The 72,089-nt window shown below is 32.2% G+C and overlaps 2 protein-coding genes across 6 annotated transcripts; both read left to right on the top strand.

Moving 5' to 3' along the window:
* The first annotated feature begins 4,652 nt into the window (after positions 1–4,652).
* Positions 4,653–8,697, top strand: LOC123894561 (probable choline kinase 2). Its single transcript, XM_045944580.1, has 8 exons — positions 4,653–5,256; positions 5,598–5,719; positions 5,808–6,003; positions 6,140–6,257; positions 6,631–6,678; positions 6,763–6,863; positions 7,125–7,248; positions 8,366–8,697. Exons 1-8 carry the CDS (start codon positions 4,825–4,827, stop codon positions 8,503–8,505), a joined length of 1,281 nt encoding a protein of 426 aa, XP_045800536.1. The 5' UTR covers positions 4,653–4,824; the 3' UTR covers positions 8,506–8,697.
* Positions 8,698–25,550: 16,853 nt separating this feature from the next.
* On the top strand, positions 25,551–51,163 carry LOC123894564 (DNA-directed RNA polymerase III subunit 2-like). Of its 5 annotated transcripts, none has more exons than XM_045944585.1 (40): positions 25,551–25,652; positions 26,242–26,313; positions 27,860–27,931; positions 28,870–28,919; positions 29,013–29,146; positions 29,242–29,313; positions 29,411–29,483; positions 29,559–29,649; positions 29,764–29,816; positions 30,087–30,151; positions 31,216–31,318; positions 31,431–31,538; positions 31,854–31,913; positions 33,588–33,626; positions 33,826–33,876; positions 34,029–34,127; positions 34,872–34,931; positions 35,006–35,122; positions 36,121–36,228; positions 36,382–36,492; positions 36,724–36,840; positions 38,818–38,931; positions 39,035–39,118; positions 39,441–39,545; positions 39,624–39,704; positions 39,796–39,927; positions 40,044–40,088; positions 40,192–40,269; positions 40,336–40,475; positions 40,584–40,674; positions 41,913–42,031; positions 42,116–42,245; positions 42,333–42,463; positions 44,924–45,049; positions 45,120–45,175; positions 46,598–46,668; positions 47,734–47,806; positions 49,396–49,499; positions 49,994–50,122; positions 50,765–51,161. In XM_045944585.1, exons 4-40 carry the CDS (start codon positions 28,890–28,892, stop codon positions 50,822–50,824), a joined length of 3,360 nt encoding a protein of 1,119 aa, XP_045800541.1. In that variant the 5' UTR covers positions 25,551–25,652; positions 26,242–26,313; positions 27,860–27,931; positions 28,870–28,889; the 3' UTR covers positions 50,825–51,161. The 5 variants fall into 5 exon arrangements, with proteins under 5 accessions (XP_045800541.1, XP_045800538.1, XP_045800537.1 ...); XM_045944582.1 differs by having other exon boundaries at positions 25,565–25,725; positions 50,765–51,163; XM_045944581.1 differs by having other exon boundaries at positions 25,565–25,699.
* Positions 51,164–72,089: the final 20,926 nt, after the last annotated feature.

The raw sequence follows: 72,089 nt of genomic DNA on the forward strand, positions 1-72,089 counted from the left end.
AGCTGTGGTGATACTTGTGACAATCAAACCATTGTTGGTAAGGTTATGAGAACTTTATCTCCTAAGTTTGATTATATCACTGTTGCAATAATGGAAACCAAAGATTTGTCAACATTGACATTGGATGAATTACAATGTACACTGGAGTCTCATGAACAAAGAATCATGGAAAGAACAAAAGATAGGGCCACTGATCAAGCATTGCAAGCTCATGCAGAAAAGAAAGGCAATGGCAAGTGGAAGGGGAAAGATAAGTCCAAGAAGAACAATAGTTCACAAGATAACTCAAAGAAAAACAATGATCAAGCTGAATCTTCATCTCAAGGCACTGCATCAAATCAAGATAAGAAAGGGAAGTTCAATTTGAAGAACATACAGTGCTATAATTGCCAGAAGTTTGGTCACTTTGCAAAAGATTGCAGAGGCAAGAAGGTTCCAAGGTATGGAGGAAAGAATAAGGCTGAAGCACATATTGCTCAGGAAGATAGTGACTCAGAGGTTGATCCAACATTGTACATGGCAACCATTACAGATATTGAAGATGATCAAGAACATTGGTATCTTGACACAGGTTGCAGCAATCACATGACAAGTCATAGAGATTGGCTAATCAACTTCAATAGTTCATCAAAAACTAAAATAAGGTTTGCAGACAATAGAACAATTCCAGCTGAAGGAGTAGGTGATGTATTGATCAAAGGCAAGAAAGGAAATCAAGCCATCATCACTGGTGTTCTATATGTACCAGACATGAAAACAAATTTACTAAGCATGGGACAGTTACTAGAGAAGGGATTCATTATGCATATGGAGAATAACATCATGGAAGTGTATGATTCTCAGAACAACACTATTCTGAGAGCCCCTCTATCTCAGAATAGAACATTCCAAGTCACCTTGACTGCAAATCAATCCAAATGTCTGGCTACAATAAAGATCAATGACCAAGCTTGGTTATGGCATCTGAGGTATGGTCATCTGAACTTCAAAAGCCTGAGTTATCTGCAAAACAATGAACTGGTCAATGGATTACCTGCAATTAAGATCCCTAGAGATCTATGTCAACATTGCTTGTTAGGCAAGCAAGCAAGAAAGTCTTTTGTCAATGATATTGCAATGAGAGCTAAGCAGGTACTTAATGTAGTATATACAGATGTATGTGGTCCATTTGACACACTATCTTTAGGAGGAAACAGGTACTTTGTATCATTCATTGATGAATTCAGCAGAATGATGTGGATTCACTTAATGAAAAGCAAAGATGAAGTGCTTCAGAATTTTAAGTCATTCAAACTGTTAGTTGAAAAGCAATCAGAAAAGAAGATTAAAATTCTAAGAAGTGATGGTGGTGGTGAGTACACCTCAAATGAATTCAAGACATTTTGTTCAGAAAATGGAATTCAGCATGAAATAATAGCTCCATACACTCCTCAACACAATGGAATGGCTGAAAGGAGGAATAGAACTATAATGAACATGACCAGATGCATGTTAAGAGAAAAGAATCTACCTCACAGCTTTTGGGGTGAAGCTGTAGTTACAGCCTGCTATGTTCTGAACAGATGTCCTACAAAACAAATGGATAAGGTACCAGAAGCAATTTGGTCAGGTCACACACCATCAGTGAAGCATCTTAGGGTATTTGGATGTCTTTGTCATAGACACATACCAGATCAAAAGAGGAAGAAACTTGTTGATAAAAGTGAAATGATGATCATGATAGGATATCACACTGCAGGTGCCTATAAACTCTACAATCCAATCACAAAAAAGGTAACCAGCAGTAGAGATGTCACTTTTGAAGAAGATAAGAGCTGGGATTGGAATGGAAATACAACACCAGATAAAAAGTATGTTCCATTTCAGTTACTTGATGAAGAAGCAACTGAAGAAAACACTATGCTAACACCTCCAACAACTGCAACTGAGCCAGTTGCACTAAGAAGATCAGAAAGAGGAGGTATTCCAAACAGAAATCTGCAAGGGTATGAAACAAGAGGCCTATAGCAGTCAAATGGATATACAAATTGAAATACCTACCTGATGGCACTATAGCAAAGTACAAAGCACGATTGGTTGCCAAAGGATTCCTACAGAAACAAGGTATTGACTTTACTGAAATCTTTGCACCTGTGGCAAGGATTGAAACTGTGAGACTAGTAGTTGCTATTGCAAATCACTTTGATTGGGAATTTGTTCAATTGGATGTCAAGTCTGCATTTCTCAATGGCAAACTTGAGGAGGAAGTATACATTGAACAACCTCAGGGTTTCATAGTTAAAGGAAAGGAAGATCATGTGTTGAAGCTGAACAAAGCATTGTATGGCCTAAAACAAGCACCAAGAGCTTGGAACATGAGAATAGATGAGTTTCTTAGCAAAAATGGATACTCAAAATGCACTGTTGAACATGGAATCTATGTCAAAGGTACATCACAGAATAGACTTTGCATAGTGTGTCTATATGTTGATGACTTACTGATAACTGGCAGTAGTAAAGATGAAGTTAAGAAGCTGACAAGTCTGCTAAGCTCAGAATTTGACATGACCAATTTAGGAGGTTTGAAATATTTTCTTGGGCTGGAATTCACTAAGACAAGTAGTGGTATGCTGATACATCAGAGGAAGTATGCTTCAGATATACTAAAGAGATTTAACATGATGGATTGTAATCCAGCCAACACTCCAATGGAAACTGCATCAAATTTGAATGCTGATGATGAAGGCAAATCTGTGAATAGTACTCACTATAAACAGATGGTAGGAAGCCTTAGATATGCTTGCAATTCAAGGCCAGATATATGTCATAGTGTAGGGATTGTTAGCAGATTTATGCAATCACCTAAACTGTCACATATGCAAGCAGTGAAGAGAATCCTAAGATACCTACAGGGCACAATTGACTATGGTGTCTTGTACACCAAAACAGATGAGAACCAAAAGAAGCTTGTTGGTTATTGTGACTCTGACTGGTCAGGTGATAAAGTGGAAAGAAGAAGCACAATGGGATACATCTTCACATTGTTCAATTGTCCAATCTCATGGAGCTCAAAAAAGCAAAGTGTAGTTGCCTTATCCACATGTGAAGCAGAATACATCTCTGCCTGCAATGCTGCTTGCCAAGGAATTTGGTTGCTAGCATTACTGCAGGAAATGAAGATTGATATTGAACAGGAAGTAGAGCTAATGGTTGACAACAAATCAGCCATTAATCTGGCCAAAAACCCTATAGCTCATGGAAGAAGCAAACATATAGAAACAAAGTTTCATTTTTTGAGAGATCAAGTTACAAAGGGGAAGATCAAAATGACTTACTGCAACACAGAAAAGCAAATGGCAGATGTGCTCACTAAGCCATTGAAGATTGATAGATTCAAGGATTTAAGAAGAATGATGAATGTTCAAAGCCTTGAGACTTTGAATTAAAGGGGTGTGTTAAGAATAATTCAAAGTTAGTTAAAATTGAGTTAGTTTGGTTGTTGCAAAAGCTGTTACTTGCTTTACAAGTAAAACAGAATTAGTTAGTGTGTAGGTTAGTTAGTTGAGTTAACTGCTATGTTAATAAGTAACCATAGTTGGTTAATGCTAACTCATTGGTTTTGTGTATAAAAACCATACTACACCATTGTAAAGATATACCAATTGATCATTAATGAAATTAACCCCTTTTCTCTCATTCTTTCTCACAATTAGTTCATTCACATTCATCCATTCATTGTTCATAGTTCTAACAATACTCACGACCACATGTTTGATACAATACCATCTTATATGTTTATACCTCTTTGATGAACGAAATAATATAACTTTGTTATAATAAGAATAAAAGTTCGTCAATGAGATGGTAATTAAGTGAAATCCATTTATAGCGTAAAAATCCAAATTAATTTTTACAAAACTTAAAATAAGTTTCAGTAATCTCTATTTTTAACCATATATCTCTGAATTTCTTGTGTCAAAATTTTAAAACCAAACAAGTAGTTTGTTCCCTCTCTTCATCTCCACCCCACTTTTGTTGGCGGTGGAAACAACTATTATATATATAATTAAAAAAACTATCAATTCTTTGAAAATTACAAGATTTTTTTTTTGCTCGCCTTCTCTCTCCTCTCTTCCGTGGAACTCTCCTTTCGCCGGCCACCCCACACATTGTTCCTCTTGAGGTTTGTGTTTTTGTGTTCTCAATAAGGAGTGCTCAAAAAGATATTTAATCAGAAAATTATGTTATTGGAAAGTTTTAATTGCAAATTTTTTAAATATAAAAACCCAATTGAATCTTGATGAAAAAACACAAGGATTTGCATATTAATTTAATCTTTTTTCCATAATGAATTGAATAGAAAATGATTTGTTTTGTTTTAATCCTTGGTTGAAAAAGCTTATAGAGAATGCATGTTATGTTCAATAAGGCATTTTTAGGATTAAAAAAAAAATTATTGAGAAGAAAATGTTTTGAGATTTTAGTTTTTATATTGGTATGAAAAAATTTGTGTTGGATTCATGTTAATGATTCTTCATTTTTAGGCACGTTTTAATTGTGTAGCACGTTGCCTTGTTGATAAAGAAATCTATCTAACTTGACCAAACAGAAAATGACAAAGACCATGTTTATTTGTTTGTCAATTTAAATGATGTATCATAGGTAATTTATATATCAATTGTATTATTTGAATGAGATATATGATTAATCTTTTTTATTAATTTGATGTACTATCGTTGATTTTTCAGGCTTAAAATTTTCAAGCAAGAGGAACTTGTGAGATTTTGAGTTAAATAAATTTTGGGGTATCATCTTTTGTTGGATAATTGAGGAGAGAGTTTTGAGATGGGTAAAGTAGAAGTTCTTGTTAACAATAAAGAAAGTGGTGTTACACAAATTCATTTAGATAACAAAATTAGTGTTGTAGAAAATGATGTAATTGATAAAAAATATTATTTAGATTGTCTTCCAGATGAAGCAAAAGTGATATTGAAATCATTGGCAAGTAAGTGGAAAAATGTATTGGATGCAAATGCATTGGAAGTTATTCCTCTTAAAGGAGCAATGACCAATGAGGTATTCCAAATAAAATGGCAAACAATTGAAGGGGAAATGTCAAGAAAGGTTCTTGTTAGAATCTATGGCGAAGGTACTAACATTTTCTTTGATAGGGCTAATGAGATTCGAACATTCGAATTCATCTCAAAGAATGGACAGGGACCTCGTTTGTTAGGAAGGTTTTCTCAGGGTCGCGTTGAAGAGTTCATTCGCGCAAGGGTAATCTTGTCTTTTAGTTTTCGTCATTGTTAATCTTATTCTTCGTAATTTAAAACCTTTGATAATATTTTAATTGTTAGACCTAGTCGTGGAATGGAAATTGTGGAATGAATGTGAAACTCTCGTAAATGAACGTTTGTTAAGCATCATTGCGTAGATGACCTAGGCTTAAAATGATTTAGAATGAAAATGATTTGGTCAAAATCGAGTTTGAAGCGAAGTGATTGATCTTTAAAAGCAGGTTTTCAATCACATGTAATAGCTATAGTTCATGCTTTCTAGTTTTTCATAGAAGTTTGTAAAATATTCGACTAGTTAATTCATCGATGTGGATTTATCAGACATTATCAGCACCTGATATGCGCGATCCAACTGTTTCTGCTCTTATAGCCTCCAAAATGAAAGAGTTCCATGATCTTGAAATGCCTGGTCCCAAGAATGTGTACCTTTGGGATAGATTGCGGTATGTGATATTCAAAAGAAGAACATGTTTATCTCAAATATTAATGTTGTTTAACCGTTTCTAATACAATTTTATTTTAATGATTCAGAAATTGGCTTAGTGAAGCGAGGCGCTTGTCGTCTCCCAAAGAAGTTAAGACATTTCATTTGGACATAATGGACAAAGAAATCTCTCTTCTAGAAAAGGAATTGTCGGTATCTCCTAATCGCATAGGGTTTTGCCACAACGATTTACAGTACGGTAACATCATGCTCGATGAAGTTACCAATTCTGTGACCATAATTGTGAGTTTCTCTTTTTGCTAATTACTGAAATTACAATGTTTTGCAAACATCTTTGTGCCAAATTAAGTTCAATATTAAGTTTTCTTATAAGTCTTATTCGATAAAAATGATTTTAAGACCGTACTTTGTAACGCAGGATTATGAGTATGCAAGTTATAATCCGGTGGCATATGATATAGCAAACCACTTCACTGAGATGGCAGCCAACTATCATACCGAAACTCCACATGTTCTTGACTTCAGCAAATACCCTGGTATGACGCTTTTAAGAGAAATATTGATTTTAGAATCGATAGAATGAAGAAGATGATTATAACCGACGGTCACTTTATATAGTGATTCTGTTCTGGACTGGGCCAAGAGTTGGCCTAATTACAGTCCTGCCCGGATTTTGGGCACAGCCCAATAAGGGGAGGCCTCCCCGGCAACGGCGCCACTAAGGTAACCAATATAACGAACAATCAACTAATATAACTAACTAACTTGTGACAACCTTAAACAATATTCAACTAATTCTCTAATCAAATATATTCAATTAATTCTAACAAATCTTAAACTATCTCTAACAATTTATCCTCGATTATATCCATCCAAAAATTAATTTTATGTAGTTGATCCTCTTAATAGATTTGAAGGAACGTCAAAGATTTGTGCAGACATATCTAAGTTCATCAGGTAACATAGTTATGTTTTTGTATGTTAAGGATTGTGTTACATGGTTCATGCTATTTAACATGAAATTATTGATGTTGAAAACAGGAGAGCAAGCTAGTGATAGTGAAGTTCAACAACTACTTGATGAAGTTGAAAAGTATACACTTGCAAGTCATCTATTATGGGGCCTTTGGGGAATAGTTTCAGTAAGTTTACTTTTTCACTGTAACATTCCTTATTTTACGCTTAATCTAACGGTCCACAGTCAGCTTCGATCACCGTCAAGTTTGCGGTAGAGAAACCAGATTTAATTATAGAAGAGAGAGAAACCCTATAGTTTCAAATAGATTTCATGCTAGTGGACGGTGAAATTGGTGTCCCTCAAATTAGTCGGTTTTTAGTGAGTAGACATTTAATTTTAATCTCTATTGTCTTATCTAAACTTTCTTCAATAATACTTTGTCCAGGGGCATGTAAATAAAATTGATTTTGACTACAAGGAGTATGCAAAACAGAGGTTTCAAGAGTACTGGTCAAGGAAAAATACTCTTTTGAGCCCTCATGGATTATCCAATGTTAATGTTATCTCTGGTAATGGTACTTAAGTTTCATTGGAGTTGTTGTTTTATATTACTACACTAATATTATTATGTTTTATGATGTACATCAACTATTGTGATGGATTTAGAGATCGAAAATGTTAAATCGGTCATTAAATTGATCGCTAATCTCAGCAGCTGGTGATTTGTTCACAATCACTTAGCAAATGATTTATAGACCGATCACAAAATTTGGTCGCTAAATCAGTAACTATGGAGACAGAAATGTGTCGCTAAATAGCCAATTTTTATGTTGGAATAATTTATCATGTTCATTGCAATATAGTTGATAAAATCATATAGGAGACTCAAACCCTATTTATTTTGATTTGGCCACCAAGAAAATAGTTTGTACCATAGATAAATAATTATCCTCATTAGAATAAGGTAAAGAAAATATAGGGTCATTTAAGGAAATAAAACAAATTTTATATTATAAATAACACTTTTAAGAGTTTAACTATACAATTTTCAAGATATTTTTATTATATTTATTTTCTTAATTAATGTTTCATAGATACGGGTTAGCATTTTCCAAAAAATATTGTAGAAGTACATTTTTTTTCCTGATAAATAACTTAGTAGCTAAGTGAAAGTACCAGAATTCAAATCCAATCCTGAATTATGCTCACTATAAAATCGCTATAAAATAGATGTCTCTGTACTTTGGAAAGGTGTCAATTGAGCTACAAGTTTTTTGCTCAAATTAATATGCATACTCTATATTTAATCATAAAGTAAAATGTTATTGCCTTGGGACTTTGGAGTGCTACTTTCAGCGTCTTAAATTCGATTCACTCTTGTGTTAATTTTGGTGGATTAATCCATATATAACAAAGAAAAAAAATCGTGTTTTATAGGGTCTCCATAAGTGGACGTTGTGATTGGTCTCTCTGATTATTCGGTCTTTGAACCGGATACCGAAGTTTTTTAAAAAAAATTCTTAAAAATAATATAGAGATTTATTTGCTCATGAAGAAATTAATTTTTTTTTTTTTTTTGTATCAATGGCTTTTACTTCTAATCATACAGTAGTAAATTATTCAACACAACATCATTTTGATTAAATTTACATCATATTGCTTCTTAAGTTTCAAATTATGTTGCAGGGCGGAAAACATTGGCATCAATGATCAGTAAAAAATCAACAAAGAGCCCTCTTGTTGATTCAAAAAATACAAAGAGCCCTCGAATCTCCAGGAAGTTGAAGAAATTTTTGGGTCTTGGTTTATTCAGATCAAAACACTAGAGCACTGTATTACTCTGTTTTCACCTTTATGAATGAAAATAGGAAAAATCATAAGAAAATGTAGAAACAAAATGTACTACAATCGTGTAAAGTTTTATAATATTTATTTTTTTATACATTATTTGTAAATAAACACAGTTTTCTCCCTTTCTATTTTTTTTTTATTTGGAGAAGTTCTCCCTTTCTAAATAATTAATAACCTCAATTGGCTTAAGAAGTTCACAAAAATTGTATGATTATGAAGTTTGGCAAATGAATGTGAAGGCGGCTTTTCTTAATGGGAATCGAACACATACCCGCGCTCAACAACAATATTGTCTTTGAAAAGAAACACAGACCACTACGCCAATTAAGATTTCTTGAAACATTGTCTCCAAATACTTGACCTAATTTAAATGGTGTTGAGGCCCCAAAAATGTCGAGGCCATCTATGGATTAAAATAAGCTTCTAGAAGTTGGAACATTAGTTTTAACAATACAATTGAAAAGTTCAATTTTGTTAAATGCAAAGATGAACATTGTGTTTACAAAAGGATTAGTGAGAGCACAATCATTTTCTTAGTGTTATATGTAGATGACATATTTCTTTTTGAAAATGATATTGACGCAGTCGGAAAACGGTCACGTTAGAAAAAGAACAAGAGAAACCTGCTCTGATACCAACTGACACAGTACGTAAGCGGGAAGGAATAACCAGCGCTAATCTTGTAACAAGAACACATGTTTGCAAGCGACACACCTGTCAGATAAAACCCGGAATCCACCAGAAAAAATAATTTGGAATCCACTAAACTTGAGAAAATTCTCTATATTTTTTATTGAATGAAAAGGTTCCCTCCAAGGCTACAATAATTTAGCTTAAATAGTAGTGAAAAATAAAAATAACAAACCTAGCTAAATAAAAATAACAAATTTACCTAAAATATAAAAATAACTAATCTAGGTGAAATATAAAAATAAAAAATCTACTTAAAATATAATAAAACTAAATTTAACTAAAATAATAAATTACTAAAGAAACCCTCCTAAATCAAATATACCAACAACGCAGAGCACAAAGATTTGGCTATCTGAGCAATTCTCCACGAAAGACTTGGGAGAAGCAACTTAAATTTTAGGAATAAATATTTACAGAGATAGATCATATTAAAAATCTAAACATATTGTGCGAAGATATCACTTTATAAGAGAAATTATTGAACGTGGTGACGTCAAGATTGAAAAGGTAGATGGAAAGAAGAATGCGGCAGATCCATTTACCAAGCACCAAACAACGGATATATATATATATATATATATATATATATATATATATATATATATATAGGGGGCTGCTAATTTAGACCCAGTTGGGTCTAAATTAGCAAGGTGCACCTTTTGAGTTGGACAAAAATACCCATTTTTTAATTTTTTGGAAGAATAGAGCAACAGGGGCATTTCTGTAATTTTATGCAACAGTACACGGGCCCCCCACTTCTTTTTCCCCCCCCAGACACGTGGCAGCTTCTCATTAGACAAAAAACGCGCGCGTGCAGCACACGCGCCGACAGGCGCGCGTGGTGGAGAGGATGACGCGGAGAGAGAAAGCCTTTTTAAAAGGCAGGCCACGTGTCACATTTTAATTGGCTGCGTTAATTTTTTTTCATTTTATACTTTAAACTCGATTATTTCATCGTAAATTAATTTTTTATTTTTTAATTTTTATACCAAAATTCATAATTTTTTTTTCTCTACAAATAGAGACTTGGTTTGTTTGATTTGGACACCGAAAAAAAAACGCGATTTTTCACTACTTTAAACTCGATTATTTCGTCGTAAATTAATTTTTTATTTTTTATTTTTTATACCAAAATTCATAATTTTTTTTTCTCTACAAATAGAGACTTGGTTCGTTTGATTTGGACACAGGAAAAAAAACTCAATTTTTCACTACCTTAATCTCATCAAATAACTAATAATCAACTTACTGAAACCATTTTACCAGCAAAATGGTTTCAGTTTACAACTCTCTGAAACCATTCTACCAGATAAATGGTTTCAGAAGCAAACACAATTAATAAATTACTCACTGAAACCATTCTACCAGTAAAATGGTTTCAGAATACAACTATGTGCAACCATTCTACAAGGTAAATGGTTTGAGAAGCAAATAACTAATAATCTACTTACTGAAACCATTCTACCAGCAAAATGGTTTCAGATTACAACTCTCTGAAACCATTGTACCAGATAAATGGTTTCAGAAGCAAACACAATTAATAAATTACTCACTGAAACCATTCTACCAGTAAAATGGTTTCAGAATACAACTATGTGCAACCATTCTACAAGCTAAATGGTTTCAGAAGCAAATAACTAATAATCAACTTACTGAAACCATTCTACCAGCAAAATGGTTTCAGATTACAACTCTCTGAAACCATTGTACCAGATAAATGGTTTCAGAAGCAAACACAATTAATAAATTACTCACTGAAACCATTCTACCAGTAAAATGGTTTCAGAATACAACTATGTGCAACCATTCTACAAGCTAAATGGTTTCAGAAGCAAATAACTAATAATCAACTTACTGAAACCATTCTACCAGCAAAATGGTTTCAGATTACAACTCTCTGAAACCATTGTACCAGATAAATGGTTTCAGAAGCAAACACAATTAATAAATTACTCACTGAAACCATTCTACCAGTAAAATGGTTTCAGAATACAACTATGTGCAACCATTCTACAAGCTAAATGGTTTCAGAAGCAAATAACTAATAATCAACTTACTGAAACCATTCTACCAGCAAAATGGTTTCAGATTACAACTCTCTGAAACCATTCTACCAGATAAATGGTTTCAGAAGCAAACACAATTAATAAATTACTCACTGAAACCATTCTACCAGTAAAATGGTTTCAGAATACAACTATGTGCAACCATTCTACAAGCTAAATGGTTTCATAAGCAAATAACTAGTAATCAACTTACTGAAACCATTCTACCAGCAAAATGGTTTCAGATTACAACTCTCTGAAACCATTCTACCATATAAATGGTTTCAGAAGGATTTCGGTGTCCAAATCAAACGAACCAAGTCTCTATTTGTAGGAAAAAAAAAATTATGAATTTTGGTATAAAAAATAAAAAATAAAAAATTAATTTACGACGAAATAATCGAGTTTAAAGTAGTGAAAAATCGCGTTTTTTTTTCGGTGTCCAAATCAAACGAACCAAGTCTCTATTTGTAGAGAAAAAAAAATTATGAATTTTGGTATAAAAAATAAAAAATAAAAAATTAATTTACGACGAAATAATCGAGTTTAAAGTAGTGAAAAATCGCGTTTTTTTTTCGGTGTCCAAATCAAACGAACCAAGTCTCTATTTGTAGAGAAAAAAAAATTATGAATTTTGGTATAAAAATTAAAAAATAAAAAATTAATTTACGACGAAATAATCGAGTTTAAAGCATAAAATGGAAAAAATCAGGCAGACCCAGTCATATGCTGACACGTGGCTGCCTTTTTCAAAAGTAAAATTTTCTCTCTCCAGCATATAATCTAGTGTGGCGCAGACAGGATGGTAGGATGATCTGGGCTGTCTGATCAATCAGACAGCCTTAATGAGATCACATCTTGGCTGTCTGATGGAAATCAACGGTCTGTAACCATGGTCCTTCCGTACGCGCGCGACACTGGATCCACGTCTATTAATTTTTAAGAAGGTGGGGGCGCGTGTCATTATTTTTTTTTTTATGTAAAATTACAGAAATGCCCCTATTGCTCTATTCTTTCAAAAATTAAAAGAATGGGTATTTTGGTCCAACTCAAAAGGTGCACCTTGCTAACTTAGACCTAACTAGGGTCTAAGTTAGAAAACCCCATATATATATATATATATATATATATATGAGATATGATAATTTTATCATATCTTGTCTTATTCAGCGCATCAAACGAGCTCTAAAAGGGTTGTATATTCATAGACCAATGATGAATCAAACCAAGTCAATCCAAGGACAAACAATCACTATTCTTGTGAAAAAAAGATTAATATTTATATTAGATACAATCCTAGAAAAAACCTATGAGACACATAAAATGAATTTTTCTAGATCGCATAACAATAGTCATTACTAAAATGGTTTTAGTAATGACTATTGTAAATTTATGAGACTCATAAAATCATTTTAATTATAAAATCTTCAATTCTTCGATGAGCAATCATGAAACAACTAAAAATATTATGAACATTTTTTTAAAGAGGAGGGATCTGTTGGCTCAAGGAGTAAGTCTTCTTCATTGACTTACTCCGCTTAATAACTCGATATCGGCATTATATTTCTTCAATTCAACCGTTGAATTCAAATATCTCATTGAGTAGATCAACTCCACAAATTTTTATAAAAATTCAAAACCGTTTGATACTTTTTCTGACAACTTCAATTGAACGTACGATAAACTTTTAAAAAAACCGTTGAATTTCAATTATCTGAATACATAACTACATATTTTGAATTTTTATAAAAAATTGTGGAGTTGATCTACTCAATAAGATCTTTGAATTCAACGGTTTGATTGAAGAAATATAATGGCAATATCAAGTTATTAAACAGAGTAAGTCAATGAAGACTTATTTCTGGAGTCAATGAATCCCTCCTCTTTTTTAAATAATTACGTAAGGATTTTATCAAAGAAAAGTCATGGTCTTTAAACAATTAACTATAGTCCATATATGTATATGCGGTCTATAAATCACTCATCTAAGGAAGATTTGTTTCACTCATCTAAGGAAGATTTGTGAAACAACTTTAATAAAATATTAACATCTTCACTAGAGATGATGTTAAAAATATTAACTTTAATAAAACAATCAAGAGGCTTGGTTTCAAGAATTATGTTCTAACTGAAGCTCGAGGTTTTTCTGGCGGTATCTGGTTGTTGTGGAATAGGCAAGATATTCAAATTCAGTTAATTCAAAATAACTTTCATTTTCTTCATGTGCAGGTGAAAGAAAAAGATGTTGAGCCTTGGCTTTTGACGGTGGTTTATGCTAGTCCGCGAGAGAATGAGAGACAAGATACTTGGAATCTTTTGCGACAACTTTCAACTACTATCACGGGACCATGGCTTATGATAGGAGACTTTAATGAAATTGCTTATCCTGAGGAGAAGAAAGGAGGGACACCGGTTGATGTTAGAAAATGTCATAATTTTAACAATTGGATAAATGATTGCAACTTGTTGGAAGTCACCACGGCAGGAACTCGTTTTACTTGGCGAGGTCCAAAATGGAATGGGAGAGATAGAGTTTTCAAAAAACTAGATCGGGTCCTTTGTAATATTGATTGGCGCCTTAAGTATCAGGAGGGGTTTGCGAAGGTTCTCCCGAGGGTTCAATCTGATCATCACCCCATTATTGTGTTGCTAGAAGGTGAGACCAATACCAACAGAAACCGTCCTTTCCGCTTCGAGGCAGCCTGGACTTCTCATGTTGATTTTAATAACTTTCTTCATTCAAAGTGGGAAAAAGATAAAGATATTGTGCAAATCCTTCATGAGCTTATGAACCATCTCAAGAAGTGGAACAAGGAAACTTTTGGAAACATTTTTAATAGAAAGAAGGAACTTTTGAAGAGACTTAATGGGATTCAGAAAAGCTCCAATTACGGGTATAGTAACTTTCTTGAAAATTTGGAAAAAGAGTTACAAGACCAACTAGCTGTCACACTTTATCAAGAAGAGTGTCTTTGGTTTCAAAAGTCTAGAAGTCAATGGGTGGCAGATGGTGATCGCAATACCAAGTATTATCATTCCAAAACCATTGTTAGAAGGAGACGAAATAAGATCATTTCTCTTCGTAATGAAGACAAAACTTGGGTCGATGATCCAGAAATCCTAAGAGAAATGGTGCGAAATTTCTATGTTAATTTATTTAAAGAGGAAAAAGAAGTTCGCAATCCTATAGTCTCTTGGACGACTTACCCGACGAACTTGGAAGCTCATCATAATGCATTAAGTGCTTCTATCCAGTTGGTTGAATGTAAAAAAGCCCTTTTTGAGATGAGGCCTTATAAAGCTCCAGGAGAAGATGGCTACCCTGCTGTATTTTTTCAACAATGTTGGAACATAGTAGCAGATTCTCTTTTTCGGTATGTTAACCAGGTTTGGACTAACCCTTCTATTATCTCTTCGATAAATAATACATTGCTTGTTTTAATCCCTAAAGTTGACAAGCCTGAATTTGTTTCTCAATTTCGTCCTATTGCTTTGTGTAATGTGGTATATAAAATTATTACTAAAGTTATTGTTAATAGAATTAAGCCTAAGTTGGATGAGATTATATCTCCCTATCAATCCAGCTTCATTCCAAGGCGTTCCATTCACCATAATATTATTGTGGCTCAAGAAATGGTGCACTCGATGGCTAAAATGAAAGGTAATAAGATGTTCATGTCCATTAAAATTGATCTTGAAAAAGCTTATGATCGTCTTAATTGGAATTTCGTTGAAAATTGTTTGAAAGAGTGTAAGTTCCCTCTCAACCTTATTAACATTATTCAACACTGTATTACTTCTCCCTCGTTTAAAATCTTATGGAACGGTGATAAGACAGATATTTTCACGCCTACGAGAGGCATTAGGCAAGGAGACCCTTTATCTCCCTACCTCTTTGTCATTTGTATGGATCGTCTGTCCCACATTATTGCTGATCAGGTGGAGGCTCGGTATTGGAAACCAATGCGTGCAGGTAGGTATGGTCCCCAGATATCTCACCTTCTTTTTGCTGATGATCTTCTTTTGTTTGCAGAGGCTTCTATTGAGCAGGCTCATTGTATCATGAATTGTCTTAATCTATTTTGTGAAGCTTCTGGGCAAAAGATTAATAGTCAGAAAACTGAGATCTACTTCTCAAAGAATGTTGATCAACACCTCAGAGAGGAAATTTTAAATCACACGGGCTATACACATGTCATTAATATGGGCAAGTACCTCGGAGCAAATATTTCCCCGGGAAGAGCCACTAGGGGGAAGTTTAACAGCATCATCGACAAAATCCAGAACAGGTTGAGTGGTTGGAAGCAACAATGTTTGAGCTTTGCTGGCAGACTTACGCTTTCTAAATCTGTTTTGAGCTCTATTCCTTACTATCATATGCAATATGCCAAGCTCCCTAAAACCCTTTGTGACGAGATGGAAAAAATTCAGAGGAGTTTTTTATGGGGAGACACTGCTCAATCCCGCCGACCTCATCTGTTGGGATGGGATGTTTGTTGTCTTTCTAAGAATGAAGGTGGGTTAGGCATTAAGAGACCTCAACATATGAATGATGCATTTCTTATGAAGATGCTTTGGAACCTTATCAACAAACCAAATGATTTGTGGTGTAAGGTTCTTTACGGTAAGTATGGAAGGAATGATGATCTTATGGTAACCATACACTCTCAATCTTATGACTCTCCTTTATGGAAAGCTTTAACAGGTATTTGGGAAAGATTTCATCAGAATATTGTGTGGCAATTAGGAAATGGTAATAAGATTAATTTTTGGTTGGACAGGTGGACGCCGAGTGGAAAATCTCTTTTTTCTACAACAAACCAATCTTTTATTGACACGACACTCTCTGTGAGGGAAGTGGTAAACCCCTCAGGAGAATGGAATTATGATTTCCTCATTTCTAACTTGTCTTCTACCATTGCTTTACAGGTTCTCGCCCTTCCAGCGCCTATGGATACGGACGGACACGATAGTATAGGGTGGGGAGGAACTAGCACTAGGGACTTTACGGTCCAAAGTGCCTATGTTTATCAAAGTGTCGGAGGTCAAACCTTCGAGGGAGATTGGAAGGCCTTGTGGAGCTGGAAAGGACCACATAGAATTCAAACTTTTATGTGGATGGCTGCTCATGAGCGTCTGCTCACTAATTATCGGAGGAGCAAATGGGGTGTTGGAATTTCTCCAATGTGTCCTGATTGTGATAGAGACAACGAAACTACTCTGCATGTTTTACGGGACTGCCCAAAAGCAACTCAAATTTGGATTAGGTTGGTCCCTTCAAATCAAATTACTAATTTCTTCTCTTTAAATTGCAGGGACTGGATCTTCAGGAATATCAGCAACCAACCTCAAGGAATCCAAAGTAAGAAGTGGACTACTACCTTTTTAGTGGCTTGTTGGCACATTTGGACGTGGAGAAACAAGACTATTTTTGAAGACGATTTTCAATATCCAACCAACCCAACCTACATTATTCTTAAGATGGTTGACGAAATAGACAATTGTAACCATAATCCTATGAATCTTTACCATGGAAACACCATTTTCATTGGCTGGAAAAAACCTCAAGAAGGGTGGGTCAAGCTTAATTGCGATGGAGCATATAAGGATTCTCTTGAGCTAGCTGGTTGTGGTGGTCTCCTGCGTGACTCTGATGGGAGATGGCTAACAGGATACTCTCGCAAAATTGGAACATGTGATGCTCTTGGCGCTGAGATGTGGGGGATGTACTTGGGTATGCAAATTGCATGGAGACAAGGTTTCAACAATCTTCAAGTGGAAAGCGACTCAAAAATGCTAGTTGACATGATCACGGGGAAGGCCAGAATCAATGGTAAACCACCTACGTTGGTTCGTCGTATTCAGGAGCTTTTAAAGTTGAATTGGCAGGTGCAGATCAATCATACCTGGCGGGAGGGAAATAGATGTGCCGATTGGCTGGCAAATTTTAGTTTTTCTTTGAATTCTTTTCAAATTCATGTTATGGAGACTCGTCCTAGTGGGATCTCAAGTCTCCTTTTTGATGACATTTCCGGGGCTTGCATGCCTAGGAACATTCGTGTAATTGTTTAGTTTTCTTTTGGGCTTTGGCCCCCTTTCTTTACCAAAAAAAAAAAAAAAATATTAACATCTTAAAGAGTAAATAGAAGGTGTTCAGGGTAAATAAGTGATAAGTGCCAAAAAGTGATAAAATTACATATTCAATTAAGGCACTTCTTAACTAATTTTGCAAGTATAATTCATATCAAATTCCTCATTATTATGTAAATAGTTGTTTTATCAGTAAAATGATCAACTTATGCTATTTCTATCTAATTCCAACACTTTTTGTAGGTAAAAATATGAATTTAATGGATTGTGGAATGAAGCAAGCTGTCAAATATTTCAGAAAAACCAGTTGCTGTCAATCTCGCTTAGTGAGCTCCCAACGAGGATGCAGCGAGAAATTGGCAGGAAGTTCATGCCTTCAGTGTGCTGCAGCGAGAGGTTGTAGCGAGAGGTCTCGCTATGCGAGAATGTCCATTCTTAGACACTAAAATACGCAGGGAGAGACCCAATAGCCAGATTTAAGGGGATTTGAAGGTGGATACACAACAATAGTTGAGGAATCATCATTGATATAGTTGTTCATCTCTTTTCTTCTTAATCTTTTGTTAAGCTATCATGAAAATGAATAGCTAATCTCTCTTTTGTTGGGATTAGGTGTAAATTACTCTATTAATATGTATTTCTATTGATCATGATGTTATATATGATTTTAGTTATATTATCCTTGTTATTATTGTTTTGATCATTTGATTTGAAATAGTATAGGAATATATGTTTTGAATCATTGAACTAGGATAATATCTATTAAATCTAAACTCTAGGAATAAATTTGGGTTTAATATTCACTCAAAATATTTGATCTTAATGCAGTTGTATTAATTAAGCACTGAGAGATCGGGGATTTAAGTTTGATAGGTACAATAGATTTCTCGGCGTTATCTGGGAACAGAAACGTACGATGAGTAAATACGTGATAATATTGATAAATGGGTAGAACCTGTGTAACTGATCGAGGGAATACATATGAACGAGTCAATTAAGTGATAATCTCTCTGTCAAATTTAATCTCTCTGTCAAATTAATCATCTTTTATTACCTTTTTTTATTGAAGGAATCTTTTATTACTTTTATGTTCTTGCAAGTTATCGTAATCAAATATCTTCAAAACTTGTAACTTAAAATCATATAAATTGTTGAATGACATCGATATCGCACCAATCCATGTGGAGACGATAACAATATACTTATTTTTGTACTTCAACGATAATAAGTGAAGCACATTGAAATTCTTATCGTGGAGAAATAAAGCACCACATTTGTCCAAAAATGAAAACAACCAGTATCACATCTATTATCGGTTTGTATTGTTTGATCACAAAATTTTGATAAGAATTTGGAAGACCAATGACGAATCAAACCAAAGTCAATCCAAGGACAAACTATCACTATTCTTGTGGAAAAAAAAATTAAAATTTATATTAGACACAATCCTAGAAAAAACCTATGAAACACATAAAATGGATTTTTCTAGATTGCATAACAATAGTCATTACTAAAATGGTTTAATAGTAATGACTATTGTAAATTTATGAGATTCATAAAATCATTTTAATTATATATTATCTTGAATTCAATTTTTCGATGAGCAATCATGAAAAAACTAAAAATATTAATATTATCAACACTTTTTAAATAATTATGTAAGGATTTTATCAAAGATCAAAAGTCAATGTCTTTAAACAATTAACTATAGTCCATATGTATATGCGATTTATAAATCTCTCATCTAACTAAGATTTGTGAAACAACTTTAATACTACCTTCTTCTTTAATTATAAGATACTTTTGAGATTTTTCTTTGTTCCTTTTTATAAGATCCCTTTCAAATTTTCAAAGACATTAAATATTTTTTTACCAACATATATTCCTAATTATAGTGTATTTTTTTCTACACTCTCAAATAAATATATTAAAAAACATTAACTCATTCTCTCTCTTAAAAAATAAAATTATAAAAACAATATCAATCAACTTTCTTAATCTCCGGTATTTTTTTCAAAAGCGTCTTATATTTCTTTTTTTGATATCAAAGGGTCTTATATTTAGGTGTTCAAGTAAAATAAGAATAAGTGAAGCAAATTGGAATTTTTATCATGGAAAAATCAAGCACCGTATTTGTCAAAAAACAGAAAACAACCAATATCACATATTTCTTATCGATTTGTATTGTTTGGTCACAAAATTTTGATAAGAATTTGGAAGAGCAATCAAGACTCAAACCAAGTCAATCCAAGGACAAACAATCACTATTACTCATGACGCCACTTCCGAAGAGATTCCTGTTGATGGCTTTCCTGTTCGTCTTTGCATGCGGTTTTCTCGATTTCAGCGTCAAAGAGAAGCTCTCTTGCAACTTTTTTACCTTCCATAAACAACCAGAAAATACCTCAATAGCACTGCACAATAGCATTGACCCATTCCACTGACCCATTATATTGTCCTATAAATAGGACTTGTATTGTCATGTAAACATACATCTTGATGGGAATAATACAATCTCTATTCTTTCTCTCTTCTCTTCTTCTCTCCTCTATACTTATATATTATTACTCTTGCTTACATTTCATAACAATATGATAAAAAAAAAATTGTTTGGTAAAGTTTTTTTTCCATGAGCTTTTAGCTTATTTTTACTAATTTATAACTTATTGTGATAAGGTAATTCAATTAACTTTTAGCTTATCATTTTTTCTTCCAATTTTACACGTACCATATTACTTGAAAAAAATTAAATATTATTCGTAATTAAACATATCTATTTTATGTCATTTTCTATTTATAAATTAATTCAACCACTAATTTTATCAAATATTATAAATTCAATCAGTTACAACTTATTTGCTTAAAGTTAGCTTATAAGGTATTCTATATAAATTCATCCATTAAACTAATTTATTAACTATTGTTTATCAAATAGATGTTGAGGCAAAGTGATAAAGTGCGTCTTGCACCACTATTCATTAGAGTGCAAAAGGTTTTGGGTCATGAAGGTGTTTGGAAATTCATATCGGATCAATAACGACCTTGACATGCATTTTATCATTCAATACTTCTAACTCATTTAAAAAAGATATTTTTATCTAAAATCTTAATCGATTAGGTATATAAATTTTTCATTTATATGTTGTTCTTTCTAACTCACTTTTTTTATTAATTAGATTGGAATCAATGAAATTTGTAAAATAATTATCACTCAAAAATAATGATAATAATGTTACTGTAAATAATGGTAAAATCAGTCATCCAAGGTAGATTTGAGAACCAACATCAATACAATTAATATATCTTAAACCATCAATTTCTAGTGATATCATGGTAAAATTCTCCTCTCAAAATAACATATTCTCTCTATTCTTATCATTTTTAATTACATGCAATATAGTTGTTGTAATATGTGAGACAAAGGTTAGTTGCAACCAAAAGGACAAACAAATACTCCTCTGTTTTAAAAAAGGACTCATTGATCCGTTAGGCATGTTATCTAACAAAGAAGATTGTTGTGAATGGAGAGGTGTTCATTGTAACAACAATGGCAGAAGAGTCACAGATATCAGCCTCCCTTGTTACACTGATGATGATGAATTTATTATCGGCAAAAAAACGAATAAAACACAATGTTTGTCAGGTAAAATTCATCTTACTTTATTTGAGCTTGCTTGAATTTTTGAACTACTTGGATTTGAGCAATAATGACTTCAAAGCTATCCACCATTTACCCATGGGCATGCATGGATTGTCAAAACTTGTCATTAGTTAAGATGGCTCCTTCGTCTATCATCATCCTTACAATATCTCGACATGAGTTTGGTTGATCTCCATAAGGAAACTCATTGGCTTCAGATTTTGACTATATATGTTTCCTTCTCTTGTTGTGTTATCTTTGAGTAGTAGCCTTCATAAAAATGTGAACCCATCTCTTCAATATGCTATAATTTCACTTCACTTGAATATCTTGATCTTTCTTACAATGAAATCTTCTCTGAATTTCCTATTTTGTTGTTCAATATAAGTGGTCTTTCTTATTTGCATCTTGGCGGAAATCGTTTCCATCGCCAAATACCCGAAACTTTATTCAACCTTAAAAAATTGTATACATTAGATTTGGCAGGCAACATGCTTAGTGGGAAAATTCCAGCTACTTTTGGAAATTTGTCATCCTTGGTAACTCTTGATGTTTCCTCAAATCAATTGACTGGTAGCCTTCCGGAAACATTGGGGCAACTATCAAATTTAGAGGTTTTGAAACTTCGAGAAAATTATCTATCTGGAGTTATGTCCGATAGAAATTTTGCCAAGCTCCCAAATTTACATAAGTTGTCATTTGGTTCACCTTCTTTTAATTTTGATGATTTTGATCCCCATTGGATTCCTCCTTTTCAACTTCAATACCTCCTCATGGAGTATGTGTTTATAAAGTAGAGACAATATCCTCATTTTATAAGTCGATTTTGTAAAGTTGAGTTAGACCCAACTTCCAATCCTAAGATGATAGAGTCTAATATTCGACGATCCGTTGGACATGGACTGACTATCAAGTTGTAGAGACAAATATCGTTTGGGATGGAACCAAAAACAACCAAGCCACAAAAAACATATACATTAATGGTAGTACAAGGAGAAGATAACAATACATTGGTGATTTTATTTTATGTCTCAATGATTTATGTTTTATCGCCATTCCACAAGATTTTATAAGAAGGGGGAAGAGTTGCAATAATGAATATTGCTTATTAGTTTAGTTGAAAACATCCGCAAGACACTCCTGTTGGATATGCCTTGAAATCTCGGTAACAAGAAGTCGGAAGTTTTTCTTAAGAGGACCGTCGATTCTTCCGGTTGCGCATGAGGCGCAGGAAGCAGCGCATGATGCGCGGGAACGATAAGGGTGAAGAGTGAAAGGAACAATAAGGATTCGCCACCATCAAAGGCTAGGGTTTTATAGAGAGAACAAAGGGATTTTCTTTTGGTATAATTCTAGAGCAAAAGTTTATTGTTGGCTTTGTTCACCTTGGGTAGACTAGGTAAAATTGAGTTTCTTCATCACAAGAAGGAATTCGGGATTTGGGAAGAGTTAGGGTTTGCTAATTCTTGTAACCCAATTTGGGAATTGCTTGTAAGTGACTTATTTGATTCTAGTGGAACGGAGGGTTGCTCTCTCTCTCTCGGACTAGGTTATTTTTGAAATACAACTTTTAAAAAAATTAAGATTTTGACTATGTTTCGATCTTCAATAATGTATGTTTATGTTATATGATGTCAAAATCAGTATTTCAATTTAGAAAAAACGAATATAATTTTTTTTGTAACATTTTGAAAAGCGGTTTTACAAAATCTATTTTAAAAAATATAGAAAGAAAAAATATTTATCACGCTTATAGAAGATTATAGGGACCCATCTCAAAAGAGAGCTTTCTTGCATTCAGCAAACGAACAAGACAACTTAAGTTATTATTATGTTTATCCACTCTAAAAAAAAAAAAAAAAGTTATTATGTTTATCCTCTAGGTTCACAGGATAGGTTGTCCAAGAAATAATTAACTCGCGAATAGGTTGTCCTTCCTTATAGAGATTAATATATGTACAAGTTATGAACCATATTCTTGAGATTATCTGGATGACTGGATCATCCGCCCAATCTCCCCCATCTGAAGGGCAATAATCTTATTCCTTCTTATCACAATAGTTCTGGAATGCCAATACATAGTATTTCGGTCACCATCCGCTATCCATTGATCTATAGATTTTTGAAAGCTTATAAGATATTCCTCCACACAAAAAAAAGGTCATAGCAAGTTGTTCTTGAAGATCTTTCTCGAAAGCTTCTATGAACGCTCTATAACCATATCTTAAGTTGTTTTGAATACCCATAAGTCTTGATCGATCAAAAGATCATTCTTTATTCTCTAATCAACAATCTCTGCATCAGATGAGTTTTGGTGTCGGAAGCATGACCCAAGTGGTTACTATTTAGTTAAGTTGATTATTTTTTTGGCGCTTTATCGTTTCACAAATAATGAGGTGATCTTCTCTGCAGAGGAAGGAAGACTGCTTCCAAAAGTGTGGAAAATTTGGGGGCCCTCAAAAGTGACGGTCGTTTCTTGGCAACTTCTGCAGAATACGTTGCTGACTCGTCAAAGGGTCTGTTTGGTAAAAATAAGCTATATGCTAGCTGATAGCTGATAAGCTAGCTTATAGCTGATAGCTGAAAAGCTAGCTTATTGAAATTAAAGTGTTTGGTAAAATTAGCTTTTAAGTGGTTATTAAATATAAAATTACATAATTGATAGTGGGTAGTTTATTTTTTAGAGTGGGTAGTTATGAAATTAAAGGGTAAAAATGGAATAAAGTGTAAAAAGCTATAAGCTATAAGCTCAAATGCTACTTGAAATACATCTGAAAAAAGCTATAAGCTAGTACAAAAAGCTTGTTACCAAACACCTCTAATTTTTTGAAACAAGCTTATAAGCTCATATAATAAGCTATAAGCTAGCTTATTTGTGTTACCAAACACACCCAAAATCTTTGGCACCGAGGCGTTATTGGGGATGCTATAGTGCTTCTATGTGTGTGCTTTGTGGATTAGGGTCTGAATCAGCTGATCACTTATTTGGTTCTTGCAACCAAATCTCGCCAGTTTGGTATAGTATTCTTAGATGGTTGGGTGTGGAGTTGGTGCCTTATCATGGTGTTTTACGGTTTTTCGAGGCATTATTGTGTTTGTCCATGAGTAGAAAAGATAGATTGGGATGACTGTTAATTTGGGATACTATTGTGTGGACAATTTGAAAATCCCGAAAAATAAAAAATAAAAAATAAACTTAAACTTTAAAAAATAAAAAAACATATTTTTAAGTGTTAATAGATGTTTACCGGAATATCAAAGGTCTTCACCATTTTCACCGCAAATAATGCCATTGAAGTAATCATTTTAAATGTCACTACTGTGAGAAGTTGTGTTTGCTCTAAGCACATGTCTTGGAGTCCAGTTTGTTTCGGCATAGGCATTTGACTTGATGAGCTGACTTCAAACGTCGAATATTTTACGATTGTAATTTGCAACCACCTAAATGGTGTAGGAGAGGCTAAAAAATTTGATGTCTAGTCTTGTGATTTTACAATCGTATTTATAGAGAACATAAATTATAGTATGCAAGTAACAAATAATCTTATGCATTAAGAACAATCAGATGCACTAATGTGCACCATAGAATGTGGCCATTCAGTTTCTAAAAACGATGACTATTCAATTTGTTTTGGATTAAAAATTAAATTTAATGCTTATATTTAGTTCAAATAATAATACTGTAATTATTTAGTTTCAATGCTACATGGTCTATATTCTTAATTTTTTTTTTAAAAAAAAGTCCACTTAAAAGTGTTAGAGTCTGTATGGCAAGCCAAAAAAGTTAGCTTTTAGCTTTTGTCTTATGACTTATAAGCTAAAAGACCTGTTTGGTAACCGTCTTTTCAGAAAGAGTTTTTAGCTTATTTCACTGACTTATAGCTTTTTTTTCAGAAGCTATTTCAAGTAGCTTCTGAACTTATAGTTTCTATCTTTTCATTTTTTCTTTCTCTTTTATCCTTATTGTTTTAACTAAAATCCACATTTACTCTTTATAATTTATTATCATTAGAATTTAAAATAAAATAAGTAAATACATGTTTTAATGTTGCTTCTTTTAAAATCACATGTATATAGTATGTTTTAACGTTGTCTTATTATCTATTTTCAAATATGAAGGCTAAAACATATAATTTTTTTTATCAATTCATAGGTACGTACCAAAAAAATAAAATAAACTTAAAATATTAAATTATAAGTATCTTAAATAGTATTAATTTGATAAAAAAAATTTATTGAATTAAAGATGTCATTTTATATTTATCAGTCAGTTGAACCGCTAATTTTACCAAACATTTCAATCAGCATATCAACCATCAGCCATAAACTATCAGTTAGCTTATCAACCATAAACTATTTTTACCAAACAAAGCCTTAATATAGTGCACCGTAAAAAAAAAATTTAAAAAAAAAAACCTGAAAAGTAAAACAAAAATAAACGTTCACCTAATATCTTAATCAAATTTGAAAAAAAAAAGAAAAAACTTAGAAAGCTTAAAAAGGAAAAATTTGAAAAGTCATCTATATAAATTTATTTTTTTTCTTACTAAAAATGATCATCTATATAACACAAGCCTTTTTCTCCTTTTTCATTTTGCGAACCCTAGATGTGAACGACGAATGATGCGGCGAATTGATTTTGCATTGATTGATTGTCTGTATTGAATTGAAGGATAATAATTGAGCTTCATAATTACTCCAGTTATTTTACTTTTTTTGATATTTTAGTTAGTTACTTTCCCGCCCTTTGCTTAATTGTTTCATTTTTTATTATTATTTTTTTTGAACGGATGCTTAATTGTTCATGAGTGTAACTCACATGTTCATAGCTTACTATAAATAAGATTTGTATGCATCAGTTTCAATTTACGAGAATTATTCTATTTTCTCCTTCAATCTCACTCTCTCTCTCTCTCTCTCACGCACTCTAACGAACTCTAATAAACCTAACACTTAATCGAGGTTTGCGATTCAATCTCTGGTTCTGTTGCTGCGTAAACCGTGAATTGAAGTTTCTCTTGCTCTTATTTTCACTTTAACATTGAATTCTAGTGTCGATTTTCAGTTTTCTTTTGTGATCAGAGAGACACTTCTTTGCGATTTGGCATTTTTGATTTCATATTCAGGCTTCAATTTCAAGTTCACTGACACAAATTCAATTTTCATTTCAATTTCAAACATCAATTGATTTCATAATTAACTGTTGAATATACTCATTTGTGATTTTTTATTCTCAATTTCAGATTCACACTTCTAATTTACTGGAATCAGGCTTCTCAGTCTCATACTTACCCTAACATTTGTTATAATCTCAGGTAGTTTCTTTATTTCTCTTCTTTTCAAGATGTAGTAATTAGTAATTACATGTTTTCTGATTCAATATTTGATAGCATAGGGATTTGATTTCAGTTTATTTTAACTTCACTTAGGGATTTATTTTGATGATGTTATGAATGCTTAGAATATGATGTGTTTCCAATTTGATCTAATTTGTTCTGTTACTTTTGAATAAGGAAGTTCATTCGTGATTCCATTATTTTTTCAATTCATGATTGATCAGGAATCAAAGTGTTTTATTGGTATCCATGTTTTATAGAGCAACTAGGGGTTCTGATTTCTTGGTACCAGTTAGGTAATTTGGGCACAAATTGAAATGCTTTTTATAATATGTCAGTTACTACTGCTTTAGGATAATGGTTTGTGCTTTTTTGTGAGAATATTACCGTGATAAGGGTTGCTACCATCATAAGGGTTGCCAATTTTTACTTCTTAGTATGAGCATAGAGTCATGGGGACAACCTTTCCTTCTTAGGATGAAATAGTCACCTCAACACATTAGTTGTAACACTCCTTTTTATGAAATAATTTTCTTTCATGTTCTACAAATTACTGATCATGCTAAAATTGATTGGTCAAGTTAAAAGTACTTCTATATTTATGTTACCTGTCTTGTACATGCAGTAGCTGTGAATTTAATATTTGCCATTTTTATAATTTTACTTCTGCAATGATATTTTGATAAAATTCAAAGCATCAGGTATATCTCGTTCATAAAAAAGAGAGACTATATCTGGCGTTGATTACTCAGCTGGTGGCCATGCTAGGGAAATGCTAACAATTTGTATGAGATGTAGGATCTTTTACAAGGGAACCAGGATTTAGATGAGATGGAGGAGCAAAGAAGGTTCAGGGAAATAGTTTTAGAAAAACATTGATGGAAAAAACTTAAAGACTAAAAAACTCATCTATATAAATGCTTTTTTTTTACTAAAAATCATCTATATAACACAAGCCTTTTTCTCCTTTTTCATTTTGCGAACCCTAGATGTCAACGACGAATGATGCGGCGAATTCATTTTGCATTGATTGATTCTCTGTATTGAATTGAAGGATAATAATTCAGCTTCATAATTACTCCAGTTATTTTACTTTTTTGATATTTTAGTTACTTTCCCACCCTTTGCTTAATTGTTCATGAGTGTAAGAGTGTAACTCAGTTTCAAGAATTATTCTATTTTCTCCTTCAATCTTACTCTCTCTCACGCACGCTAACAAACCTAACAATCAATCGAGGTTTGCGATTTGCAATTCATTCTCTGACTCTGTTGCTTCATAAACCATGAATTGAAGTTTCTCTTGCTATTATTTTCACTTTAACATTGAATTCTAGCGTCGATTTTCAGTTTTCTTCTGTGATCAGAGAGACACTTCTTTGCGATTTGGCATTTGTGATTTCAGATTCAGGCTTCAATTTCAAGTTCACTGACACAAATTCAATTTTCATCTCAATTTCAAACATCAAATGATTTCATAACTAACGGTTGAATATACTCATTTGTGATTTTCTATTCTCAATTTCAGATTCACACTTCTAATTTGCTGGAATCAGGCTTCTCAGTCTCATACTTACCCTAACATTTGCTATAATCTCAGGTAGTTTCTTTATTTCTCTTCTTTTCAAGATGTAATTAGTAATTACATGGTTGGTGCATTGGTATTGACTTGGGACCTGGGAGTGTGCTCCTCTTGAGGTCTGAGGTTCGATTCTCTCTGGCGCCAATTTGGGTGGGCTAATTTAGCTTCTTCAAAAAAAATTAGTAATTACATGTTTTCTGATTCAATATTTGATAGCATAGGGATTTGATTTCAGTTTATTTTAACTTCACTTAGGGATTTATTTGATGATATTATGAATGCTTAGAATATGATGTTCATCAATTTGATCTAATTTGTTCTGTTACTTTTGAATAAGGAAGTTCATTCGTGTTTCCATTATTTTTTCAATTCATGATTGATTTTGAGGTGGTGATGATTAATTTGGTTTTGATTTTAGAATGTGTATCTTTTCCTTTTAATTGTGGTATAATATTGCTTTTGAACTGGTTCTCATGTTTACTTGTTTGGTTGTTTCTGATGCATTGAAATAGATTGAATATTGTGTTCTCCTTGAAAGTTTATGATCATATTCGTGTACATGCAACCTTATTTATACTATTGTCCCAAATTTAAGCTTAATGATTCTATTTAGGAGACTTATAGTTATGCCATTGTCAACTATGTTGCTGAAAGAAGGTTTTCTTCTTAAATTACATATTGTTGATGGCCTGCTGTTGGGAGCTTGGTTGGTTTCTATTCATTCTGCATTATTATGGTCCCAATCCAGGTGTCGTTAAAGGCTGTAGAAAACAAGAAACCATAAAATATGTAGCCATTATCCTTTGCCATTATGCTCCCTTTCCATTTTTAGCACTTTCATTAAGAGTTGTTTTACTTGTTTCTCAATCTTACTTCTATTGATACCAGGTACAATTGCTGATCTTAATCAATGTGATTTTGTTTTTAATTTTAGTCGAATTTTATGATTTTGATAGGTGTTGGCAAACTTGCTCTGATGGAACCTCTTGTTTCAGACTTCTTCAAGGTGCTTCCATTGAATTATGTCATTTCTCAAATTATAATTGGTGATTCCTAGTTTGCAATAGTATTTATTGTTTGTAATTAATTTTTGTTTTAGGCTAGAGGACTCACAAAGTTTCAAATAGATTCATTCAACAACTTTGTGAATGTCGATTTAAAGAGAACCGTTGATGTTAATGGATTTATCACGGTCAAGTTATCTACGGATGACGAAAACCAATTTTCTTTGCGGTATGTATTTTTGTTGTACTTTTTTATACATAGTCTATACTCCATTCAATAATGATTATCTTGTTGCTTAATCTATAACATGAGTTATTACGTAGGTTATTGGATGCCCGAATTGGTCGTGATGATATCACCCGCACCCCACTTGAGTGCCGATCATGCGATCTAACGTAAGAATAATTACAATGATATGCATGATCTAATGTTTTAAATTGAATATTGTGATATTTCTTAGTTATTGATATTATTATATTTTTAAATTTAAAGGTACACGGCTCCGATACTTGTCGATATTGAATACTCTCAAGGAAGAAGAGATGAAATACTGACACGAAAAGAGGTTATTTAATAATGTTGTTATATGAAGTTGACAAAAATCTGTTTTATTAATTACAGAAACATTTTTTTTTCACAGAACAATGTTAAAATCGGAAGATTGCCGATTATGCTGCGGAGTTCTTGTTGTCTCTTGTACAAGAAAGATGAAAAAAAGCTTGCAGAACTTGGTTCGTATGATTTAAAAACAGAAAGTTATTATATTCATTTAATGTTTTTTTTAATCTTGTGCATTTATCATTTCTTTTATATAATCTTACATTTCGTAGTTTTCCTTTCGTTAGGTGAGTGTCCTCTTGATCCCGGAGGATATTTTATTGTTGAAGGGAAAGAGAAGGTGATTCTTTCGTTCATTCTATTTGGTTGTGCCTTTAGTTTAGATATATCATCTCTGTCAATTTGCAACTCTACTTTCCTTCTATTATCCGCTTGCATCTTCATGTTGTTTTGAGATCTACACAAATTAGCCTTCAGAGTTTAGATGCACTCCTTTGAAGTCTTCCTTAAGAACCTCTTCCTTTTATCGGAACATTTCTCATTTTTATTTTTCTTCTGGATAGCTTTTCATTTGTTTAGTTAACATTATGATTCAACCAATCTGTTTCAGGTTTTCTTAATACAAGAGGAAAATTTTGACAAAGGGATCACTGTATCCACAAATGGTGAAGGAAAGTAAGTAATTCTTGTTTATGATTGGGCCTTATTCTTCACATTTTCAATGTGCATATGCATACTGCATGTGTGTATTTATGAACTTTGACCTTTCCTTAATTGCTTTGTATTTTATCCCACTTTCTGAGCAAGACTGCAATAGTAGCTCTCGGAGGAATTTTTTTCTTTAATCAAATCTTGTACTGTAGTTTGATCAAAATAATCATGATGTTCATTCTTCTGGTATCATCAACCTATGCTAGCTCTGAGCACTGGTTGTTTGGGATAGCATCCAGCTGCCAGTGAGTAATGAAATATACTTTCATGAATAACGTATAAATATTAGATTAAGTCTCTAAACTTTTTTTTTTCCTCTGTTTTTTTATTAAGGACGATTTCCACTGATGTGAGAAAAACTTACCAAAGAAGGGATGACAGGGATTTCTCCTTAAGATAATAACAAACTAGAATACTCCATAACAAATAGCAAAGCGAAACAATGGCGTACCAAGAGAAAAACAACAGTTGCAATGGTTTTTTGTTTGCCAGTCTTCCATTTGTAAATATTGTAGCTTAGAAGTTCCTCTTAGTGAAGCTATAGGCTCTGGATGTCACATCTTAATCCTTTTTTTTTTCTGTTCATATCTAGTAAAATAATTGACTTTCCTCCCATGCCATTTGGTCTCCACCAAATTGGTTCCTCTCGTGTCATCTCTTCATGGGGATCTCCTTTGGGCTGATGTTTCCTTTATTTTTATTTCTGGTTTTGGTTTTCTAGGATGACTGCTTAATACTCCTGTTTCCATTGGGCCACTCGTTATTGGGCCACTTGTGCATATATGTGCATGTAGTATTTGGCATCCCCTTTCAATTCAATTTTTATGGTAGCTGTAAAAAACTTAGATCTTTGTTGGTTGATTTGAACTCGTGTTTTCATGGGATAAGTTAATTATTCTTTGTTATTATGTTGGAGGTTATCTTATTCTTCCTCTAGTGGTTGTACATTTACATCATCTGCGTTAGATGACCAATTATTATATTTCAGGTTGTTTTACAGTTTATTTTGGTTCAACTTTTGCTTTCAGTGTTACTGCATCTGTTACAAGCAGCAAAGATAAGATAAAAACAAAAACTATCATCACAATGCAAGATGAGAAGTTGTCGGTACAATTGGATGAAGTTACTAAGGTTTTCCTTTAGCTATATTCAATGTGGCTTATTTACATCTAACCCTTCGATTGCATTATAACTATTTAGGCTTTCAAAATATTTATTTCTTCTTTTTATATCCATTACTTAGGTTCCTCTTATGGTTGTAATGAAAGCTATGGGGATGGATAAAGATGAAGTTATACGAATGATTGGACATGATCCTTCTTATGATTCACTGCTTGAGCCATCCAACGTGGTAATTGACATGTATATTTTGTTATTGATACGTTTGAAACACAGCTTATGGGCATGTATTTTTATACGTATATCCAAACACCAATATAAGTACATGTGTTATGAGATAATTCAAAGTAAATTCTAGATAAGCTCTTCTAAACACCTTCAATGTCAAATATAAAAATGCTTTTACATTAAATTACAAGAGATCGGGGAAACTAGAGACAAATAATATATTACAGACTTATCTGCTCATTCTTAGTTCACACAAATTATATTATGTTAATACTTTTGCTATCATTAAACTGTGGAATATGTTTTGCCCTGTAATCAGGAATGCACCAACGAGGGTGTAAATACAAAAAAACAAGCATGGGCGTACCTCAATTCAAAGGTGTGTTGCTCTTTCTTATTGATCTTTTATCTCCCATTTCGTTTAAAAGTTATCCAATTACAAAATGAATTTCAGTTTTGACTTCCCCCTATCTCACTAATCACTTCTAGCTGTATTCCGTATTCTGCCCTAAGATCCATGCTAATTCCTAACAAATACCAACTTCAATGATATTTTCTGAATGTTATTGGAGAGCTCTTTTAAGCTAATGTTTTCCATTTCTGTTTTGTTCTCGGAGGATTGCTACTTCTATAGATTATTTTTTTCCTCTTAAATGAATTTTTCTTACTTAAAAATCGCTTAAAAAATTCTAAATAGTTTTCGGATAAAAGCCATATGCATACTTGTTATTGATCTTTTAGAGAATTTTAATGAAATCTGGTGGGCTCGAATGGGATCGCTGTGCAGAACCGTGAAAACTGTGGAATCGTGCGACTCTGCCAATTCCGTTTCAGAGTTTCACATAGTTGGGTTTGCAGGTCGGATGTGCGACCCAGATGCGTTTTGGGATTGAAAAGCCACCAGAGAACACATTTAAACACTTCACTAGCTGCAACAGTTTGAATTAATATCACTCTTTTGTTCTTTTTTTCTTGGAAAAGCAAACAAAAATTTATATCCAAAACCAGATCACACCGGCTTCTCTTTCTCTCAAACTGTCTCTGCCTCTTTAATGTTCCTCTCTCACAAAGTCTTTTGATGTGATAAGCACTTAGTTTTTATTTCGAAACTCTTTTGTTTTTGGCCTGTTTGTGTTGGGTCACATGGTTCAACCCAATTTTTCCTATATTAGGCTTAAAATATATTAATAGGATTAGAATTAGCAAATCATATCAATTAGTATTTATTTCCTACATTGCTGATCATAGCATCTAATCCTAATATTTATTGTTAGGATTAGAATTAGCGAAACATATCAATTACTATTTATTATTTTTATTCTATATGCTGTTATAAATAAGGTGATTGTAGTCTGATTTAGAAAGAATCATAAATTCAACAGCCACCAGCTTCATTGCAGCCGCCATGCGGAAACTGGCATGCCACTGCTGCCATTGTATGGTAGTCTGTCAAATATCTGCCACCACCATGGACAACACTGCTAACTGTGCAGTGGTTAACAATGTAATTTGTTTAACCATCCAGCTGTAACTAATTGAGTATTGTTCAGTTAGTTGGAAATGCAATTGAGTGCGGTGTGATAGGGAGGTCAATCATTCAATCCCCACCTCCAACATAAAACTAACAATACTAACATTTGCTGTTTCAGAACAAAGATGGAAGAAAAAATACTACAGTGTAGTCCTATGTAGATAGGTAGGTACATTGAGTTTGAGAATACTAGTAGAGAAATAATTTATGGGTCATGGTAACTAGTGCACCCGGTGCACTAGTTAAGGAACTAAAAAGAGAAATCAAAGAAAAAAAGTATGCATTGAGAAAACCAAAATTTAGACTTTTAAGGTGTTTGGCTATACAACTTACAAGAAAAAACTTCTAAATTTGTACTCTTAACTAGTGCCCCCGGTGCACTAGTTAGCATTTGCCATAATATATTGATAATGATATTTAATTGGAATTTTATGATTTTAATCTGTTTATTTCTTAGTTTCGAATTTACATAATAGTTAGTTTTGTTTCTAAATTATTGCTAATGGCTTGTGTAAACATCAGGTCAACTGTCCTGGGTATTCAAACAGGAAATCTAAAAAGGTTCCAAATCTCCCCCTCTCTGATTTCACGGATTGTTTATATATATATATATATATATATATATATATATATATATATATATATATATATATATATATATATATATATATATATATATATATATATATATATATAAAATAATGTATTGACTTTTTTTTTCTCAACAATCTTCTTACTTTCATCTGAATCTTTTTTGTAGGGCGGAAAAGCACTATTTTTCCTTAAAGATGTATTTCTTCCAGAAGTATTGGTAATGCTTTTTGAATCTTATGTATATTTTGATTTTTTAGTGTTAATTTTTTTCTGATATTTTTCATGATTGGACTACTTGATGTCATACATACAATTTCCCTTATTTTCGTTATGTTTGGTCTGATTAGTTGTTTCTGTTATTTTCGGTAGGTGGATGGTGATAATTTTCTACCAAAATGTATATTTGTTGGGGCTTTGGTGAGACGCATAATGGATGCATTTCGAAATAACGATGTGTTGGACGACAAGGTAATATCTTCATTTTAACACGTGAGCTTATGTAACTTGGAAAGGCGGTAGGTCATGTAGTGATGAGAACATTGATGGTTGGATTTATTTAATGATAGGATGTCCTGAATGTCATTGATTTTACTCAACAGCCTTAATTTTTTGGTTATTGACCATCACTATCCACTATTAGTAGAGATTACAAAATGGTTCAAAGAAGTTGGAATGAAATTAGACTCTAAAAAAGATTGAGCCATTGTATATGACTATGTAGTGTGTTACTGATAGATAAAGTGCGTAGCCCTATCAAAATGATATTCCTAGGTTGTTATAGTTTCCTGATGTATAAGGCATAGCATAGGTGCAACAAGTTTTTGTAACGGAAGAAACTGGAAGGGTAACACTGTAACAAGTTAGAAACTTAAAGAACCTATTTGTTACCTAATAAGCTTACCAAGCTGAGAGCTAATTTCTCAACCTACTCAACACCAAAACCTTTTTCACAACTCTGCACGATTGCACACATTGAATCTTGAATTTTACTACCATGGTCTCTCCAGTCACGTGCGGGTGATACCTTGGTTTATCCAAAAGAGATATTTTGTATAAACCAATGTAGAGCATCAGATCAATCCACCAATAAGGTTTGTGCTCAAGAAAAAGCCACCAAACTACCAACAGAACAATCCCCCAATAGTGTAGAATTTTGTGTGCATGTGGGCAATAGTTAATGTTATTCTACTAACTGATACTGTTAATGTGTAGGAATTTATGGGTAACATCCGACTAAAGCTACCTGGCGAGTTATTATCTCTTCTTTTTGAGGTACTATCAAATTTAATACAAATCTAACTTCTACTTATATACTTCATCGCATTACTTATTCCTCCTTCTCTTAGGATCTGTTCAAGTCTTGGATAAATGAAGTTCAGAAAGCGGCTCAGAAAAAGCTAGTCGAGTGGGCCCCGACCAAGCGAGACAAGTATGGTCATGATACTACATTCAGCATGAAGGACGTAAGCTCTATTTAGTATTTTCTCTTTTAATGTTTTCTCTGCATATTATTTAGCAGACAAGGTACTGCTTAAATGAAACGGTTACATTAATCGGTACCTTGAATCAATGAATGAAACGACAAAAGAAAGAAAAAGAAAACAAATAGCACATAGAAATCTGTTTGATAAACATGTCAAGCATTGTTGTCAAAATCGGGATCAAAGTCGTAAAATCCATGGATTTTGCGACTTTGCTCACCCTCAAGGATCTGGATTCTAAGTAGAATCCAAAATCAGAGCAAAATCCCAATAAAATCGCACAAAATCGCAGCAAAATCCGCTATTGTTTTGAGCAAAATCCATGGATTTTAAACTTTGAGTACTTTTATATTTAAGGTTTGAGACTTGATTGTTTTATATTTGTTTTATGATTTTAAACTTTTATATATACATATACTATTATGAGTTGAATCCATCAATTTTGGTTGCGATTTTCGATTATGGGATCTTGATTTCCCCTATCGAATCAACGAAAGTAATTGAGTAGAATCCTTCGATTTTGGTTGCGATTTATGATTTTTCGATATTGCTATCGTCTTTGGATTTAAAGCAAAATCCCGATTCTGACAACCTTGATGTCAAGACTCTGATATTTGTGCCAGGGAAGTCTTCGAAATTTCCTCAAGTTGGTGTTTTGAAATTAAAAGGCTATTTTTAAATAAATACAAAATGCTGTACTATTTTTTAAGTAATATGTATAAAAAATATTTGCTTAATTCTTTTAAAACATAAAACTATTTGTTTATTGATTAAGTAATTATGATTTTGATAGTGGTGGTTTGTTAGGATGCTTCAATTTTGAGATGGTTCTGGAAGTTTATTCATGTTATTGTTAGATTCATTGGTACACGTAAAGGGCACACTTCGCTGATTTCATCATTTTATGTTTCGTCATTATTATTGCCGTTGGTTTGTCAATCCAACCTGATATTAGTATGTATGGATTTGGATCTGCATAGTTTCTTGATCGTGGAGGAGTTAGTTTCACTCGTGGTTTGGAGTTGACTCTCAAGACTGGAAATTTTAAAGTTAAAGGGTTCAATATTGATAGGAAAGGAGTAACACAGGTTGTGTATTGTTTCCCTTTCTAATATTTCCTTTCAAACTCTTGATATGCCTTACAACAAAATGACTTTGATTGGCTTAGGTATGATGACACCTAGGGGTTTGGGATTGTCTATCAAACAAATCATTTCCTGTGATTATTTATTTATGTTCAGGTGCTACGGAGGTTATCATTTGTGAATGCTTTGGCCCACATGACCGAAGTTTTTCAACAGTTTGAGAAGTCCAGTGAAGTAAGTGGTGCTAGAGCTGTGCATCCTAGCCGGGTAAGATTCATTCTGACCGGGAACTTTCTTGATAGATTATTCTTATGCGGGATTGGTTTTGGTTAGTACATATTGACTTTGTTTGATCCTTGTAGCTGACCTAAAATCCTTTATTGTTGTTGATGTTTTTGTATTCTTATTATGCTTCGGTTTATTATTCTAAAATAAAATTGAAAATTTGTATGTATTTACGAACTCATGATACCTTTTTTAAATTCTTCTTTGTTATAGTTTGGCATGTTTTGTCCATGCGATACTCGTTTAGTTGAAGCCTGTGGACTAGTAAGGAACCTGGCTTTGATGACTCATGTCACTGCAAATGTAGAGAAAGACTGCTCTATTGATTTGGTATGTTTTGTGTGATATCATGAAATTTTCCTATATTGTTTATTACTATGACTAGTTTTGCTTTAGCTAATGCAGTTTTATTGACTTGTTCGTCATATATGTAGTATACATATAATGCACAAACGATGAATATCTTGCACTGTGCACAACACCTTAATTTTTTAGCATTTGATGATAAAATCTCACCTGATTTATCATAGACCCAACACTAGATTTTTTTGTTTTCTGTTTTACTCACTCTCATCGAGTCCCCTTTCCACCATACCGCCCCTCTGTTCATCTTCTTCGCACAATCTCCACCTTCACAGATTTACCCAACTCTCACCAGCCACCCACGACAGTGTTATCCCTCTTTATTCACTCTTCTACAATCAGATGTGCATGCAGTACACAAGCATCACCCCCAACCTTACTAGAACCACAACTTCTTCCCTCCCCTCATCATCTCTTCTTCACTTGCACCCTGTTCATGTTCACTGTCGAATCTTGCTTGCAAAATCACTTCAAGAAATTTCGTCTATCCATAAATTCTTAAAGGTTGATCCCATTGATTTTATCAAAATCCCAAAGATCTGGTTAATCTACTAAGATTTCCTAAGATGCAACTTCGACTAAACTATTTCCTAAGTGGGAATTGATAAATAGTTTGTTCACTTACAATTTGTCTTAATCTCTTTAAATTGATTTTACCAGTTCTGATTCATGTATATCATAAAAACATGTATCAAGAGCCAATCATTACAGCAATATATAAAACTTAAAACTCTAAAAATTAAGGATGATGCATCTTGGTTTTGGGGTATAATTCCATGTATTTGCCTTTTGCTTTGAATGAGGAGAGGTGGAAGATGATGCAGAGGAGACAGGAGGGTGGGAGAGGAATTGAAGCGGTAAAATCTGAAGGTAGAAACATTAGTTTTGCTGGAGCCGTTTATCTAAGGGTAGAAACATCTGAAGGGAAGATTAGGGAGTAGATCCATGTAGTCGACCTCATCTACTTGGAAAAGACTGTTTGTATGAATAATTTACAATAATTTATAGGTGATATGTTCAGATACAGGGATTTATGCTATGCTCATAATTGTTATGATAGTGGGATTTATAGGTGACTCAGATTCAATTTAATTATGACTACGTTGGCTGAAACATTTTTAAGCCTGCCACCATAGCATCCAAGAAATAGCTTTACTTCTTACGGCCATAATTTGACCTCCATTTTGTTGCTTTCATCAAGGTTGATGAAGTGAAAGTACCTCACATTCTTCCCTATACATCCGAGAGTGATATTGCCATTGCAGAGAGAACTCAACCTTGCCAAACCTGTCTTCCCTTCGTGATATTTCCCTTGTCGCCTGTCATCACACTCTAGTTATGGTTAGGGTTTCATGATCTATGTTCGCCTACACCTTGTGTCTTCACTTGTTCCACGTTTTCCCTCATCGTTACTAGAATCTTGTCTTTAATCTTCTGCAGCGCCAATTGCAATCTGGTTACCAATCCTTGCAATTCTTCTTCCACAACATCCGTGCACGTCTTCATCCTCTTTTAAACCATGAAATTCTGCGGCGGACGGCAATTCGAGAGTGCCTTTCTCTCCTTATACATTGAATGAGTTTCTAACTTACTAACTTCTCCCCTTACTATTTACTGCTAATTCCCTATTGTCAATAGGTTTAATGTCTTAATGGCAAATTCAAATGCTATGCATTTATAACTGTTATTTTGACAATAGTAACTGCTATTAATTAGTATATTGTATATAATAAATGTAGATATGACAGTTACATATTGATTGGGCTGAGAATCAGCCATATAGCTTGTAATTACATTGTATTTATATATGAGACTTCTCCTTGAGGAGAACACACAGTTTTCAGATCAATACTTCTATGAGTCTAACATTCTTTAAGTTTAACACCTATCACATATATTCTTTTGACCATGGTCCTCCAATCACTATTATTTCTATTGTTTTAGATCCGTTTGGGTGTTCAACCGATTGAGTCTCTCGAAGGAATTTATCTTCATACACCAGATTCCTATGTTGTCATTTATAATGGTGTGATCCTTGGCAGGCATGCAAACCCACAGGTATTGGATTGGTCTTTCTTTTATCAAGTGTATAATTCATACATAAACACATTCATGGTTTTATATCTCATTTGTTGCAAACCTTAAATTTTTCTTGTTCAAGGGTTATGCTAATCATATAAGAGGTATGCGGAGAAGAGGTGGTGGTATCAGCAAGTTTCTCAGTGTACATGTCAATGAAAAGCAGGTGCATATTTCTGCTGCAATTGATTGTTCCCCTTATTCCCCTATGTTTAATAGTATTCTCATTTTTTGCTGTTTAATCATTCCTTTTTGATGGAAAATTCTTATTTTTTTAATGTTTCAATTTTATATTTATAAATATGGCAACAGGCTTTTTGAAAGTATTCATGTTATATGCATAAGTTGTTTGTTTCTACTATTTGGCTCTGGTTTTATTTCTTTCCTTTTCCAAGAGCTATTTTAATATATTGTATTTCCTGTAACTATTTTAATGTTAAAAGGATGTGAGTGAAAATTGATTTTTATGGATAAGAACATGTCTCCAGTGTTGTATCTACTTAGCTTCTGATGGTGGTAGAGTTTGTCGTCCTCTTGTCATTGCTGACAAAGGGACCTCCAAAATAAAAGATCATCATATGAACGAGTTGAAGGTAAGTGTATCATGTGCTTTTTATCTTGCAAATATTGAAAGGAAGATGCTTCTGCGATTAACTTAAATGCTTTTTTAGGAAAGAAAGCGCACATTTGATTCTTTTGTAGAAGACGGTTTGGTTGAATATCTTGATGCTAATGAGGAAGATGATGCTTTGGTTTGTTTTCCTCTAATTACTTCTAGCTTCTTCTGTTTTTGAAATCTTATTCATGACAACAAGTAACTTCTATTTGCTATTTTATTTATAGATTGCATTATGTGAAGAAGATGCACAATTAGGAACAACACATATTGAGATTGATCCTTCTACTATCTTAGGAGTTTTGGCGGGGATAATTCCATATCCTCAGCATAATCACTCAATTGGAAACTTCAAACAGGTTGTCCCTTCTCCCTTCCTCTCCGTCGGTATACATAATTACATCATATATTGCATATGTATGAATGAATGGTTTTCTTTTTCCAACTTGAAATTTATGTATTTTTCTCACTGTAGTGCACAGTAGGGAAACAAGCAATTGGAAATATAGCATCTAACCAGGCAAGTAAACAGTTTGTTCCAAAAAATTTATTAAACAATTTATCAAATTTAGATTCTTTCATTCTACGTGTGTAATCATGAAGTTTAAATCTCTCTTTTCCAGTTATGTCGGATGGATTCCTTGCTTAACCTTCTGGTTTATCCGCAACGACCTTTGCTGACTACAAAAGCAATTGAGCTAGTTAGTAATTTTATTAATTATTTAATTTTGCTGAGTGAATAGCTCTAGCTAATATATAATTTTTAGGTTGGATATGATAAGCTTGGAGGAGGCCAGAATGCCATTGTAGCTATAATGAGCTATAGTGGTTATGATACAAGGGATGCAATTGTCATGAACAGATCGTCCATTGATCGGGGTTTTGGTCGTCGCACAGTTATGAAAACGTATGCAATTTTATTTGGTTATTTAGTGCATCTTGTTGCCTGGATATTTCGTATTTTATTTTATGCGTCCAGTTCTTAATGTCGAGTTTGATGTTCCTGGATGCATAGTGATACCGTCATCAAACAAAACTATACGAATGGCACATCCGATCGGTTTCGCTGTCCCAATAGAATTGCAGACACTACTGGACGTATGCAGGTGATATGCTTTATTGAATTGGATATGAATATTTCTTATACCTTTCTAAGTGGAAAGAATGATTACAGAAAGAATAGATTGTAATTAAGATTAAAATCAACAGTTTCGTTCCTCTTGGAGCGCGCATGTTAGATGTATCACACTGGTCACAATGTATGCTTTCCATGGACCTTGTAAGGACTTGGTGATCCTTGGACTTCACATGAGAAGTCTTAATGATGACTGCAAGAACCGTTTCTCTGATCATGTAACATTCATCGGCTATGTATTTAGCCCTTTTAATAAATATTCAATTAGAAGAGATACAAATCTGATCGATTGTCACAAGCAAGTTCCATTGGACGTATCTCATGAAAATTAGAAAAATTATGACAATATTACAGTTTTTAAATTTGTTTCACGTGGTTAATATGTTGTCAAACTAACAAGAAAAACAAACAAGCTTTATAAGAAGTACTCAGGTTATATATCTCGACAATATGAGACTAAACACATCCCTTCACACTAGCACACTGAAAGTGCGTGTAGTTACAATGAAGGAAGTAGTGCATCTCATATTCGCTGCAATTTAAGTAGGTATGGATTGATATTAAGTAAGCTGTCCAACACAGCAACAATGTTGGTGTTCTAACTATGGATGGATGTAAGATAGGATTTGGTACCATATTAAAATTTTGGCTTGCGGATATCTGAATCCCGCAAAACCAAATTGTAAGGTGAACACTTCTCATGTTGTAAAAGCACTACATAGGCCATATGTTTAGACAATGTGGAACTAAGCAACCCTTCACACCAAGCATAATTAAGGTGTTGGGGGTTGGACCACACTTTACATGGTTTTCCATTAACTCGTGTTCTAAATAATAGTTTCCCACAAACTGAAATCATTTTATGGTTTTTCACTCTTTCAGAATCTCTTTCATCTGACTTCTCCATTAATACTTATAAACATATATACAATCATTTTTGCATGCTAAGAACTAAGGTTTTTCATTGTTGAGGAGCTCTCCTAAATTAGAAACTAATTCTAGCCGGGACATAGACCTTTAAGATTGCCTGGAATTATTATTCCCTGTTTTTCTTCTTTCCTTCATTTACTAGTTTGTATAGTGCTTTATTTATTAGTTTCCTTATTTACTTGTATATTCTGACTTTGTCGCTGAGATTAGTGCTTTAAACATCATCTAATCCCTAGACCAGCTCTCAATTAAATAGTGGTTTTGTCTTCGTTCCTCTAGATTCTTGATAATGATGGGATTGCTGCTCCAGGGGAAGTTCTTAGGCCATATGACATTTATATCAACAAGGAATCACCAATTGATCTCCATACTCTAAACAAAGGACTATTAGATGATGGGTTAGTTTAATTAACATTTTAATTTAACCATGGATAAGTTTGTCCTGGTAGATGTTTTTTTCATAAATGTTTCTATATATCCAGGGCATATAAGTCCACTGCACCAAGATTTAAAGCTCATGGCAGTGAAATCGTTGATAGGGTAGTTCTTTGCACTAATCAGAATAAGAACATGTGTATCAAATTTCGAACCCGTCACACTCATAGGCCTGAGGTAAAGTCTTGCTCAGTTTACTACGAGATAGTGTTCTTGATTTGAAGTAGTTGAATTGATTTATTCTGTTTGTATTTGTTGCCTTAGGTCGGTGATAAATTTAGTTGCAGACATGGGCAGAAAGGTGTTTGTGGAACAATTGTCCAGCAGGAAGACTTGCCATTTTCTGAGAAGGGCATTTGTCCAGATCTGATTATAAATCCTCATGGGTTTCCAAGGTAATACAAATCATCCTGATTAAGTCTTTATACAAGAACCCTCCATTTTTGATTAATTCTGGAGGCAAAATCAATTCTACTCTAGATCAATCAACATGTCAAAATCAATTCTACACTTTTAGAATCAATTTTGACTCTTCCAAATGTGAAACCAAACATACACTAAAGCTCGTCTCCAAGACTCCAACCTCCCATATAATTCCTCCCTCAACTCTCCGAGTAGGACTATATCATCTACAAAAAGCATACATCTTGGAGATAGTTCTTGGATGTGATTTATAGGTGCATTAAAAACTACAGTAAACTTGTACCAAAAAAAAAAAACTACAGTAAACTAATAAGGGCTTAGGGTCAACCCTTGTGTCCACAGACTAGACAAAATGTCCCCACGTTGTGTCTTCATACTAGTTGAGGCCCAATCATACATATCATTAATAGCTCGAATATAGCAATCCTAACCCCTTTCTTCTCTAGGGCTTTCGGCAAAATCTCTTTGGGCACTCTATCATGCGCCTTCTCCAAATTAATGGAAACTAAACACAAGTCTTTTTTATCCATCTGATATCGCTCCATTGCACGTAGTAGTAGCTTCCATGGTCGACCACCCTAGCATAAAACCAAATTGGTTATCAATAATTTGATTCTCTTTTCTTAGTCTCTGCTCAATCAGTCTTTCCCTCTATCTCCATGACTATTCCACACTTCAATAGTATGTTATCTAGCTCAACTGCCTTTCCTTTATCCACCCTTTTCAATGCTTCTTTTGCCTCGTATTCTTGAATCCAACAATAGTAAGTATAATTTTGATCATCCTCTCGAATGTCTAGCCTGTTAGATTTCGGTAAGATCTCATATCCTTCATTAAATAAGTTGTGGAAATAATTCTTCCATCTATCTTTTATATATTTTTCCTGCACCAAAACTTTACCTTTTCTCCCTTTACACACTTAACTTGATCCAAGTCTCGTCTTTCTTTCCCACCTCTTAGCAAGCCTATATATAGATTTTCCTCCCTCCTTGGTGCCTAAAGATTTGTATAACCATCAACAGCTTGAGTTCTTGCTTCACTTGCTACCTTCTTGCCTCAAGTTTAAGCATTTATACACATACACCAAGCCTTAAAACATATGATTTCCTCAAGTTTAAGCATTTGTACACATACACCAAGACTTAAAACATTTGCTTTTTGATTTTAACTTTACTCAGAACACTTTCGTTCCACCACCAAGATTCTTTACCTCTAGGTCCAAAACCTCTTAATTCTCCCAACGTTTCTTTTGCTACTTTCCTAATTCCCTGTGCCATCTTGTTCCATGTATAATTTGTAGTTCCTTCTGGCTGCTCAAAACCTCCCTCTAAAATCTTGTTGAAAAATCTTTTGTTCTTCACCTTTCAAATGCCACCACTTGATCCGTGGAGCCCCACTGTGGCTTTTTCTCTTCTATATCCTCTTAACCCTTACATCCAAAACCAAAACTCTATATTGGGCAGTCAAGCTCTCTCCAGGTATGACTTGACAGTCCAATCAAATTTTTCTGTCTGATTTCCTAGTAAGAAAGAAATCCATCTGAGAACATGTCACCCCATTCTTGTATGTGATAAGATGCTCTTCTCTTTTCCTAAAGCACTTATTAGCTATAATAAGATCAAAAGCTGCCGAAAAATCTAGAATGGATTTACCTTATACATGCCTAATAAGATCAAAAGCGTGCATTTACCTCCCCGAGGCCATACCCCCATGCAAGCCCTTAAAATCTCTTGATACACTTTTTACATGCCTATTTAGATCCCCTCCTAGTAAAATCTTTTTTCTCTAGTGGTATATCCTGAAATAAACTTTCTAAATCCTGCCAAAACTTTACTTAAGGTGTTCTTCGAGCCCTACCTGAGGCACTCAAGCACTAATAACTTTGATGTTGTCTTGTTCCAATACAAATATTAGGCATATGATCTGATCTCCTGTCCTTTTTACATCCAATATCCTTCTTCCACTCCTTATCAACAATAATACCTACCCCATCTCTCGATCTAACTTTGCCAGTATACCAAACCAAAGCTTAAAACTTGAACTGAGAAAATCTATTCTTTCCTCCTCCTAATCAGTCTCCACTATTTCCATACTTTTCCTCTAAGAGTGCCTATATTTCATGTTCCAAAACGAATCATACTCTCATGAACTAACTTCTTTACCTACACCCCCGTTCAAGAAAATTTGGGAACCCTACCTTATTTTTCACTTGATTTAGGCGGCGATGCAGCGGCCCCTTCTCATTTGTCTCTGTCTCGAGCTATACAGAGCATTGCTTCTGGGCAATGACCTATCATTCACACTATTATGTATTTGATCCATGTCAGAGTTTTATGGTTAACATTAAAACAATTTTATTTTAAATCAATATATGTAAATATAATACTACTGAATGTTTCAGGATGTGAACTGATTTTTTTTTATGGCATCAGTGGAATGACTGTAGGGAAGATGATAGAGCTTCTTGGCGGGAAAGCGGGGGCTTTATGCCAAAAAATTCATTATGGCAGTGCTTTTGGGGAAGGAGGTGGTCACAATGACAACATTGAAACCATAAGGTGTGACATTTCTATTTATCTGTATGGTTTATCTAACATCAGTCTTCTCATGGTTTGCTTTCTATGGCAGTGAAACTCTTGTTAAACATCATTTCAGCTACAGTGGGACAGACTTCATGTATTCAGGTTTTCATTTCACTTGAGATTCATCTGTTTTAGTTGTGGATGACAGTGATATTTTTCCTCATTAATAAGATTATATTACCATTGGATTACATTTTTTTGGGAGTGGCTTCACCTAAATATTAGATGACAGTGAGGAGAGTGGGCTAAGCAAATTAAACATGGAACTTGTATGTATTGTACAAAATCAACTAACAAGGAGGGAATTGGATGAGTTCTCTTTTGGAATATGTTTCATAGCAATTTTCCATGTTGACTCTAGAAATAATATTCTCTATAATCGACGGACACAATGCATATTGGATACGGCAATACCTAATTCCTTTGAAAGTTAAGATACAAAATGTGACGGATACTTCTATTGAAAAATTTTAAAAAAATAATAAGAACATAATTAAACACGTTTTAAAAATGAAAATGATATAATAAAATTTATCAATAACTATAAATTAGTTAATTTAATTTGTGAAATAAAATGTCTTAATTTTTCAAAATTTTACTAGTGATCAAAAGTCTTAAAAGCTTATAATAATAAGCAAGTTTAAAAGACAAACAAAATAATTTCATCGTGCATTATAGTTGAACCTTGGTCATGAAAAATAATAGGACCAAAACTATCATTTTCAAAATAGTAACCCTAATAAAATCCATGACTTGATAACTTTGTGAAAGCATGATTTAGTTGATTACTTTTTTACATGTTATGTCAATGGTGTATTCTTAATATATCCCTGCCAATTTTGCTGCTATAGCGGGCAATCACAAATTTGTGGTGTGGAGGCAAAGGTCAGCTACAACACTTTTCGCCGGCTAGTTGCGTTCCATAAGTGTCGCGAGTGTTGCTGCGGCTAGCGCTGTCATCACATGCAACTCTTGTTTTTGCGTTCTGGTTTAGGGTTCAGGGACTGAATTTCTCGAATACCGTTCTATTTTTAACCGTTCTGGTTATTTCTTAAGGGCATATTGGTCTTTTTCAATTAACTTTTTAATTGACCGATTTAATTCTTCTCTCATCAGGAGTGCGAACAATGTTTTCACACTCCTTCTGTGCGACTATACGGGCGGTCTTCTTTGTTTCTCGTGCTTGTCATTTGTAAACGTTTCAAGACCTCTTCTAGTTACTTCTGCTTCCCTTTCCTTTGTTTCTTTGAGTTGTTATTTTGTGTAGTTCTAGATTTTGGTTTTTAATGTTATTCACAAATGACCAAAGTTAATTTAATTATCTAGATTCATTACCCTTTAAATTTCTGTATTTTGCTATTTTTTTAGTATTTATGTATCCTTTGGCACCCTATGCTGCTATCTGAGTTTAACAACATAGTTCTGAATACAATTAAATTTTCACTCTCTTATTTTGGTTTAACAGCAATATGGCATTCTTTTTCTATTTGTCAAACCAAGAGTTGTGGTTCTTCTATTTTTCAGGTATTACGGGTTGCCCATTGCAAGCATATATTTTTATGGGACCAATATACTACCAGACATTAAAACACATGGTAAGAATGAAGTCCTTTTATTAAGAATATGTTAATTTTACGTTATTGATATTTCAACATTGATGTATGATTGTTTTAAAAAAAATTAAATTAACTTTAACAAGGTTGAGTATTGAGAGTTTAGATAAACTTGTGGAGGCTATGTAGACTCCACTGAAACACTTTTTAAGGATTTATTGAATATTAAAATATGTAAATGCTAACAACTGCTCTAGGGGCACTAGATAAGAAACTAAATTTAGAAATATTCTCTTGAAAGTTGTGCATTCAACACCATGAAATTCTTCTTATATTTCCATTTTGTTTCCTTAACAAGTGTACGTTAGCAAGACCCTTAAAAATAATATTTAAAACCTATACATGACATATATTATTATATATATAAAATAGTAACTTTAAAACAACAAAATGTCAATATTTCAACTCCTTGGTAAAACATAAAATAATTTTAAGTAGATAAATAATTCTTATGAAATTTTAAGATTAAAATGATTGATGTCTAAAATATAAATAAAAAAGAATTACACTTGGATAAATAACTTTTAAATACGTATACTATGTAAGACAAAAATCAAATTGTGAAATAAAAAAAATGAAAGTGCCAAGAAACAACAACGCAATGTCAAGGCATATAACTGTTTCCCCCTACAACAAGGAGAGCTAATTTGACCAAATTGCCAATTAATTTTTGGTGAAACACTTGCTTTAGTTTGGGATTAAATAAATCAAAGAAAAATGGTTCTGAATACATACATCAAACAAATATTATATGTCTCGTCACACACAGTTAGGTAGAATGGTAAACTTGCTTATAAAATTGAGAGTTTACCGATTTATCGTAGTTTACTTGAACTTGTATGAGTTTGCATGTGAGTGTTAACTCTAGAGTTTAAAAGCCATTAATGTGGTTAAAATATTATTAGTATTTTGATCTAGTTGAGTGTCAAAACATTTATGTTATTAATTCGATAACATTATAATATTGTTTGGGGATAGTAATTCTTTGGTTCTAACTTGCCCTTTATTTATTATATCAATAATTCACAAGTATTTGTTGATGATCAGGTGCTTGACAAGATGCGTGCTACTCATGGTTGTCGTACTAATCTTGACATCCTAACAAGACAACCTATGAAAGGTAGAGCTGAAATGGAGGTGTTCAATTTATTATTATTTTTTTATATTTTTAAAATTTATTACGTGATAAAAATTAGTGCTTCTGGTAAGCATACTATTGAAAATAAAATGGAATCATGTAAATAAGAAGAAATATCATGTAGTTAAGATATCCTGTAATTATTTCTGTCATCAGTTTGTGTTTATTGCCTTTATGTCTATATAAAGAATCTCTTTTGTTTAGTCGTCTTGCTTTTCTCTCTCTCATCTCAACATGATATCTAGAGCATGTTGAACGGTAACCCTATACTGTATTTATTCTGTGGACTTGCTGTCCCTGGTGATTTTTTTTTTTCCTGCTACCAAAACCTGTCCTGAGTCCAGTTTGCCTCTCATCTGCTGCTGTGAATCATTCCTGCACTTCGTTTTGACTGTTTTTCGTCACATAAGCTACTGCCCTGCACTTTTTCCTGGTGACCAACCTGATAGACACCCGAGTATGAGATAAGGAAAAGGGGCTATTGTGTAATAAAGACACGCGGCTTACCCCTAAAAGTGTGTCTCCTGAAGGCCCCTCATGCGCCCAGATGCGTGTGCTATAGTTCCAGATCACAGATCACTATTCCAGTTTGTGTAGGCGTGTCCAACCTCCTTTGGCAATCCTTCCCGTGTGGTTGTCGCCTCCTCTGTGCGACTCCAGCAAGCCCAACATTTTCAGTGAGTTGCTAACCGTACCTTTGACCTGCTGCTGCCATTATGCTTCAGAGTAGAAGCTCAAGAGTATTTATATACAAGATACTTGAGCATTTGACAATTATAACTGTCTAACTGCTTACAATGAAAGGCTTATAATGAAAGGCCGAAGGTGCATCATTCTTACATTCCTAATAAGGAGACTAAACAAAGAGAAATTATCTTTAGAGAAGTGCTCTTTTTAGAGAAATACAAGATTCATGAATTCCAACGATTAGTTGGTTGCCATTCGGATAATCGGGCAGCTTACACATTGCCCCTTATCTCGTTTTTGACATGGAGACTAAACGTAGAGAAATACAATATTCATGAATTCCAATGATTAGCTGGCTGACGTACTCATCGTTGGAAAAATGTATATATGCCAATCTAGATGTATATGCATCCACTTGAGGGGAATTTTGAGATTGTCTATTTTTAATTTATAAAATAAGTGACAAGATCCACTGTAGAATGTAGTTAACACTTAGTTACATATTGTGTATTTATCTAACTTGCTGAATACTTTTTGCAAAAGCATTTTCAGGCCATCATTTGTGTAACACTCAAATTTCCTCAATCAGAGTAGTTTTTCCTTTTTATCAGTTAAATGTAAATAGACTACAAACATCTGCCCCTTATAGCCCATTCAAAACTTATAAGAGTTCAAGTAATCCCCCAAAGGCCACTCACCCCGCCCATAATTAGGGATTAATTGGACCTCCTTGTGCTAAATACCTAGCTATGGCGGGAATGATAAAATAATTGAAATTCTGCTTTGAGATGTCCATGGATACTCTTTGGTTAAGTTTATTAATTCACAAACAAGAATCAGTCTGTGGTTTAGGTTGACATCACATTTTTGTTTAATATTTTTAGGTATACGCATTGGAGAAATGGAAAGAGACTGCTTAGTTGGATATGGTGCTAGTTTGTTGATTTTTGAGCGAATGATGTTATCTAGTGATCCTTTTGAAGTTCAGGTAATATTCTTGATTTTCTTTATTAATATAATCACAATATCAAGTATCTGTAGTCTTTTGTATTTCAACAGTGGCTTTATGTATCTATTTATGTTATGACTTGTAAACATGATGCACTAAGGACAATTCTGAATTTTTGCCCTATTTTGGCATCCTTAAGTTCGAAAAACATAAATTTTCAATTGAGTATATTGATATATTATGTGGGTTTCCGAGTTCTCTGAATCCCTTAGGTTTTTATGATGCTATCATGGTTTTCTTTTTGTGCTCTTCTCAATTTGTTTGGAGCTGAAGTGTCTAACTAGCATCATATGCCTTATATCCAAAATCTGTGTTAATATCTTTTATTTTTCCTTGTCTCATCATTGAATGGAAAATATTGTTTGGGAAATCTGGGATCAATCTATACAACAAATGATAATGATAATTTGTTTAATTTGGTGAAAATTGGAAAAAGTGGTGCTGATGATAGTTTCCTTTCCCTTTTTACCCAGGTCTGTAGAAAGTGTGGGTTGTTAGGATATTACAACCATATGCTGGAAATTGGTATTTGTTCTTCTTGTAAGGACTCAGACAATATTTCTACCATTAAGCTACCATATACATTCAAGCTCTTAATACAGGTAAGGATGTGTTGGAATATCTTAACTATAGTATATACTAGCAATAGACCATCTTGTGACACAAGTCAACTATAAAGAAAAAGGAAATCTTTTTGTGGTCCAAGAAGTCATTATGTTTGATAGTATTATTTCCAAAATACTCTTCATGAAATCAATTCTCATATAAATTAAATAAATGTAACAAAATTACTCGAGAGCACTTAGATGAGATGACGCGGGTCTCTTCTAGCTTAACCAAGGTCCTGGGTTCGATCCTTGAATTGGGCATGCATCAGTGTTAAAACTCTTAGGGAGTTTGCCACCCATTTGGGTCCCACAAGGCTCGAGAAACTAGTCTCTGCAGTTGCGTGCAGAGGATACTCAGTTTACACAAAAAAAAAAAAATGTAACAAAATTAAAGTTTCGTTTCTACAAAAAAATTAAACGAAGTTAACAACTATTTAGTTAGTCTACGTGTAATTAGTTACTTTTTCGTATAATTGAGTCCGGAGAGTATCTTAGTACAATTATATGCTCAAAATATAATCATGAAAAATGAATCATTGTAAGATGAATATCACCAACGTAGATTTGAGTCATCAATTTCGTTAATTTTGTTCCTGTTCCGAGTTTATTAATTTGGTTTACTTTTTTAAATTTCAGGAACTCCAATCTATGAATATTGTTCCCCGCTTAACACTTGGAGAAGAATGCCAAAGATGAAGAATGCATGTTTTGTTGTGGAATGCATGTTAATCTCAAACAAATACAGGGGAAAGTATTCGGTTTTGTTGAACTCTTTAATGTTGTGCAACCCAAACCAAAAATTTTGGAGTAGAAAAAATCTTGTTCATTCATTAGCTTCGTTTTTCTTGGGACAAGATTTTTGTTAGTTTCTATCGCACACTATACCATACAATGATGATCACATGCTATATTAATGATCGTTGATATATGTTTAGTAACACTTTTATCTTAGCTTGTTCTTTTTGAACTTGAAAAACAAAATTCTTCTAAAATTGATTTTCTTAAAATTAAGTTTGAAAGGAAGGTTTTGTCTAATGTCTACAAGTAAATTAGGGCATATTTAGATTGACTTATTTTTGAGCTTATGCAAATAAATAAGCTTTTATGCATTATTATAAACTTTTTAAGGTAGTTTATGAGAAAACAACATATGAAAATATAATTTTTGTTAGTGAAAACTTATAAATTAACATAAAACTATTTATTTGCATAAGCTATTTTCATAAGTTCAAAATAAGCCGAATCGAAACAAGCCCTTAGTCTTCTGCCATATATAAATATTTTTTTTTTTTTGCTATTAGATCAATAAGTCACATTTGATCTAACTAGGGGTGGGCATCGGTCGGGTTCGGTCGGATTCGGACCGAAAACTGCCCCTCCAGAGAAAACCGATAAGGGTAAAACTCAACTCACTTCCGACCGTTTGTAGCAGTGGTTATGACGGGTGGTGAGTTGGGCGGGTGACGGGTTGGTCGAGTGGTTTTAGTCGGTTTACACCAGTATTACTTGGAGTTTTCTCGCTCCCGTGGGATTTACATACTTTTCAATCAAACTCAGAAAAATATGAAGAAGAAGAAGTGTGGATAAAGATTGAAAAGAAAAGAAGATAGAAAAAAAATAAGACTTAACAATAATTAATTAGAATCACAAAAAATACTTATTATGCAGGTGTTGGTTGTTTATGGCGGAATAGCTTGAACCTTACTCAGATCTGGCGGAGTAGCAAGTAGAAAACCAACAAACAAATGTTCAAAGAGATGTTTTATTTTTAAAAAAGAGCATTACAGACTAGTGATAAAATGCACAATGCAAACTTTTGCTAGCTGGCCATTGAGAAATGTGTATAAAATTTAATTAATTAATTATTGTTATTTCAACTTTCAATAAAAGTTACTGCAACACTATGGCTGAACTTCTAGACTACTATAGGACCGCAAATTACTACTAGTAGCTTTAAATGCTTAGACACTACACCCTATACAATGTGTAAGTTACAAGATTAGTAGAAGAAAAACTCACGCTAGTTCTTATTACACGGTCGGGTATGAGTATCGGTGGTTTAGAGTTTAGAGAACCGAGACCGACCATGTGCATCCGTGCCAACTCTATATTCTCCAATTTTCAAACCCGACCACCGACCCGGCCCGCCCGAAACATCAATGGTTATATCGGTTTGAGCGGTTTTCGGGCGGGTCACAAATGTTTGCACACCCCTAGATCTAACTACAAGACTTATTCATTCAATAGTGAAACCAAATTTGTAGACGGTGCAAGACTTGTCTCGTTTGTTCACCATATAATTGACCCGGACAGGAATATTTACGTTGGATGTTACTCTTTGAATCCATTGTGTCCAGCTCTAATCTATAAACCTCACACAAATTGGTTGACCCGTAATATAGAAATTTTCTCATCCCCTCCACTCACTTTTTCGCCATTGTTTGCACTCATCCCACCTCTTGATGAAATAACAACCTGAATTGAAAAACTATCACTAGTTAGGTAGCAAACTCCCTTCGCCCAGTTTGTATTGTAATAGTGAACCGTATAGATCACTAGTTAGATTACAAAAACAACTTAATACAGATTTGCTGCGCACATAAAATAATGTAGAGTAGTTAGTAGGTACATTTGAAAGGTTAACTCGTATCGTTGACTCATATTGTTTCGTTGAGTCTCAAACATGAGCATGTTAACTCGTTTTGTTTGAGTGTTACCTCGTAGGCTAAGTCAAATTGGAATTTGTAAGCTTAATAAATATATTGGTTCGGTTCCTTGGTTAATTAAAATCAAAAACAAAAAGCAAACAAATTCAATTTAATTAGTTTCTTTTAGTTCAGTTAATTTTTTGACCTAAATCAAAAAAAGAACGAGTAATTTTCAGTTTGATTTGATTTTTTGGGTTCATCGATTTTGTCCAAATTTTTCTCCATACTTAAGTATACTAACCACTTTTTATTGAAAAAGATACATTTAATTGAATATATGATTTCTTTTTTGACAATAATTGAAAACATGAATTTATATGAATTAATGAAACATTTATATTCATAATAATAAAAAAATTGCAACTATTCTTTGAACTCTAAGTTGTTTCATATCTTAGACTAAGTATCATCTAGTCTACCTTAAATTCTTATTAATATAAGTTAATATAAAAATGAATTTGAATATGTTTTTTAAAGGAATTATATAGGAGCAAAGTAATGATGTATAATAACATTTGAACTTTTTTTCTAGAAAAAACATTTACATTTCTTTTTTTACCAAAAAGTCATTTAAAATTTGAAATTGAATTGACTAATTAAAAACTATGAGTGACTCATTAATTCCAGGATATTTCAATATTATATTCTTATTACATTTGAATAGTTTTTTTTTTTTAATAAAAATAAAAAATCTAAAGAATCATGTAGAGTTTGACATGTAGGAGTCTATGATTAGTGTGTTGAGAGAGTGTTAAGAAAATTTGCATTAGAAGTAAAAAAAAAGTGAATGGTGAACACTTCGGTACACATATTATGTGGATGTGTACCAGTACATTGTTGAGGTGGTCACCAAGTGTCAAGCATTTAAAGCAGATTTTGTTTTTTTAATTAGTTTTCTATATTAAACACAGCTTTTTTTTTTACAAATTAAACACTAGATTTTAATATTTTGCAAAAGTATCTTTCACTATTATTTTTTCCTTCAAAAATAATATATAATCTTCAATCATGTTCCACAATAAAAATCAAATCTGCATCAAATCTTTCAACATATAATTTTATTTGTTTTAACAATTTTCAACTTATATTTTTTACCAATCGTTAGTTAGTTCAGTGGTGATTGGTACTGAACTTGATAGGGAGGACCACGGTTCGATCCTCCGCGACTGTGACGGGAGGGGGCTGGAACCACTTGATGTCAGAACTGACCCCCGAACCAGATTAAACTGGTGGTGAAAGCAAAAAAAATTCAAATATTTTAATATTATTACAATATTCTATAAAATAATATTATTTTAGTATAGTATTTTAACAACATATATGATATATTCTTAAAAAAAAACGCATGATTTTAACAACGTTTTTATTATTATTGGATCTAACCATGCTTTTACATTTATTTTTTTGTAAAAAAAAAAACTTATAATTCTTAATATTTGTATATATTTTATTGAAATATTGTTAATTTTCAGTGATTCGTAACATTTAATAGGATCAAATAAGTTGTTTGTCTCTTCAAAATTATTAAATTTAATTTTTTGTCTTCATAAAAAATGTCATTTTTTCATCCCTACAAAATTTCTATGCATGCAATTTTAGTCATGTTGTTAAGTCGAGGTGTATTTATGATGATTTTGCAAGTATGTATAGAGCAATATAAAAAATTTGTCCAAAAATAAGAATCTCAAAATTTGAATTTTATGTCAAAATATTCAATAGTTTTCTCTTGATATTTTGATTTAGAAAATTAATATTTAATTCATCTCATTTTAAAAAATACTAAAGTTTTGTAAATGAATTTTTTATATTGTTCATGTGATAGATCGTCGAAATTTAAATTCATAAGTTATTCTTAGTTCAATTTGGTGATATTGAACGACTTGATAGAGAAAAATTGTATTCCTTAATGAAAGTAAGTATAATTAATTATGTTTGCATATGAACTATATATGTTTCAAGTTGTAGGGTTTGATCTAGAAATTTTGATTTATTAGTCACATTCGACATTATTAGTTGAGACTTAATAGTAATTTCATATGGATTAGGTTTTTTAAGTCATAGTTAATCCAACTAGTTGAGATTTAACTGTTTGATTGTGAAAGTTTGAATTTTTAAGTGTTTCTCATTTCAATTTGGTCAAATTGAACAACTAAATTGAGACGGTTCTCATTTTTTTTTGACCAAATTGAAATGGGAAACACTTAATAATTTTTATTTCGACATTAAAAAAGTTCAACATCGACCAGTTAGATTGTGACTATGAAACCTAGCTATTAAGTCTCAACTAATTATGTTGGTTTTGATTGAGGAATCAAAATTTATAGATTAAACCCTTCAACTTGAAACATAGTTTATATGCAAACCTAACTAATTATGCCAACTTTAATTAAGGAATTCAATTTTTCTAAATCAAGTGGTTCAATATCACCTAATTATACTAACAATATATAGTTATGAATTGAAATTTCGACAATCAAACATTTCAATATTACCTGGCTAGACTAATTGTGATTAAGAAACCAGTTTAAATGAAAATATCCAACTACTTTTACCGACTATATATAAGTAATTAATTCAAATTCTCTTTTTCGATCTCATAAAAATATTATTACTTGCGGTCCTTGTTGATTTTTTAAAAAACATTATTTAATTTTCCTCAAACTTTTAAATTTTTGAATAACTCTTTTCAAGCATATCTAGAATAATATAAAAAATTCCTTTATAAAACTTTAGTATTTTTTAAAATGAAATGAATTAAATTTGAATTTTCTAAATTCAAAATATCAAGAGATAAAACTAACAAATATTTTGACCTAAAAATCTTTTTTGTTTTGTTTTCACCACCAGTATTCTGCTCACTGAACTATCTAATCGAACCGTGGTCCTCCCTAGCTACCAAATGAGTAATTAACAAACGAGTAAAATTGCTTTCATAAAGTTTTTTTTTGTTCAAGCATTCATAAAGATTTTGTAGGGACGAAAACATTACATTTATTTTATGAAAACGAAAAAATAAATTTAGTAATATTTCATAAACAAAAAATTTATTTAACCCTATAAAATATTATGAATCTTTAAAAATTAACATATTACACTAAAATATATACAAGTTAAAATTTATAAGTTTTTTTTTTTTAGAAATAGAATGAATGTAATTTGATAAATATATGTATTAATGGTTAAATGATAAATAAGTAAATACTTTTATTATAAAAGTAAATAAATAAATACTGCTTTAAACTTTATAAATTAATAATTATTATAAGCTATTAAAACATGCAATGCGTTTTTTTTCAAGAAAAAATGTGATATGTTGTTAAAATAGTAGAACCATATTATTTTATAAAATATTATAATAATATTAAAATATTTGAATCTTCTTTGAAAAACATGTTTGTTTAAAAAAAAAGGTAAAATCATAATTATCTATAATCTATAATCTATATCTATAATTTGTAAAAAGCCAAACTTATTTGTCTTTCTCTCTCCTCTTCCCATTCATTCTCAATCCTCATGCATTTGATATTAAATTCTATTATTACAATAATTAATAATTAAATTAACTAAATTAATATATTTTATAAACAATTCATATTTGATTAGTGAAATTATAATTTGTTTTTATCCGTTTAAATATTAAACATTCATATTCGATTTTATAAATTAATTTATTTTTATCCATTTAAATATTAAACATTCATATTCGATTTTATAAATTTAAAATATTATACTTTTATCACATATACATTTATTTTTATTCAAATAACGATGTACATTCATATTTGATTTTATAAATATTAAATATTATATTTTTATCACATATAAATTTATTTTTACTCAAATAAAAAAGTTTTTTATATGGTTATAAAAAAAAGGCGTTTTATTTTGTTTTTATTTTTTACTTTAAAAAGAAATGAGTTTCATTTTGTATTTGTGATAAAAATAAATGTAAAAGGCGTTTTATTTTGTATTTATTTTTTATTTCTCCCAAATAGTACATGTGTTAACTAAATTATTTTCACAATTATGATTTGAAAAATAACACACGCATATATTTGGAAATTGTTGATCAAATATTTCTTTTTCTCAATTATCCTTTCTTTTGTTTCACCATTCTTTTATTCAAATTTTTATGCAGGTTCATTAGCTTTTGGAAAGAAATATTTGATCATATATTAGAATATTTCTTTAAAGGTTTGTAGTCTTTTCTGATCATCTTTATTCTTAATTATTTTCTCTCTACCTATACTTTTTTTTTCCGGATACCTATGTTTTTTTTACATACATATGTGTTTATAGGTAATATACAGGTGTGTCTTTATCTCCTACGTACGAAATTTGAAAGGAAAGAGGAAGGCAAGAACCATGCTTTCAGAAAAGTGGCGGTCCGAATCTTATTTAACCTTTTGAATAAATTTCTTGATTTTAGGTGTAATGAACAAATTGACAACCTATCAGAAAAAAAATTAAAGTTATGTCTGTTATGAACTATTTCTAAAGAATAGCAAGAATATAGAAGGAGAAGAGAAAGAGAGAAGAGAAAGGAATAGACCATTGTTATTATTCTATTCACAAGTGTGCTTTACATTGTAACAAAGAGGTCTTATTTATAGGACACAATTAGGGGACAAGAAAACCTACACAATAATGGACATTCATTACATATTATTCATAACACTCCCCCTTGAATGTCCATGAAGGATATTCTTTCTCTAAAAAAAAACTAGTGAAGGAAAAAGAGTACATCATCATTTGTGTGTGAACTGCCTCATTAAAAACCTTATCAGGAAAACCCAGTGGGATAAAACCATGGTGAAGGGAAAAGGAGTGCAGTGCATATTTGTGTCTCCCCCTCATAAAGACAATTATATAGAGATGAAAAACCAAATAATCTTCAGTACTAGTTGATCAAAAGTTTTACTTGAAGTTGACTTGTAGAAAGATCTGTCATATCTTCTTTATTATGTTCTTCTCCAAATTAGCAGTGTGTCCGATATTATCTTCATATTGAATTGTTGCATGAACCACCCTTTTGTAATAAAAACAACAAGTTTCTTGTATGTGTTGAATTACAGACCTCGACAAAAATGTCTTCTCAACTTGATTGATGTAGTACTGAAAACTTCACATGATTGAATGATATTGGTGTTTCTTTAAGGTATAAATATTATGCTTGACTTTGTTCCAATATCTGTGTTAGTTGAATAAAATACCACGACATGTATAACTATATATAGTAAAATATATCAGTGTCCTTAATTGAATTAAGATATGATACTTCAGGAACAATTCAAATTGTTCATCATTTTTCTTAATGCATTACACTATCTTTGCTCAGATCAAATGACATCGCAACCATTTTAGTACACAACAGATTTGTCCATGTCAAACTGTTTTAATACTTTTGCTGTATAATTTTATTATAAATTTGCGATTCCAAATAAACTTTGTGTATCCAACATATTTCTTTAATCTACAAATTTCAGAAGCTCTTCAGGAGTTCTGATAATATTTATAGCAAATGATATTTCTCAACAAATATATTAACATTTGATATATGGTACTTCAGGACCAATTAGTAGTTCACTATTGATGAACTTTCAACAATTTCATATAGAATCATGTTTTATATAAGGTTCATGATTCACGAAGCATTCTTCAATTACTTATTTTGTAAGAAAAATAACAATATCTCATAAGCTCTTCAGGAGTCTTAATGATATTTTTATCATCAATATAAGCCTCAGATATAAAAAATTCATTGTCAAATATAACTAAATCCTTCCGGGATCATCATTATCAAGTGAGCCAGTCAAATACGTTAAAACACATATTTCACATGAATTGAGTATTTCATATGCTACTCAACTTAATTAATTTTTGAATTCACTTCAAGTGAATATGCTTCTTGAAAATCAATGATAGACATTTATCAATATACTTGAATAAGAACTCAAACTCTAAATATTTTATTTCCATTATTTTTCTCTTGAAAACTTATTCATATCGAATTATTTTCATCTGCAGATGAAATGGACTACGGGTCCAAAAACATTTCGCTTTGCAAAGCTAGTTTAATTTTGTATCAATTGCGTCTATCTATTTAGTCAATCATTTTATTGTCTATAATCCTTAATAGACTTTGATTTATGATCCTCATTGTCATTTATCACATATATAGCGCTTTATTATGTGCAAAAATATTGTCAACGTTGACTTCATCTCGGTTTCATCGTATTCCATTCATGACATAATTTATTGAGATCTCTTTATTTTCATAAATTTTAGGTACCTAATAAGTTCTTCTGGAACTGAAAAATCAATTATGTCAAATGCTCTTTTGAGATTTTCATATCCTCACTTGGGTCATCTTTCTTTTTTTAGCTCCTTATCTTATTTGAGGAATTTATCCTTGAAACCGATTTGCTTACCATGCTTCAAGCGTGGTTAAGAATCATTTGCAATATTAGATTGTCCGACAGGGACATTCATTTTTATCGGAGCATTAGCAGTTATTGATTGATTTCATAAACTTTGCAAATGAGTTATCTTTTGAACATTTGGTTCAAGCTATTTTATATGAGGATCAAGATGAGATAATAATAATAATAATAATAATAATTTATTTCAAGTGATTCATTTGAACTTCTGGTTCATATTTTTAGCTGCTTATTCCCTCCCCCTAATATTTGGAAAATTAATTCATCACTTGAAAATTAGCCTTCTGGGCTATAAACAAGTCCCTAATTATTGGCTCAATATAATTTATAAGGGATGAAGAGTTATATCAAATATATTTTCCCAATATTCTTTTACGACCCATTTAAATGCATTATATTGGAGCAATTGAGACGTACCCAACACATCCAAAAATGTTCATATATGGGAAATTAGGTTTATAAACCAAAATTCAAATAAATTAGGGGAGAACTTATGTATATAATAATTTGTTGGCATGATGCTATTCAATATCTCAACATACATGTTTGAGTGTTCCCAACTATAACTTAAAATGGATCTTCAGGTCCATTTTTTTTTTTGTTTGTACGAACATATTTCACAAGATGTTCGGTATAAATTTCAATTAACATGTGATATTTATCAAATACTTTCTAGAATAATATATATAAAATGATCTCTTAAAAATAATCTCACAAACTTCTGGTTGTGAGTTTATAACAAACATACATGTGACCATTTGGTTGATGCATCAATTCAAATTTTAGAAATCTAATCGGTCCACATGATCGGTGTATTGATTTACAAATATCACCTTATATATATTCTAAAAAATAAAAGATGCTCATTTACTTAATTTATAAACTTTCTTCGGGAACTAGTAACACATAAAAATTATTAGATTGAAGAAACTTCAGGCCCTTCAATTCATATAAAATTATTTTATATTTCACATCATAATAGATTCGGGATGACCCATCCGATCTTGCCAATTACAAACTTAATATGATTTAAAGTGTAAACTTCTGGTTTACTTAAACATGTGCTTAAGTTGCACTAATATCATAAGTACACCACAAACTAGAGACAAAAGTTGATAATATGTCTCGTAATATAGAGATAAAATATCTCCGTCGTTTCTTGTTTCAATATGATATTCATTTATGTGAATATCCTTTGGTAAGACTTAAAATATAAAATACATTAGCAAATTGCAACTTTGTTTCTCGATATAACAATGCATTGACTCTTCTGGAGCCTTCAATAATTTTCGTACTACCAAATATAAAATTTAATTTTTCATGAATAGTAGTATTTATGAATATTTTCAAGCTAAACAAATATGTTTCTACAAAAAAAATCTTTTCGGTGGAACACAATAAAAAAATAGTAATAATTTATTTGTATGAGAATTAAAAGAGTAAAAAAATAAAGTATAACAGAATAATGTTTACGTGGATTTCGGTAGAATTAGAAATTAAAATATAGTAACAATTAAAAGATTTTAAAATTAAAATCAATCAATTGATTTAAATATGTAACTGAATAACTAAAATCAGTTTATGTTTGCAAAAAATAATTTGAGTTTAATCATTATTATGAGAGGAAAAAAAACGTATGAACCATGCATTCAATCATGAGTTTAATATATCAATAACATCCATCCAATGTATGTACAACAATGGATATACAAAATATTTTTGAACTTATTTTTTTCAAAGTTGCTACTTCAAGACATAAATAATTCTTCAATTGTAAATAATTCCTTTAATTTTGGTCCATCTTATACGAAGATCAAATATATCATATAGATGGTAATCATGTTGTAAAATTTTATAAGTTCTTCAACAAATCTCTTTTTAGAATGGCCGGAGAAATTCACAATTTTTTTTCATTAACAATAGCTAAGAAAATTCATATTCTTTGAGTAATTCATCTAAGATGCGCCAATATTAAAGCTTTAGTTCTTCAAGAACTATATCACAAGTGACCTTCATATAATGATCACAATGATCTTCATAATTTCTTCAAGAAAATTTCATTCTTAAAGCAATCATTCAAAGATGCTTCAATATTAAGGTTTTCCCTTTTTCTTCTTTAATTAGTTCTTCGGGAACTAGCTAATATCACATATATTTTCATTAGTTTTGCTAATTTGTCCACTTTTCCTTTTTTTTTTTCTTTCAATTCTAGCGAGAAGCCGAGCTTTTAAAATTAACACGGTCATGACTATTACCTCAACGATGGCCACAATTTTGTCCATGGTAATCGTGTGTTGCTACATTCACTTCCGGGAATGGAGTAACATCAATGGGTTGGACTTCATTCACTTCTGGGAATGATTTTTCATTCATTTATTATTGATATATACTATCATCAAATAATAAAATTAAGCAAATACTTAGATAAGCATAATAAACATAGTCAAATAAAAAAAATTAATTCCAATTATTTTTTATTAATACTAATGTAATGTAACGTACTGAAAATTTATAATGCAAATTAAATAGTAACTTAATAATAATTATAATGTAACCTATGTTATGAATAAGATTAATTAGTAACTTATTGAAAAAATAAAAATAAATTGGCATATAACGTATTGATAACAAAATTGGCATATGATATACATGTTTTATGTTTTGTACAATATAGAAATAAATAAATAAATCCATTGAAAATTGTAAATTGCCAAAATTTTATAAAAATTGGTAAAACTATCCTTTAGGGATGCATATGTATATTGAATTCTTCTGGAATTCTTAAGAAATAATTTGATTTTTCTTTTAAGTTCTTCAGGAATTATATAATATCGTTATAATGTAAGAATAATCCTTTATGCAATCCTCATAAGAATAATCCATATTCTTCGTTATATTATAATATATCTAATTGTACAATCCTTCATAGATGTATCCATAATGAATTCTTCAAGAATTCGTGGAGTATAATTGGTTTTTAAATTGTTCAAGAACTATATAACAGATCAAATCAGTTATTTATCCAATCCTTCAGGGATTGATGTTCATTTTACTTATATCTATGAATCTTCAGGATTCATATTTTAAAAGATATTTTACGGTACTTTTAGAAGCGTATGCTTATGAATCTTCAGGATTCATATTTTAAAATTTCATCATACTATGAATCTTCAGGATTCATATTTCAAAATTTCACCACGATACTTCTGGATCGTAGGTTTGTGAATCAATATAAAAAAAACGAGAAGAACAAAATGATCTGAAAAAATAGGATAAAAAAAATTCATATATAAAATAAAATTGTCACTTCCCATTGTTGTTATACCTTTCTTGAAAGAGGAGAGACTATATCGTGCTGATAACGTGTTATGAACTATTTCTAAAGAATAACAAGAATATAGAAGGAGAAGAGAAAGAGAGAAGAGAAAGGAATAGACCATTGTTATTATTCTATTCACAAGTGTGTTTTACATTGTAACAAAGAGGTCTTATTTATAGGACACAATTAGGGGACAAGAAAACCTACACAATAATGGACATTCATTACATATTATTCATAACAATGTCATTATATTTCAATATCTTAGTTATATATTTTTGTCAATATGATATTATGAGTTGAATTTAGTCATTTTATATAATATTTTATTTGCAGACATATGAGAATGTTTATTGCCACAGGTGTGTAGAAGAAATATATGACGTTAACGATTTTGAGACAAAAGATGAGCAATTGAATCCATTTATGATGGAATAGTGTTACATGATTTGTATTTTTAAATATAGATATTTTTTTTTGGTACAATAAGGGAGAAAAAAAGAAAAAAAAAACAAAACAGGAAGGGAAACTATCTAGTAAACCAAGTCCCACTAGCATCAGCTAGAAGGAATAGTTTTATGCCAACAGGTGGAGTAGCTAACAGCGAGAACGCTTCAACATTTCGGGCGCCAAGCTTGGCTAAGTAGTCTGCGCATGCGTTACCCTCCTGGAGAGTATGTACCACCGTGACTCGCCAGTCCCTAGCAAGAAGATCTTTGATGTTGTGAAGGATTGCTGCAAAATGGTGCCATTCGTTGATAGGTTTCTCTATCAAATTAATGGTTGTTTTGGAGTCAGAATAACATATCATATCTTTTATATCCAGTTCCCAAGCTAGGTTTAGGCCATGATACATTGCCAAAAGCTCAGCATGTAGTATGTTTGAGAAACCGATATTCCCAGCAAATCCTCGGACCCAAGCTCCATAAGAGTTCCTAATCAACCCCCCAAAGCCTGAAATTCCCGGGTTACCAATACTGCTACCATCCACATTTAAAATCATGTCCGTTCTATCAAGAGCATTCCATCGCACTAGCCTGTTTGTCGAGTTCAAATTTTGTTTAAAGAAGCACTTCATTAACACTTGGGCGTAATCTTCAATAAACCTCCTGATAGAGAATTGAGAAACCAACTCATTAGCCATGCATATCTTATTTCTAGCGCACCATATCCACCATATCGCGGCTAGGAACAAAAATTTGGAGGGACTGTCAATCCCTTTCCGCAACCAAACATATAGATTATCTCCATGGAAGAAAGTTTGTTTTGTGAACCCGATGGTTTTCCAGAGGTGCTCAACGAACTCACAGTCCCTTAGGCAATGCAAAGTAGTTTCTTCCTCCGTGTTACACCTCGGACAAACATGAACTTGAAGCAACCCGCGATGTGAGAGCATCGCTCTAGTCGGGAGGGCATTGTGGAGGGCAGTCCATATGAAGAATTTAATTTTTTCTGGCGCCTCAATGTGCCATAACCAGGACCAGCAGATATCGTCTGAGTTACTATTGCTAAAATCAATACGGTTAAGCCAATAATAACCATCTCGGGCAGTATAAAGGCCATTCAGATTGCCTTTCCAAGTGTATCGGTCGGTGACGAGGGGATTTAAGCAAACAGGTAGCAATTTCAGACGGTCTTCGACTTCAGAAGGGATGGTTGTATACAACGTGCTAAAGTCCCACTTACCATCTATGTAGACATCCCTCACTCTCATCTGGAGGTCATGGATATCAACATATAACACCTGGTTAGCTAAAATGCCACTGCCAGACCAATTTGTATACCAAAAGGAAGTATTTCCATCACCGAGACGAAATTGGAAACCATCTTTAAGGATCAATAAGGCTTTCATAATGGCATTCCAAATGACCGAACCTTGTTTCTTTGAAATAGTGATGAATACATCATCTTTGACATATTTGTGCTTCATTATTTGAACCCATAAAGCATCCTTGTTTTGGTGAATACTCCAGACCAGCTTGCCCAGGAGGGAAGTATTGGCCTCTCTCGTTTTCCTAATACCGAGACCACCCTTGCTTTTGGGTTTGGTGATCTTATCCCATCCAACTAGATTGATGCCTGTATTAGAAGTGCCTTTCCATAGGAAATTGCGCGCCATTCTATCTATAGATATGTATTACCTAGGTTTCACTTTTTTCCTTTTAACCGATCAAAAAACACATGTAATATATCATGGTTGTTTCCATTATTTATTTGTAGAAGAACTAATGTAGATTTGTTAAATGTTCTTTTTATAGCAATACGTATTATAAGACAAACTTCCTTTCATAAGATCCAGTCCATAGGGGGTGCCAAGAAAATAATACTACATCACTTGCGTCTAAACATACAAATTGCATAGCACTAAAACATGTGGGTGTTGCCATTAGGATACCTGACAAAAATAAAATATAAAAAATCCGAGCATTGCTACGACGGAAGAAATAATACTGGTTTGGTTTTCAAGCACGTGTATATCTTTTTCCGTTTTTATATATTTAATAATATAAATTTTTCTTTAATAATATAAATTTTAAAGAAAGTGCAATAGTGATCCTCTATTTTCTCATTCAAAAGAAACCACACTTTCTCTAATTTTATAAGTTGTAAAATTTTGGACAAATCATCTATATTATGCCTACTAAACCGTAAAAGTACTAACAAGAGGTATGAAAAATTGATTGAAATCTAATCATTGGTGTTCCTTAATATTAAATTTTAAATTAAAATACCAAACGCCCTCATATGTTGTGGCGCGGCTGCCGTAAATATGGTCCTATGGATTGGAAAAAGAAAATTAAGACATTTTGGTATGATAATATTGTATTAAAGTCATGATTATGAATTTATGACTATAACCATTTTCCTCTCTTCAGGTGATGGACAAAAAAGTAAAAAAAAAATCTATTATATATTTAAGGAAATATTTTGAGAGAAATCACAAATTATTTAATTTTGTCAAACATTTTTAGAAATTTTTTTAAACCATTGGATAAAATAAAATAAATGAATCGAATTTGACATTTTTAGCAAAATATTTGGTGTCAATTGAGCATAATAAAAATCGATCTTTTCTACGGGATCTATTAATATAAGGAAATATTTAGAGAGAAATCACAAATTATTTAATTTTGTCAAACATTTTTAGAAATTGTTTTAAACCATTGGATTAAATAAAATAAATTAATCAAATTTGACATTTTTAGCAAAATATTTGGTGTCAATTGATCATAATAAAAAACGATCTTTTCTACGGGATCTATTAATATATATTAAGAGTTTAATGATCACACGTCGTCAGTGTAATTTAATTTTACACCGACAACCAATTAGAATGATTCGATCTTCCATGTCATATTAAGAGGGTGGGGTTAACTGGGGTGACTTAATGGAAAACATGGTTGACAGTGTAAAATTATTTTACACTGCCAATGCATATTCCTTTTATGAAGGTCCATCTTTTTCTTTTTGTAATTTTTATGAAAATCTATATTTTTACTCTTATTAATAAGATGATTACTTTTTTTTTAAGATGATTACTTTTTCTTTTTTTTTACTCAATGATTACTTTTTCTTAATTACTACATAAACTTATATTTCATTTTATATATTAATACGGGATCTATTTTATTTTTGTAATTTATATTGTAGTTTACATTTCTATTCATATATTATTAAAAAACTTTTTTATTTTTTTAAAAAATTCTATGTGGCCTATATCTATACTAATCTATACTAATATTATATTTAGGACTTATTTTTCAAAGCATTTTGTACACGTGGAAGTCCCACAATGAAAGTTCATTTTCATGCATTTCATATTTAATGTTATTATTTTCACCAAACTTATTAAGGAAAATGATATCGTGTTTAATGTCCACAATAATTTTGTTGATTCTCCTATTTTTTTTCTCTAATAATCGGATTAACCTATGCATATCACGAAAAAAGGGTATGTAAACATATAAATCCCGATTAACCTTAAAAAATTGTACGTGTATTGATTGTTGTTTATTGCTCATTCCCCTTGACAGAAAAGCATTGCGTTTTAACTCAATTCATAATTAAAGGCATTTTATTATTTGCTACTAACACACTCCAAATTTAATGAAATTAGCGTTTCAATATAAATAAAGGGTAATTAACTTTATTCACCAAAAAAAAGGGTAATTAACTTTTGTTCGACGATTAAACAAAGAGTAAAATTGAGACCAATTTTGTAATTCAAATACATGGAATTTTGAATATGATTATAAATTAAAAATACTTAATTATGTCCCATAATTTTGACTTGACTTCTCCTACCATAACCTTTTCAACTTATTAATGGATATTTATTAAAAATTGAACTACGATAAATGTCACAATTCTCAATTAATTAATTCAAAATCATGAATTAAAGGAATGAAAATCAGATTTTCTCAATTTTTTTTTGTTTCAAATTGTCAGTTTTTCTATACAAAATCATGAATTAAGTTTTGCGTTATAATCACTATACCACGCTTTATCTTGAATTTTATTTGTTTTGTAATATTATACTTATATTGAATATTAACATTCAATATTTGATGTAGAGTAATGAGTCGGAGTAGCAAACAAGTTCTTCAATAGTCAAGTTTTTGGCCAATGTAAAACCTCTATAAACGACATAAAGTTTCACAAGCATCATGTCATACGACTCACGAATGAAGCCAGAAAAGTTTGATAAGTAAAAACCTAAATTGTTTCTGATAAAACCCTCATAACTAGCTCTAACCGGGGAACCTAAACAACTATCGTCAACGTTGAGGATCACACAAGAGAAGTTTTCATTGTTCCATTTGATGAAGGTGTACTAACGTGATTAGAGGAGAAAAAAGATGTGAAAATCTAGACCAAACTCTGGATGTTGATGTTGAAGGATAGCTGATTTAGGGACAAAGATTCATTGTTTAAATAAATTAAATTATGATATCTCCATATACACCAAACACCAGCCGAGAAGGGATTAGCTTGGGGACCCATGGAGCCGACCTATAGCCAATCATGTGCGTCAATTAAGAGAAGAAAGTTCAGTCATTGAATTCAATGTGGTGCCAAAGGTTTCTAGGGAATGTATAGTCCTGAACACAATGAAGGAAAGTTGTTTCCTGGAGGCCACATCGAGTAAAAATAGAGGAAGTGTCCAACTTCCGATGATTGAGTAAGGAAAGCAGGAACCAAATTATGACAGGCTAACCGTAAGAAAAAGATGATCTTCGCATGTAACTACTTTACTTTAAATAAAATGCAGAAAATCAAAAGTTTAGAAATAAAAAGATGATCTTTGAATGTAACTACTCTACTTTATTTTATGTGCGTAGCAAATTTGAATTGTGTTAAGTTGTTTTTATAATAAAAATAAATTTAAATGTATATTAGTCGTCATATATTTTCATAAAAGTAAAATTTAGACCCCTTATTAAAAAAAATGATTTTTTGGGCTTAATTTTGTTTTCAAAAACTTAGTCATTATTTAATTATTGACATTTTAATTTTTGAAGTAGCAAAATTTGTTACACAGATTTTTAAAGACAAAAAAATTCGGTGTGACTTATTAAACATATTAGTGTAATTTATAATTTTTTGTGTTAGATAATTATGAAATATTACAATGTTAATTTTTATACTCACTTTTTAACCCGTGCTTGGCACGGGTCCGGATACTAGTTATTATAAGTTGATAGATATGATGGAGGTTTGATTTATTATGGAAATGATTGATGATTATATTTGTATGAAGGATATATTTGCAAATATTATAAAGTAGTGTTTAATATAGAAAACTTAATAAAGAAATAAATATGCATTATAAAGAAACAAATATACAATGAATCTAAAATGTAAATTTTTTCTTATATATAGAACCAGATAGAGTACTATTTACTTAATAGTTAATAGTTTCATTCAGATAGAGTACTATTTACTTAATAGTTTCATTCACATATCAAGACATGATATTTACATACATAGATCATCTTACATGAAAATAGAACGTTTTATAACCTTTAACTTTGTTACTTTGAAAGATAATCACATTTGCCAATAGCATGATTGATAATTCCCCCGTAGAAATATTAGGAATGAAAAGTGTTAGAAAAATATTATTAAATATAAAAGTAAAACAATATACATAGAGAAAAGTACAATAAAAAAATATAACAATGTGATGGTAAAAATGGTGGCTGTTGTAGTTGATTGATATGCCTTTATATAGATACATGAAATATGGTTTTAGAGATGCATCATGTAACACCCAAACCCATTAATGCATTTATTTATTTCTACCTTTAGTAAAATCTTTTTCAAAATACGCAACGGAAAATCACAATCCAATTTATTGAATATCGGTTCGAGTATTACATTCTTCAACCAAAATAATACTAATGTAATTAATTAGTAAAAACAGTGTTTATACAAAATAATCCTCTTTATCAAAAGATATAGTTTTACAAATAAATATCAAAAGCCATAAAGACTCTATAGTCTAAATACAACCCTTTTCCCGTGTCACAATCAGAACGAAGCTTCACCAACGACTATACATCGATAACCACAAAACCTGTGAATCTGGAACCCCAACGGTCCAACACATAACACATAAAAGAGAGTTAGATAACATACTCAAAATATACAAGTGTAAGTAAACGATACTTAAACACTTCATCACAAATCATGCATAGTCTAACTCATGCATATACTTCATTAATCATATCTAATTAGGAGTTATAACCTAATTGTACTCATACTTCATTTATAAGCATACATCATTAACTTCATTTAATTATAAGCTACACAAAGTTATAATCAAATATCAATCATAATTCACAAGATATAGCCAATTACATTTAAAATCATCGGACAATCAACATATACAACAAGTCTAACACACATAAACAATTATCACAAATTCCAAACATATGTGTCACATATCAAATATCAAATAATGTACACATATCCTAATGCAATCTAATGCCACAATCTTCATGCTATGTCCCCTAGACATATCTAATGCATGTGGTACCATCTTCTTTATTAGAGTATCTCACCTCTAATATCCTTCTTTATCGGATAAATATAATCTGATATCCTTCTTTATTGGAATATCCAATATCACATATATATTCATGAATGCATGTATGTATTTCATGAATTCACTCACAATTATTTTAATTAGCATTAAGCTCTTCCTTTACTAATGTGGAACACTATCCAACATTACTTCTTTATTAAGATAACACTATACCTTAATATCCTTCTTTATTAGAATAACATAATTCTAATATCCTTCTTTATTAAGTTGATTAACACCTTAATATACTTCTTGACATTTAAATAAACATCATCAACACAATCAACAACAATTATATTCCAAAACAAGATACACACACATAATCCAATTGCATACATCATCACAAAAGCATAAGATTAAGTCATATTCCCAACACATATTCATGACCTTCACAATCATATTTATTCTCTCAGATTACTCAATTAATCTCATACAATATGTTCATTATCCATATTATAAGCATATATGTCTATTACAACAATTAACATACATAATATAACATGTTAGAACCCTCAAAGCCATTCGAATTTCAAAACAACAAAGTGATGTGCTGTCACGGTGGCTTAGCGAGCCGTAGCGAGTCGTAGCGAACCTGTTCGCTGAGCGAAGGTCTGGCGAGCCGTAGCGAACCAAACCAGTGGAACACTGGCTCCTGGCGAGCCGTAGCGAACGGTTCCTGACAAGAAGTGCTCAAACTTCGCATTTCCACCCCAAATCACCCAAAAATCCCATTTTTCATGTTATAAACCCCAAATAAGTTTAGAGCATCCACAATGGAGCACTCCATTTTTGAGTACTTAAATGGTCCCACATAGACACATCATTAATTTATTATTTTTTTAATAATAGTACCTAATAGGTACTCAACCCCTCCAATGGAGCATTTCTTAAAAAGTTCTAAAAAGGGTCCCATCAATAACTCCACATCATTAAAATTTGAAATTTAATTTAAAATAATATTGCCAAATTTTAAGAATTACATAATTAAAAAATAATTTAAAATAATTAATAAAATGGTAATTTTGAGAGGAGTAGAATCCTTCAATTTGGTTTTGATTTATATGATAGGAGTATTTATTAACGGTAAAAAGAAACAAACAATGACTACCAAATCTATATATGGTTGACATTAAATTTTTATGCCAATTTAAAAATTGTGATTTTTTTATTTTTTGAATATATTAAATAAAGTGGGTCCCATAAAAAGAAGAGAGAGAGAGTTCTTATATTAGAAGTGGTACCTATTAGGTACTAAAATGTGTTGTGCTCCAATGGTAGTACCTAATAAGTACCATGAGTACCTAATAAGTACTACACCATTGGAGGTGGTCTTATATTCAAGTGCAACAAACATATCTAAAAACAAAAGGACGGTTCATTTCACCGATCTACCATTTTTACTACGAAAAAGTAAAGATTTACAACTTTTACTCAAAACACTCAAGAACACAAAGTTCTTGAGTTTAATCATCCATAAAATTAGTTTTTATCCACTAATTCGTTCATACATCATGTTAAAATCATATTAAGCATGTTATGAACCTTAGAATCGATTTCCATTAGGAAAATCCATTCAAACTAAAACGAAAATTGGGTGGAGAAAGTTCGGGTAAGGAGAAATCGACATTCTCCCCTTTCTCGTGTCACCCACGAACATGAAATCTACTCTCTTACCTGGATTCGAAGAAAAACTCGAAGATTGCTCTTGAATCCCTTCACTTTCTCTATGCCCTAGCTCCTCTTCTCTTCCTTCTCTCTAACCTCTCACAAGAGCATGAAAAATGAAATGTTCCCTCTCCCTCTTAGGCCATATGGCGCCCCCTCACAAGTCCACAAGGCCCATTGGGCCTCAAGCCCAATAACTTGATCCAACACGCGATAACTCTCACTACTCGCTTAATAACTAAAGTATTCGATAAATAACTAAAGAGGAAGATATTGTTGTTTGAGAGATTATGTGAGAAAATATAGGGATACGAATTACCTTCTTGAAGATTTAGTTGAGAAATATAAGATAAATTTAGTAGAATATGTTTTTTTTTTCAAAAAAAAAAAATACTATGAAAATTAGAAGGTCGGCCATCGGACAATGTAGGTTTTTGCTTATCGGTTCGGGCTAAGCGGGCCGGACTGGGCCGACCCCTTTATTTGACCGGGCCCCTCTAGGCCGGGCCAGGCCGGGCCGGCCCCTTTGACAGCTCTACATAGGATAATGAATGAGGAGATTATTATGAATGAGTAGAGCTGTCAAAGGGGCCGGCCCGGTCCGGCCTGGCCCGACCTTGAGGGGCCCGGTCAAATAAAGGGCCGGCCCAACCCGGCCCGTTAACTTCATGGTCCGGCCCGCTTAGCCCGACCCGATAAGCAAAAGCCTACATGGCCCGATGGGCCGGCCCACTAATTT

The sequence above is a fragment of the Trifolium pratense genome, linkage group LG7 (assembly GCF_020283565.1).
Source record: "Trifolium pratense cultivar HEN17-A07 linkage group LG7, ARS_RC_1.1, whole genome shotgun sequence".
In the NCBI taxonomy this organism is placed as follows: Eukaryota; Viridiplantae; Streptophyta; class Magnoliopsida; order Fabales; family Fabaceae; genus Trifolium; species Trifolium pratense.

What these genes read in the sequence shown, in the direction of transcription:
- LOC123894561 (XM_045944580.1), top strand. Translation starts at nt 4,825, where the DNA reads ATGGGTAAAGTAGAAGTTCTTGTTAACAATAAAGAAAGTGGTGTTACA. An exon ending in TACCTTTGGGATAGATTGCG is followed by an intron (nt 5,720 to 5,807) that starts GTATGTGATATT and finishes TTAATGATTCAG; the next exon opens with AAATTGGCTTAGTGAAGCGA. An exon ending in CAATGTTAATGTTATCTCTG is followed by an intron (nt 7,249 to 8,365) that starts GTAATGGTACTT and finishes ATTATGTTGCAG; the next exon opens with GGCGGAAAACATTGGCATCA.
- LOC123894564 (XM_045944585.1), top strand. Translation starts at nt 28,890, where the DNA reads ATGGAACCTCTTGTTTCAGACTTCTTCAAG. An exon ending in AAATACTGACACGAAAAGAG is followed by an intron (nt 29,484 to 29,558) that starts GTTATTTAATAA and finishes TTTTTTTCACAG; the next exon opens with AACAATGTTAAAATCGGAAG. An exon ending in GCAGGCATGCAAACCCACAG is followed by an intron (nt 38,932 to 39,034) that starts GTATTGGATTGG and finishes TTCTTGTTCAAG; the next exon opens with GGTTATGCTAATCATATAAG.